Source organism: Fringilla coelebs (assembly GCF_963513975.1).
Source record: "Fringilla coelebs genome assembly, chromosome: Z".
In the NCBI taxonomy this organism is placed as follows: domain Eukaryota; kingdom Metazoa; phylum Chordata; class Aves; order Passeriformes; family Fringillidae; genus Fringilla; species Fringilla coelebs.
Genome location: NC_140031.1, coordinates 80,869,994 through 80,942,082, shown reverse-complemented (window position 1 = coordinate 80,942,082; position 72,089 = coordinate 80,869,994).

The window sequence follows — 72,089 nt, the reverse complement described above, 5'->3', positions numbered from 1 at the left end:
GGTTTTGGTTCCTCAGACCACTCCTTTCTAAAAAGCTAACAACTAGACTTTGTTATTTTTACCTGGCATAATCTCATTTTTGTGTCTGGAAAATATAAACAGGAAAACACTGTCTAAATTTTGCTCAATAAAATTTCCTTCAGCAGCAAATATATGCCCATTGTTCAGAGATCTGGCTTTGTCTAGAGAAAAACCATTCAGAAGGTGAGGGGAACGTTGCTATGAAAACAATTTGGAAAACCCAAAGTAACTCCTTCCATTTGCAGTTTTAATTTCAATGTTTGCTTTTCTTACTTACCTTCTTCTGCTGCGGGGTTTGAGTCAATAGAAACTCTTTTGGCTTCAGAGAAACTGCTTTTTACAACCAAAAAAGGAGAAAAAATAAAGATCTTGTGAGGCTAGATCAGGCTGCAGTGGCATGAAAGCAAGATACTGTTTTTATTAGAATCCAGGTAAAATCAGAAAAGTAAAATTATTTCCATTTGCCTCAAGGGAGCGTTGACAATAAGGACATTTTGCAGTTCTGCAAGAACATTGGGTTTGCAAACTGTGGCAGTGTAAATCACCTTGCGAGTCAGATTTTGGCCGTAAAACACATTTTATTATTTTCTGAGTAACATGATTGCATCAGGACCTTTGTTGCTACTGGAGAAATGTGACCAAAATGTTCTCTTAATGTCTGCAGTTGTGAAAATATCCTGTTATTTGCACTGTACAACATTCTGAAAGGAACATCTTGCCTTGCAGCTGAGTATCCCATTCTCAGAGCTCAGTTATGTTTATAGTCTTTGTGTTTTGCAGAAATTTGTAGTAGAATTCTACAATACCAAAGGTAGTATTTGTGCTGCCTTCTGTGGGGTTTTTTCCACTTCCCTCCCTTGCCTGTTTATGGAAAAACCTCAACACTTTTCTCCTTGAAATGACTTTGTACAGGAAATAAATAGAGCCTAAATTCTGTCCTCAGATGAGCATGAAGTTTTTGCTGATAGAAATAATAAATTTGCCTCACATCCTCTTTATACCTCAGCAGAGAGTGCTTAGGAAAAGCAGATGCTATCTGCTTCTCAGAAGTGGTACTGCCAGGCACAGTCACATGTACTTGTCAAGATGAAAATAATGAAAAATTAATCCTGTTGCCATTAGTGGAAAAAGGATAAAACCTCTTAAACAGATGCATCCTATTGAAAAAAAAGATCTTTAAAAAAATTGGACTTGTGTTTTGGCAGAGAGAACCTGGAAATATTCAGCAGTGTCTGCCCAGGTTAGGACATGGTGCATTTTCCTCCCTGTTTGTTTTCTCCCTTACTGTCTGTGTTCTGTGAAAAGAGATTTCCATCTGGCCTTTTCAGATGCTAAAAAACAGATAAACATGAACAAGGGTTAGGTGGGAATGAGGAGCACCTGCAGACATTAATGATAAAGAGACTAAAGATGGTTTGAATGTGAAAAAAAAAAAACCTCACGTAGTTAGAAAGGAATTTTTCGAAAAATCTTCAATTTTTCATGATGCAAAACCTGAAAACAAAGTAAAAAAAAATGTGTCTGTTTAAAAAAAATTAAAAATAGATGCTTTATAATCAAATTTGGAAGGTAAATGAATTACAATTAACAAAATGCTCTAAAATTTCCATCAAATTTTGACAAGGTCTCCTTCAGTAAAATGGAAAATAGTGTTCAGTCAAAAGAGAAAACTCAGCTTGGCTTGTGATGATGACTGAAACAAAACTTTCTGCTAATGATGAGCAGTTTTGGAAACATAGAAGTTAAATGTAGTGTTGTACAATTCAGTTCCTAAACAGAAAAAAATGACAAAACCCACCTGTAAGCACACCTGAATTTCTGTCTAGATTTCCTTCCTGCAAGAGTTCTAGACCTGTCTGTAAGGATGGCAAAGCTCATCTGTTTCACTCAGTCCTGCTATTGTGTCAAGTGTCAGAGAGTATAAATATGACCTCTTAAACTGCCATATAGAAGAGAAGTGGAAAATACCTTTATCCCGTTTTGATTTTGGCGGGTTTTTCTGTTTAAAACTTGAACTTTGCCTTAAGAGGCCCTTAGAGAACAAAGACTTTTTTGCAGGCATAAATAAATATTAGAAAGTTAATTTTTATTTTCATTATGACAAGAAAGGTCTTTACCAGAAAACAAACAAAGACAAACTAATGCCATCAAAGAGTATTTGATCTCCTTCTTGCATTTTTTTTTTTGAGTAGTTTTCTTGAAAGTTAACAGCTGGAGCCACTTAAAGTGACCTGACACTTTTGCAATTATACATATTTTTGTGAGAAATTCTGAAGCAGGCTATTCTGGTGTCAATTACAAATTTAATATAAATATAAACGTTGCAGCAGGACAACCCTAGCTAAGAGGGAGAAAAGGAATATGGCAATCTTTCTTACAGACCTTTACACCTTCCAAAGAGTCCTACCATGGCTATTAGTGACAGGAGAAAATTATCACTGTGGTTACTATTAAAGCTATCTTAAATTTCACATTAGCCTCAGTAAGATCTAGGATTTAATTGCTGCTTTTTGTTAGAGGAATACCTGAGGTGGGAGCAGAGGAGAGGTGCAGTGCAATGAGGAAAGTGCTCAGTACTGCAACATAAGAGCAAATTCTACCTAAACATAGCTTTTCAGGAATGTTTTGTGACTATATGGAAAACACACCAACCCTTATCTGATGTTTATTTTAATAAAGTGTCACACAGATAAGGCACACAGGGAAAAATACCAATATTTATTTAAGAACATTCCCACCCACCTGTATCCCTCACAAAGCACCCCATGGCAGTGCTGGCACGTAAATTTCAGAATAAATGTCTACACACAATAGCCTGCAAATGGTGATAACAAAATATTCAATCTGCTCTGAAGGCAGGGGGTTAACACAATGGCATCTGCTCTCATATCTGTTCTCACTGTCAGCATGCAAAATGCAAAGAAACCAGGAGACTGGGGGAAAAAAATAAAAATCTGGTGTGTTTAGTACAAACGACAAATACTATGAGGAAACAATGCCTCCTAATTTATTATCATGCTGGGATCTGTTCCCTTTGTGTTTATAAATGAATTTAGCTTATAAGTGAAAACAGATTGCCTGGCTGTTTTGAGATAGGAATAAACAGATGCTGAACTGTTGTGAGTAATAGGGAGAAATTCCTAAGAAATGCCTTGTCTTAGATCAATGACTCATCCTAACATATTCATTTATAATGCCTACATCAGTGAACAAGGGAAGGGCTGCAGATATCATTTATCTGGATTTCTGTCCCCCACAACATCCTTTTCTCTAAACTGGAGATGGGGTTTGATGGGTGGGCATTTGTATGGATAAGAAAGTGTTTGGATGGTCCCACCCATGGGTAGGAGCACTGATGGATAAGCTCCACAATCCTAATGTATACTCTTTATAAAAAAAGAAATAGATAAATAAAGATTTTTTTTCTTCAGTAATTACAGGAGGGCACTACAAGAAGGAGCATTTCACCTAAAAACCAAGGGACATTGCGCTCTGCTAGAAAGCTCATGTGCTGTTCAAATAAAATTTACCTGAATAGTCAGTTTTAGACCATGCTTTGAGGAAATATTTTTTGTTAACTTTTTATTGTGAAGTGTCATAGCATAACAACCAGGCATGAGGAAAAGCAAAACAAGACCAAAAAAAAAGAAAAAAAAAGAAAGAGAAGTAAAAAAATGAACGTTGCCTGCTAAATATAGAAAAACAAAGATTAAATATGGTTTTTTAATTATCTTTTCCAAGGTAACTAATTTTTAACCAGTACATAATTTCCATACATGATCATGCAGTTGTTATGAACTACAAGATTGGTTTTCTTTTAATAAAAAACCCCACGTCTTCAAAAAGGAGACAGGAACCTGACGAGGAATGCTGAAATTAGAGCAGTTTCACATGAGCCCTTATTAAGAGTTATAAAAGTTTCGTCATGAAGAGATGCTTCTATGCAGAGGATAAATACCACAAGCTGTTATGCTCATTTAAGAGAGCTTGCAGCTAACTTACACAGGGGAAAAAAAAAAAAAAAAAAGAAAAACAAACCAGCACTTAAAACCCAAGAGTATTTGATAGATATATTTTGTGCAGGGAGTTTTTTTTCCTCTGTATTTCTTCTCTCTAGGTATTTTTACCAGTAAGTTAAACTATAAAAATAAATCTCAGCCTGAGCAGAATGAACCTCACATTTCTCCCCAGTCAATCTTACACCTCCAGAGCAAATGCTAAATATTTTAAGCAGAAATTAATGAATTTTGCCACATTTCCAAGCCCTTCTTTCACTTGGAGTCAGCAGAGCAGTTCAGTGTACTGCACTTTCTGCTTCACTGACCCTCTGTGCCCTGTGTTTCAGGCCCTGCTTGAGGCATGGATTAAATTTTTGATGAGGAGGACTTGGTGTCTGGATCTCAACAGCTCTGACTTTGGGGTTGAGGCAGTAAGTAATAAAGAAATGAAAATATCTGCATTACGCTCAGAAATTAGTCATCCTTGCATCACTGAATCATGTCTGAGTGATTCAGAAACGTTAAGGGTTCCAGGAACCTGAGTGGAAAGAAAATTATTTGTATTTTTATGGAGCCCTTGATGGTATTAGGGACTTGACTGAAGTGCAAATTTTAGAAGGTATTTTTAAAACCCGGGTATTATTTTAGCTTAGCCACAGAAATTTAGATGTGAGAATGATTAATGGAGAGTGAAAAGGCAATGCTGTTGCACATCAGATGAGAAAATTGTCATCTGGCAACCTGAATAGAAATGGTTCATTACAGTGAAGCACAATGGGGGAGAGATTTCTTTAAGAAAAAAGGAAGGAGAAAGGAGATGGCTGAACAGAAGGAAAGGAGGTAGCAGAACGTTGTCAAAAAAAGAGCAATTCAGGAAAACAAGGTGGATTTATGGACAGTTTTGGGGAATTGGCTGTGCTCTTCCTGCCATATGGGTTGGGATTGTTCCATCTGCCAAGGGCAGGATCCCAAGGAGGTTTTTTGTGCTTCTTCATGGAGTAATGGTGGAAGTGGAAAAAAGCAAAAAAAAAAGTAAAAGCAAAACCAACCAACCACAAAAAACCCCAAAAACAACAAAAAAGAAAAACCAATCAACCAAAAAACAAACTAAAATGAAACAACAAAAAAAAAAAAAAACACCCACACAACAACAACAAAAAGCTAAAGGAAGTGAAAAATTGCTCAGAGATTTTGTCCTGATGGCATCACCATGGAGGACCCAAAGGTGGTTTAGGATCCTTTGCATATTCATTTGCCATGCCTTCCAGCCATGTGCAAAGGCCATCTTTCTCATACTGGCTTCTTGCACCTATTTGAAGAAGCCTCCAAAACCACTGGGGGAAAAAAAAATACAACACAGCAAAGACACTTGAATAATTTTAAAACATGACACAAGTAAATTTTTTCTTAAATTCTCCGTGCAACTGTAGTGAAGAGAACTTAATCAAGCTAAGTCTTGCCTCTAATAAAAATGGAGTTCAGATCAAGACATTGCTGTAAGTACAATTAACACTGTTACAGCACAGCAAATTATGGAGGAATAAATACATTTTGATGAACTCACCCTCATGTTATTCAAAAAACATATGTTTCCTCACTGGTTAATTATTAAGCTTCCCTATAATAAAGATCACTAAGTAATATGTTAGAATACACAGTAAAATACCCTATATTTTTCTTTGTAATTAGAGTTGAATGGTGTTCCTAAATTTTTGGTCAGGCTGTTTGTATTAAGATTGAACCTATGCCAGAAAAAAAGTGTAAGTGGTGAACACAGACAGGATTAAAAAAAAAGGTTCATATGGAACCCTTCTCAATCTTTCCTGTGTTAAAGGCTGCATTACATTTTCAAATGCTTTCATCTCAGTAAAATGTGGAAGTGTTTCTTCTTTATTACATTTTTCTCACCCAAGACACTCTGTAAAACAGAGTTAATTCTCACAGGAAGGGCTCTGTCTTCACAGAAACTTCATGACTGTCAACTTTTTTTACCCCATCATTTCTGGATGCAACAGAAAATAAAATAGGGCTTTCCCTTGTTCTGTCCCCTTCTCTTAGAAGAAAAGGAAGAATTTTGTCCCACACCCAAGTCTGAGACCTCCCCAAGCTCTGAGCTCAGCTCACTTCCCTTTGAGCAGGCAGAAAGGGAATCCCCCCCTCCTGAATAGGATTTGGCACAGCTCTATAGGGCTACCCTTTTTAACAGATGCTCTTGGATATCAAGATATCTTATATAAATTTAAATTTATATAATATTTACATTTGACTGCTCTGAATTGTTTAAATCCACTTGACTTGGAACTGAAAGCCACTGAAGAACTTCACCAAAACAGCAAAAACTCCACAGGGAAGGTTTCATGGAGACATTTAAACACAACACACACATGGAGGCATCACCCTTACTTTCATTCTGACATGATTTATCATCAAGCAGGATTTCCTTCTCCCCTCCAGCCTCCACAGAGCTGATACAAATTTTTTTCCTCCGCTGCCTTGTGGTATGACAAGCAGGAGGATTAATGACAGAGAACAAAAGTCCTCATGCTATTTAACTGATAACTCCATCAGAGCAAAGTGTGTGTAAATCAATAACTGTGCCAGGGAACAGCTTGGCTGTGGGGCTCTGACGGGGTTGAAATCCTGGTGTGGCACCAAAGGTGTTGTTGTATTTCCTCCCAGCTGGCATGAACACATTTATTCAGTGTGGGTCAGTGTGGACACATATAATGATTACTGTGAGCAAACAGCCTCTCCTCAGCCACAGTCAACACCTGCCTTTTACTTGCATCAGTTTCATTTTAGCATCCTATTGAAGTTAGATCAAAGGCAAACAATTATTTTCTGGCTTTTTTAACTTTATTCTTTTTTTTTTTTCAATTGTTTTCTCAGCCAGCTACAGATCATACATTTCAAAATTCTTTCAGATTAAAATGGTGGGGTAATACCTGCACATCTTGTATTCGTAGAGTTATCAGTTTAAATTAGCAATTTGATAAGAGCTGGAGGGTAAAAACTGTGATAAAACCTAAGTTTGCACACTTGCTGTGTACTGCTTCTGTGCATACTTGTAATTATTTGAGGAGTCAGTAAAATGAAGCATTAGGATTTTGTCAATCAATGGACTGAAATGAAATATCCGTAGAATTTTTTTCTGTCAAAATTAATACACTTATTTCATTATTCCAAAATGTCCCTCCTTAGTTCTAAGAATACTATTTATATTGCTTTTAAATTGTCTAATTATATCGCTGTAAAATGAAGTTAAGACATCTGAATGTCTTTGTCTCCCTTTTTTGCCCCCTGCAATTTCTACTATATGGCAAAACATTACAATAATGAAACCCCTACTTTATTCTAAATGCCTATGTTCTAAATGCCTTGCTGGATGGGAACTGCAGGTAGGAATAATTTCTTTAGAGACAGAAACACTAACATGTTGTCACTGGCCCTGGGGCTCTCTTTAACAAGTGTAGTACCACTGAACACCTCCTAAGCCTGTCCCCTTCAGAGATAAATCTGAGCAGAAATTTAAAATGTGTAGATGGGCACAGAAAGCTGCTTGGAGCTTGGAGATGATGAGAAATAATCTTGTCAATCACTCTCATAATTCCCCACTTAACTGACACACATCTGCATTAATACATGGGTTTTGGTTGTATTGGGTTTTTGTATTTTTTTTTTTCCTAGATCCCAGTAATTTATCCAGGGAGAATTAAAGACTGAAAGTGAAAAAAAAAAGCTAAAAGGTGATTTACTGATATGAACACCAACCCTTCTCTCAGGGCAGTGTCTGGGATTACAAGTGCTGCTGATATTTGTCAAAATGTGTTTTCTCACCTGCAGCCTCACTCTGTGTCTCTCCAAAATAATGATCCAAGAGTTTTGCTGCCATTGGAACAGTGCTGGGCAGGCTCAAGGCTGCTGGGGAAAGTGCTGCTCACACAGCAGGGCTTTGGTGAAGTCTGCTCCCAGATGGGCTATTCCTGCAGCTAGGACCCCTTTTGTTACAAACAATTTTTGTGACAGAAAACAGAAAAGGGCTTTCACAGGGTCAACAAGGCAGCAATGCCCCTCCTGGGCACCCCTGCTGAAAGATGGGGTGCTTTAATCCCTGCTGATCTGGGCTTTCTCTATTACCTCTCTTTATCTCAACCCTAAACTTTTCTCACTTTTGCCTTTCCAGGTCTCTCTTCCGGGATTAAGCCCCAGCAAACGGAAAAGAAATGCTAAAAATTGGATACAGATCTTAAAAAGGGGGAATTTGAGATCAGGAAACTTACACTCTGGCAAAATGGTCTAATGTATTCATTTGCTGAAGTGACAGCAGCAAAGGCATCCTGCACATTTAGACATAAAATAAATAAATAAATAAATAAATAAATAAATAAATAAATAAATAAATAAATACACAAATACATAAATCAATACATGGGCACTCAGGGTGCTTCAATGTGTGATCATTTCCTCTTCTACATCTTCCTGTTTCACTGACACTTTCTTTTCACCCCTCTGTCAATATGAAGAAATTATCAAACACCAAAAAAAACCACCCAAAACACCAAAACATGTCATTTGGGAGGGTAAACTGCATTGAGCCTCCTCATTAAAAAGCTGCATAAGTGCCAGGTGAGATGAAGAGAATGCCAGAAAAACATCTCTGATCACAGATGCCATTTAAGAAATCTTCCTTTCATCTGTGTGAGTATTTACCTGAGACTTTGGTGACCTGAGTGTGGTTGAGCAGGATGGGCTAAGAGTAAAGAGAGACAGAATACAGGATTAGGATACAAAAGTTTGCACTCCTTTCTTGCACCTTTAAACACACTTCTGGGGTTTATTTCACCAAATTTTGCCTTCTGAGCAATAATTTTAAAAGATTTATAGTGTAGTGATACAAGTAAGCAGGAGACTAAATCACTGTTCCAGCAATATAAGTTCCTCAATGATTAAATGGTAAAACAACAGCAACAACAATAACAACAAAAAGTTTGGGGATTTAATAACTACAGATAAAGAATCAAGTCAGGATAATGGTAGATCTGGGTAAATCAAGAGCAAAAGTTTGGGGTTTTTTTTGTAAATCTGTTCCCAGTTAGGCTATTATTGCAGTTGGAATGATGGTCATGACTAGGACCTCTTTCTTTCCAAACAAGTTTTTATGAAAGGAAATAGAAAAGAACTTTTGCAGCATTAATAAGATGGCAATATCCCTCTTGATGACCCGTAGATATGACACTTAATACAGTTAAATTTGTACTTAAGACTGCAAAGAAATCATGTATTACACTTCCATTTTGAAAAGCAGGTATTTAAACAGTTGTATTTAAAAGAAAAAGGAATGTACTAACTCAGAATATTCTAAATTTAGCAGCTAAAATGTGGATGTGTTTCTCAAAACTGTTGTGGCTCATTCCACAACAAGTGCAGAAAAATTAACTGGCATTCTGGTTAAACAGGGGCTTTCCTTGGTTGTTCACCCAAAAGCAGTGAATTCTCTTAATTGCATTGCCAGTAAAATGGAAAACCTTGAAGAGTGAGAGGAGGGACCAGCTGTATTCTGAGCTCTGCAAAAAGATAAATTGTTTCACACCTTTGTCACAGCCCCTGAAAACAGAGGGTGGCGAGATGTCATTTTCAAGGAGGGAAAATTTGACAGGGCTATAAAAGTATAAAACTCACACAGGAACCCCATTTCCTTTGTTTGTCCACCTTGGTAATGAGCTGCTGACCCTCTGCCAAGGCAGCTTGTCATGGTCACAGCAAGAATCACCAGATAAAGATCCCAGGCTTATTGCAAATTTCGGTGCAGACACAAGCCCCCCCTGTAACAAGCCTAATTTTGTGAGAAGGGGAGCAACCTGAGTGGATTTACATAGCAGAAGGCAGGGAGTGGAGGGCGAAATTAGGCATTTTAGCAGGTCTAGGTGATCAGGGTGCTGGAAATAGCCTCAGTGATAAGGACTCTGCAAATAAAATCAGCAGGGATTTACAGCCTTCCAGCTAAAATTGCAATTTCTCACCAGGCATGCAGTGCATGGTTCCAGGAGCCAGAAGGCTTCCAGGTCAATCTCCTTCAGGCACCTGGTCTGTTCTGTTGTAAAAACACCTTTAAAAATAAAATGCAAACAAAAAAAAAAACCCTAGAAACAAACCTGAAGAATGAAAAATCACTGCCACCACCAACAACTTGAAAAAACCCCCCCAAAAAAAATCAAAAAACAAAAACCAAAACAGACAAGCAAAAAACACAAACAAACAAACAAAAACAACTAAAAAAAAACCCACCCACAAAACAACCCAGGTGTGTCCATATTGGCCAAAATTCAAGAAAAGAATCAGCTTGTAATACACAGAGAAAAGTCAGAAAATTGACAAAGAATGGATGAGCTTCAAAGCTGGGGCAAATAGAAATATCTGTCCAAGGATGGCCATTATCTACACAGTGAAATTTTAACACATACATATCTAGCCAATACATGTTTTATTTTATTTTATTTTATTTTATTTTATTTTATTTTATTTTATTTTATTTTATTTTATTTTATTTTATATATATGTGTGTGTATGTATATAAAAGAATACACACACATATATACACACATGTATATTTATGTATATGTATATGTATATATACAAAAAATTATTTATTACATATAATGTATTTATCACATATGTATAATATATCCATTCTATAGTAACAGATGTTATACATACTTTTATATGTATAATATAATATAATATAATATAATATAATATAATATAATATAATATAATATAATATAATATAATATAATATATATCTAATACCTATATCATACTATTATATCTACAATTTCAGCTATCTACATATATTAACTATCTACACTAAACCCCTCACTTTTATTTCAGTATTTTTAAACAAGCCAATTTTGTTACAATATTTAAGATCTCAGCGCTGTGAGCTCTGATTGTTTCCTTTGAAGCTCTTGGCACCTGCTGATTTCAGAATTGAGGGTACTATAGAGGGAATGGAAGTGTCAACCACGTTAAAATTACATTAAGCAAGAAGGAAAATATTTTTTTAAGGAAAAATTTGCTCTTATAAAATGAGACATGGATAATTTTGAAGGATGTGCATTCTGGAAGATAACTACTATTTCTGGATTAACTCTGTAACCAACTGATATTTCTGAAGTTTAGAAATTATTAGTTTAGGTATCACTTATGAGCCCAGATAAAAAGAAGACAAGATGAAATACAGATGTAAATAATTTATGTAAGCACCTCAGTTCAAGTTCCTGGAAATTCTTTATGCCATTAGGATGCTCAGAGCTTACAACAAACATGAGCAGAGTCAGTGCACACCGGAATTTGGACTGATCAGTGCTCAGGCAGAAGAAAGTAAAGAACTTATTTGAACTTGTGATAGTAAATGTACTGAGAATGTAAACAAAATAAGTTCAATTAATGATCCATTAGTGGGCACAATTCTTTACAGTTTCATGTTTAAGGAGTTTAATGTTGTAAAACAATTTATGAGTCACTATGTGAAATAAATGAAACAGCAATTATGCTGAAATGTCACCCATTACATAAGTACTATCAAATGCCAATAACTCATCTATAAATATCACTTTCTTAGCTGCAGGGGGAATTTGTTGAACTTACCATAAAGTTTCTTCAGTTTGTTTAGACAGTTCTTTTTTATCCTAATATGACTGTATAAGAAAACATTCATGAAGGTCTCTAATGAAAATGACAGCATTTCTTATTAATTATTAACAGGATTCTAACAGTAAAGATTAATTATAAATCAGGGCATAAATTTTCAGCCTTCCAAGATTTTCCCCACACTGATCTGCCAGAGCTGGGGCTGGTCAAAAAAACTTCAGGAGAACTTTGTCCCAGCAAAGCTCCCTCTTCCAAAAATGTGAAGTGTACTTTAGCCTGTCAGGTGATTTCAGGATAATTTTAGTTTAGACTACATTTAGGAAGTGAAATTGAGGCAATATGAAATCCTTTACACAGAAATATTTTAATATTGTCTCTCCCATTTGAGACTCCCCTTTTTGGAATAAGTTCCACTTTGATATTTTTCAATGCCGTGTAGATCAAAAAGGAAACTTTAGGAAAAAAGATGATTTGGACTGAACGTTTTTGAATGAAAAAAAAAAAATCCCTTTGGAAAATTAAGAAAAGTGTTGTATGACAAATGGGTTTAGACTAGAAGAAAGCATTTGGCATGCACAAATTCTTCCATAAATTTAATTCCGATGCCCCCCAGAGAAATCGCCCATCCATGAAGGGAAGGTTCCCCATCCCAGGGGAAAGTTTTGGGGACAACCATGGAGCAACCCACCTCCTATCACTTCAGAGATTATTGGGTTTCTCTGGAGGCTCTCTGCTCAATTTTAATAAATCCAGTATTAAGTATTAAGCAGCCAAAGCCACTTTAGTACTACACTAAATTAGCTCTGCATTACTGTGGAACTCTTATGGCTGTTCTTGTGGTGCTTTAAAATTAATTTAAAATTAGTTCATTGGTATTGGTGCAGCCACACTGGAGTGAATTGAGGGGACACTCAGAAAAATAAAAAAATTTCCACTGAATGTTGAGTACAGTTAGTGCGTTGTGCTTTCAAGCTGTTTTTCCATTTCTGTAGATTTTTGTAAACCTACATCACTCAGACACATGAACATTTCAAGCTGAACAAGAGCCTTTTCACAAATCCTTAACAATGGTTTGACCTGCCCTTTTTTCTTTTATTTGTCTTCCAAGAGTTATTTCAAATTATCTCTTCACTGGTCTGTGGCTCTCCTCCTACAACAAGCTATCCTGTTTGAATTTATGAAGTGCAGACACCACCTCAGAAAACAAAATCTGCTTTCCCTGGCGTGTCGTGCAGGCAAACACTTCCACATCAAGATGCCACTCTGCTGAAAAGAAAGAGAATGAGAATTTTATAAGGGCTATTCTCCCTCTGTTGTACATTATTCCACAAATGCTGCATTTCAGACCTGAATAAAACAACACAATTATCTTTCTTTTGTCTCCTCAGCGTGCATTTATATCAGATTTTATTTCAAAGAAGGGATATCCTTGAGGTTCAGGCATATAAGTACAGAGTTCCTATGAATTATATGAGAAACTTCTCCTTTGCAGTGTCAACATGGTTTTCAAACACAGCAGGAAGAGCTGAGCACACTTTAAATGAGAAATCTGTGCCACGTGTCTAAAACTGATATTGTCCTGTCCCAGGAGCAGCCTCACTCCATTCACAACTGAGAGTTAAATCTGAATTATTCAGATGATAAGGACCTAACACAATGATGCTTTTTCTTCCTTTTCTGTGTATTCTTCAAAGGCAAAACAAATGAAAAAGATCTTTCAATTCCTTTTTCTAAGTATCTCCAATGTTGGCAATTCAGAGGATGATGACTTTCCCAAAGCAAAAGTTTAGGGTAGTTTTAATCTATTTAAAAATGTTGGTGTGAATGCTGCATGTCTATAATATAAATAACCTTTATTTTTAGATGCTTACATGAAAAAAATAAATATTACCCCTTTTCTCTCAAATTTGAACAGGATTATTTTAACAACACTGAAAAGTTTTCCATTTTTAAATAGCAAATTATTTTTTAAATTAATTTTTAAAATTATTTTTTTAATTACCCTTTTTATGGACATTTCTTAGTTTAGTTAAAACACAAAGTGAAAAGATTTTTAAGAAACTCATAAGTAGCATATTCAAGTATTGTCATACTCAAATTAGGTAAGGAGGCTGCATAAATTGCAGAGATAAAGTGAATAAGTAGTTTTCTACCTCATTTTCTAGATACAGCACCTCCAAAGAGATGGTGTTTCTCACAGCTGTGATTAACAAGTCTAATTTGTGTTAAGTTACCCAATCATTTTTGTTCTTAACCTGTGGCTTCCTGCAGGTGTAATTGCCAGACTGGAGAACTTTGGATTTTGATGCCTCAAAATGGAAAATGCAGGATTTTACTTGAACTACTATTGTACATAATAAGAAATAAACTATTTTTTTTCCATATCTCATTATATAATCCAGCAGCAGACCCACCAATTTTTTCCCCATTTTCTTGTCACTTACTCTTTGACACCTTTTAAAACAAACCTGCAAACATATTTTTGCCAAACTCCTGCCCTTCAAATTCCTCAGCAAACAGAGCATAATTCTCAATATTCCAATCTGTTTCTTTTAGACTTATCTTTAATTTGGCCATAAACATTAAAAGTGAGAAACGCTTGAGCCAAAATATATTCCCTGTTCCAGCCTGCCATAATTTGATATTCAGAGATTTTTTTTTAAGTGTTGAACTTTTAAAATTATTATTTTATTAGCATTATCATTATAAAATGAATTATTATTGTTTATTATTATTATTATTATTACTACCACTACTACAACTATTATTATTATTACTGCTATTACTATTATTATTCCACTATTCAAAGACATGCCTCCCTTTAAAAAGAACCTAATTATTCTAGATCTACATTTTGATGGGTTTGTTCACTCTAGACTCACACAGCCTTTTCATCCCTCTCTGGGGCCCTATTCTCAATCACAAAAGGCGAAATACTACCTTGTTTATTTTTAATGGATGGAGAAAACTCTCAGATTTTCCAGGCCGTATGACTGGTACACGTATTTAAGATGTCTCCTGGTGGCTACAGTCATGATTCAACACTAATAGTGGAAAAAAAAGCACTTCAGACAGTTCCACTTGCAAGACTTGAAAGTTGTTGGATGTCTCACAACACATATTTACTTTCAAAATACCTCCTCTGAAGCTTTAACCTGTATCCTCCTGTGCTGAAGAGATTAAACATTGGCTTCAAAGGGAAACAGGAGTCTTCAGTTTAATAAAACAAAGTGTAAGTGGAAAGCACTTTGCAAGGCCAAAAAAATATGAATAAAAAAATATTTTTAAACAAATATTTTTGATGTTATTTTTTTATCTTCCTCAGATAAGAAAGTTTTATTTGTGTCTGTTATAAACCTGTTTCTTTGGCTCGGTGTAGCACCTTACATTTTGGGATTAGAATATGGCTTTTTTTTCTTTATTTAAGAAGTGGGTGGGACAGCAATAAAATAAAACTAATAATTTCTTTAATTTTTACTGTAGGATAGTACCAGTGCAACCTTACACTTCTGTAAATTCTCCCTTAAACACTCTTTCACAGAATCTCTTTATAAAAATTAAGGTACTTTAATCAGCCATTGCTACATATTTGCCACTCTTTCTTCAGGACAGAGATGTAGAATTCTTTGCACTAGAATTTCAAAAATTCTTGGGGACCAAAAGCAGAAATATATCACTTTTATGCTGCCTACTGTTATTTTTATGCTGTTTGTCAGTATCCACTTGGCTTCTTCATTTTGCTTTAAGTCCCTCCTACGTACATCAGTTATTCAGCAGAAGAAACTATTAACTGTGATTATTCTATTTTCCCATCCTTTACAACAATAGGCCACACACAGTAGTTAGCATGCAGCCATTAAAAAAAAAAACAAAATAGGGTTTCCAAAGGAAGTTTTCAGTGGTTGGAACCTCTGAGTGATTTACAGAACATGCTCTAAAACTCTAGATATAATTCTACTTCACAAGATCACTGTCAAAAACAAAATGAAAGGACTGATGGATAAAGCAAGAGGTCAAATATCTCTCACTGACTCCGTTTTGTTGGTTTTTTGTTTTGCTTTGTTTTGGTTTTTTTTGCAAACCTCATCAATTAAGAAGTGGGCAAAAACAGAGGACCAAGTAATACCACAGAAGACACAGAATTTTATTTGGACACATTATGTGGTGCCTTTGCTACTTCTAATCTCCTTGAGCTATCAATATCAACAAGCATTTTATTCACTTTAAAAATTCTTTTCCTATGTCCCTAAAAAAAACCAAAGCCTTCAATCAACCAAAGAAACCCAGCTAAAAACAAAACAAAACCAGAAAATATCCTAATCAATAAACCAAAGCAATTAAGCAAACTAAAAAACCTGCAATAAACAAAAGTTTAGCTATTAAACTGATATTCTGGATTTACTGAACAAAAACTATATAATATTATCTATAAGATATACATTCCCAATATTTTCCAATTACAAGAATCACATAAAAATAAAATAAACCTTTTCTTGTTTAACTCTAGTTGTTAAATTTCATGTTAGTCTGCGTTTTTTTAAGTTTTGCTTTACCATTAAATATACCAAACTTAAGTAGTTAAATTTTACAGTTAAATTTTGAGCCTTATTTGACTTAGAATCTCACTTCTCAAAAAAAAATATTTCTAGTTATTTGTTACCTTTAATGAAGTATATGAATAGAAATGCATTTTGTAGGGAAAATACCCACTTCCTTTCTGTAAGAAATGTTCACCTTATCACATCTCAGATTTTTTTTTTTTGCAATCACACCTTAGACTTTTACTCTTTAACTATAAAAATGTTTTTCATACCAGGTCACAGGTGGAGCCACAACATCTGATGGCAGCACTCAGCCAACCATACAGCTAATGCTTTCAGAGCAAATACAGAATAAATAATTCTCTGTGTCCTTTAAGCATCTTCCTCACGTGTTGAGCCATTGTTGAACTGATGGAAGTGAACGGGATAAATGCATTTCAAACAAGAATAAACACATTCATGAAAAGCACTTTCATCCTTTTTGAAAATGGTCCAGATGAAATATTCCTCTCAGGAAGCCCTTAAACAATGTATGATGGACAAAGAAGAGAATCTTTTTATACCATTTCATTCTTTTCTTTCTCTGAGATGGAAATAGCCTCTGATGAACATATGTCCTGAAGGCAAATCTTAAATTCCATCAGCCAGACATTTCCTCTTAATTATTTTTTTGGATCCTTTATTCTCATATTTTATCCACAAGACTAGGAGAGGGAGACAAGAAGGGAAATAAAGGCTGAGCTCTACAACCCATGTCTCTAAATTAAGAAAAAACATAAATATAGAGAAAATTTTTTATTACATGTGTGATTTGATTACAAATCTAAAAGCTCTCTGTGTGTATATATATATATAATATATATAATATATATATATATAAAGACATTAATAAGAACAAGCAGAAGTCTATTTCAGTCCTCTAGGTAAATTTTTGTGTCTTCTTTTTATTTTTTGAAAAAAAAAATCCCCGCTAGATCTAAGATTTTTTTTATTTAGGATGTAACTTTAATGGATTGCTATGTCCTATATCCCCCTTCCCAATCCCCCCTTAAAGCAAGAACAAAAGCCATATTTTCAGAAAGTCTTGGCAGTAGCATTCATAAACAATTGTATGAATAAGGAGAAAAAAGAATTTATTTTTTTTACTCCTCAGTAAAATTATTTTCAGTATTTAATACATAACATCTTCATTTCTGCCAAATCTGGAATTGTGCTACATTAAAGAAAATAAATGGAAATCACAGGCATTGCCAAAGAAGAATGCAAACCTCATTACTACATCTTGAAAATATTGAAGCATTGAAAAAAAAAAATTTAATAGTAATTGAATTAATATGCCAGTCAGCATTCTTTTGGATATATTCTATTTATTTTAGTTGACTTGGAAGAATCTCATAATCCAAAATATATTAAAAAAAAAAGAATTTGCCTAAGTCACTTGAGAAATTTTTTCACAAATTAGAATACTTTTTATTAGTTGCCTTTGGACTTAGGGGTGGAATTTTTCCAATACAGGGTGAACTGGGAAAAGTAATTGTAAATGTAAAATTTAATGACTCTAATCTTGTTATTTTATGCTGTTCCATACCATTATAACCTAGCAGTCTTAAAATTACTTCCAAAAGCTGTGTATGGATTTCCTACTCAAGAGTTTTTACTTCTTGATCAGGTTTTCTCAAATTCAAACTGGTCTACATCAAACAAAGCATTGGCACACATTATGTAACTTTATTATTTTTAACTTCCATATTTAGTCCTTTTAACACACAGCAATATGGAAGATTTTCAGTCATCATTATTTTCTTTATTTAGATTTAATTTAAAGAAGCACAGGACTGACATTTGCCATCCTGTGGCATTTTCATGTGTTCTGCAACATATGAGCCATTCCTTGACAGGCTAATTAAGTAGGTCAATTTTTTTAAGTCTTCTCACTTCTCAGAATATTTTTATTGCATTCTCTTCAAGTTCCTCAAAAACAATACATATTTATAGAGTTTGAATATTTACAATTATTTTACTTGACTAAACATGCTGGTATTTATAATTTTACACTAAATTATGATTATTTCTTTATCTGATTTTGTGGTTTCTATTTAATTAATGAGAGATCTGTGCCCTGCTTTCAACACAAGGCTGTAACAAACATTCTCATTATTTACAGACCTTTGCCTGACACAGGCTGCACAACTGAACAACCCATTTTGCAATTATTGAATATTTTATACAGGTCAAGTTGTATTTATTTTGTATTTTCTTGGTAATGGATTTAGAATCCTGAAACATGAGTGGCTTGCATGCTATATTGACTATTATTATTATCATCATCATCATTTATAAGCCAAATAAATTAATAATATCTTGGGTCATCTTATGGGTATATTTCAGCATGTGAAACTGGTTTTTACTTATGTTCTTGCATTGGTTTGTACCTTCACAGTTGCCTTTTTTTTTTTTAAATTAACTATATATGTTGAATAATGCCCTTCTATTACTTTTAAAGAAAATTTGAAAAATATTTCAAGACTTTTCTTCATTAGGACCTGCATGTGTTAGGAGGTAATTCCATCTTTTGAGAGACAATCTCACTGGTAATAATTTAAAATTCTATTGTATCTTCATACATAATGACAATATTTTTGTATATCTCTTCTTTCACATATAATGTCAAAACCATATGCCAAATCTCATATCTCCTGCCTGCCAGAAACGTAACAATGTGCTTGAAAAAGATAAAATACCAGAACTAGTGTCCAAGTTTATTCTAATCAAGTTAATGGCTCTTTGTAAAAGACAACAATGACAGATTCATGTACTAGAAGGAAACTCTAAATAACCTCAGAAAGTTATTTTACAAATTAAAACATTCATCTCTCAAAACAAAGAGGATGAAACAACATCATTCACGGGAGATGTCCTTTTAAGAGTCAAGGACTAGACCTCAGTAAATCTTTGAGGTTTGCAATCATTCAAAACTGTGAGAATTATTTTTTTAGACTTCCCAGTATATCCAGTATATACCATAAAGACTCTGTGTAAACTTTCATGTAAACACCTTCAAGTTTTGTGGATGAAAGTACTTAGATCTTTAACTGCAACTCCAAATTTCTTCTAATTACCTGATATTTGGCATACAAAAATAAAAGTTGGGCAGTAAAAATATACTTAAGATGTGCCTCAAATTCACACAAGAATTTCACAAAACATTAGAGAAGATCTGACCATCACCTCTTTATTTACTTATTTATTTATTTATTTATTTATTTATTTATTTATTTATTGCAATTCCTAATAATATGACAATAAATACAGTTTCTATGAACAGCAAATAAATGCCATGTCATAAATTGAAAGTTTCAAGGTTCTCAGTATGTTGAGTGATGCTAGGAATTATTCTATTTTTATTTCTCACCATCTCAAGGCAGTGGTGGCTTGGGGTGACTCTGGTTATTCTCCCAAGTGAAGGGAATATTAGGGATTGTGGATGTGGAGCCAGTGTTGACCAGTTTGTCACACATATTTCATCTCTTGTCCAGCTCACAAACTCATGTGATCAAATCCATGAGAATTTGAAAACAGAAACAGAGGCACCATTTGTCCATGCTTTTGGTGTGCCACATGTAGACAATCAGCCTTTTGTATTTTACCTTGCTTCAGGAAGAACTCTGTCCATTTCCTGGTTAGAGTTTTGGGAGTTCAATAGTAAGAGACCCTGTGGGTTAAACTTGTATACAGACAAAGTTAAAATGTGGAATTTTTTTTTTTTTTTTTTTGGTTGACATTTATCCAGGCTGGGTGGTTTTATCTACTTATTTCAGTCATCTCGTTTGGAATATCTTTGTCAAAGAGAATAAAAGTGAATCCCCAGAAGCTAACTTTTGCTTTGTTACATCCTTGTCCATAGAGTGTTCATAGTTTACTCACCAGATTTATGCCTAAAATCAGCAAAACATGAAAGCTGGATGTGTTATTCTAGTATTTTTTATGCTCTAGGGAAATGGGTTCAGCATTGCTTTGTAAGGTTTGGTTCTGATCCTTATTCTGCCCTGAGAATTCCCACATCATGAATGTTTATTTCATTCCTTGGCTGTACCAATGTTGTCCTGCAGGAGAGGACAAACACTCCTGCATATTATTGCTTATTCCCCTCTGTGAATATGGGACATTTAAATTTACAATATTTTACAGGATTTGAATAGTGAGACACATCCATCTAGGCCTTGCCAAGAGCTATTTTTAGCTTTCCTTCTGCTCTCAATTTCCTGCTAGGTGTGTGTGACTGGAATTTAGCCAAAGCATGATTTATGTTGCAAATAGCAGGTGTGATTTAGGAATGATGACCCCATTATTCTGTTATCAGTGATGGGCTCTACAGTCATATAAATCTCCCCACAAGAGCAAGAGAAGACATAATGGGAATATGGCTGTCCTAACTATTATGCCATTAAAATATAGAAGGAGAGGATGCCTAGTGAAGAGGTGTTTTCTTTTGTGGAGATATCATGAATCAAATCCATCTTTTGCAGGTTAAAAAAAAAAACAAACTCACACCAGCCAAATAATTTCCCTAGTTCAATAGGACTAGCATTTTAATAATGAAATTATCTTCAAGCTCTCTCCTGGGAGTTGTACCATGGAAATAAGTTACACAGATGTTAATGAAATCTGCCTGGGTGGGACTTTTGGTGAGGAAGTCCAAGAGAATTGGTACTATCAAAGGATGCAGCAAACTTCTCATTTTTAGAAATGAGAATGACTTTATTATCTAGCACCAAAACTGACCAAAAAGATATTTGGAACTTCTTTCATGTATCAAGAGCTGCAACAGTAATTTTTTTGTTGTTGTTGTATTACTAGAATGTAAAAATTGTTTAGTAGTGTGTGCCTGCAAATTTTCTCAAAGTTTACCTGCCCCTTCTTCTGCCATAGGATAAAAAACACTGTGTAGGTCTCTTTCATCCTTTTCCCTTTTGTCTTTTCTTAACAGCAGGAAAAAATTAATTCAGTAACAGAATTTACCTGCCTCTCCTTTCAGGGCTGCTCTAATACATCAACAGCAGAGATTTCACATGCACAGCCTGGTAATTTTCAGCTTTCTGGCACTGTGAAAGTAAGACAGCTCTATACCCTGCTGCTGATTTATACAGCAAACACTACACATTCCCTCAAAACAGATTAAAGGGTCTGCAACCCTCTTTGATGGGCAAGTTCAAAAGAAAAATAGGCTTACTATATCTCCTTCACCTGATAGACTAGTATACTTACTCAGGCTAAATGGTTTAAATATGCTGATTTGTCAGAAGCTTTAAAGTTGAAAAGAAGCCATGTTCAGCCATATTATGAGACTATAAACAGGGTTTATATATAGGATATTCCAACATGTTAGGCAGCTGTGAACTCATGAATCATCTCTGGTGCTATACAACTAATTAGCAGCCAGCAGGAGTGAGGTTTTTTGCAAATCAGGAAGGTCCCTGTGCCATTTCTCAAGCAAACACACAAGTAGAACTTATAAATCTTTTAGGTATATTTAGATAACATTGAACTGTGCATAAACCAGAGGCTTGCCTGTTTTTTAGCTCCTCCTGCTTCCAGCACTCTTTCAGGTGAATGCCCTAAGCAAACACTTTAAAAGCTTATTTGATTTATTCTGTTACTTTTAAATGTGATTCTACACAATTTATTCAATCAGCAGTTAAATGAGTATGGAAGGTATCTGCAAGTTTTCACAAGACACTTAAAAGTCTGTCACCACCTCCCCCAGTTTATAAATTAATGCCATTTTCAGCACTCCCAGACTATGGTCATTTTGACATTTCTTATCCAGATGATCATAAATTCTGTTTCCACAGTGCAGTCCTTATGACTCCATTAAAATGCAGATGTGTCATATGCATAGTTACTGATAATGAAGAACAGAGAACCACAGAATTATTTAGGTTGGAAGGAACCTTAAAGATCACCAGAAGGTACCCTATTGGCAGAGACAACACCTTTCCCAGGTGAAAAGGCCACATATTGTGGCACATGATCAAGTAATAGAGGATGCCATATGTTACATTTTTATTATTTGAATTAATCTTGTGCCACTGTTCTGATTTATTTCAAAGAAACATAAAAGAATGAATAGTGGGACGGGTGAGATCAAGAAGAAACCATTGAGATTTTAAAAGCACACAATCTGTTATTAAATAATTTTGGACTAGATATTTTCAAAATATTGCTTTTTCATGGCTCTCTAGTTTTAATTTTAAGCCTTTTTGAGAAAATAAATACAATAGAATAGCACAGGTGAAATCTTGCAATTTTGATGTATTTTACCCAAAAACAAAGATCTTTAGCACTTTCAATAAATTACTAAGACACTTTCCTAGTGTCCCAATTAATATATTTGGTCAAGTGGTGGACAGAGAGGAGAATGAGCTGATTATTTCAGTGGAACTCCTTCTGATGAACAATAAAACCTGGAGAAATATTAATTTCCTGCAGTTTGGCTTTAGGAATGGAGTTTCCCAGTCTCATGTGCATGGGAACTTTCTGTCATCCATAGTTCTTTCACCCCACCTAAACTCTGGAACTAAAACACCTGAGAGACACAAAAGGAGGCTTGTCCTGCCAACAGGGTGGTGGAGAAACATCTAAAATTCTTTGAGTTGCTCAGGGTCTTCTTGTTTCCCTTAAAAGATTCAGCTCCTGGGTCATTCAGGTGAGAGCAGTTGACATTCGTGCTTGGAAACATGGTTAGAAAAATGATATTTATATATATATAAATTATATGTATTTAATTTTATTATTGTCAGAACAAATCGACCCAAAGGCCGCAGGCTTACCCAGGAAGTCAGAAAAAAATTTGTGTAAGACTTTAATGTAAGGATAAATTTTGTTTCCAGAAGGAAATTGTTGGGAAAACAACCCACATCACTGGTGTGCCCATTTGTGTAAGACATGGTCCTAATTAATGAGGACTTTGCTGTGGGACTTCGGCTCAGCTGGAATGAGATGCTTTTCTCATGGAAATCAAATGCAAGAATAATGATTCAACCCTAAGAAATGAAGTATGGGGTTTGCCAGCAGAACAACAGGATATGTAATGGCATAGTGCTCTGAAAAAATAAACCTACTGTAACCCTCCTCTTAGTAAGGATCAATAAATTCATGTTTGCTTTATATTCGCTGTAGAAATTAACCTGTTGCAAAAAGCACTGGACTTCTTGACTCCTTTCTATTAGTAGCCACTTATTCATTATGAGGCAATTCATTGTGTTGTGGAAATAAGTCAACAACAGATCCTAGGCAGAGAAATTAATTTCTTTCATAGTTTTCTTTTCCATAGCTTTGGAAATGGAAAGAGTTTGCACCTGTTTTATGTTTGATATTGATCTTGTGACACTTCTCTACATAATGCCTGCAGATAGATATCAATATTCAGTGACATCATGGAAGAAACATGCAATAAAATAATTTTTTTTTTAATCCTCTTAAAAATAACAGTTTAACTGGGGAATAAGGACTATGTGCACATGCAAAGGGTAACAAAGATCAGGATATGGAACTCTATTAAAAACTTTCAAGACACTCTTTTGAGAGATAACAGCTGTGAAAAACAAGATATAAATCCATATGATCCACATATCAGCACATTACAGCAACATTATTGTAAAAAGGGAATAAACAAGACTCAGGAGCCTGTTTAAAATTACAAAGCATCAACTTGAACATAAGGGTGGTCTAAATATTCTTCCCTTTCCTCCACCACACAGTGGAGAGAACGAAGTAATGAAATGAGATATACGGTACTGAACATAAAAACTGAGACATGACTTCCTTCCAAATGTAATTTATCACACAACCACAGTAAGAACAAATCTATGTATCATGAGAGATAAGTAAAAGAACAGCAACAATAAAATGAGCCTTAGATCCCAATTTATTTCTGGCTTGCAGTTAAAGTTTATGAAATAGAGTTCCAGGTTTTCTTGGGTAAATTGTGGAGAAATGTTATTAAGCCACTGAAATTGTTCAAGGGCTGGGGAATAGACTGAAATCCACACATGGGATCACAATTCCATTCAGAGTTTGAACATTCAGACATCAGGTATCTCATCTTCCCAGAAACATTACCCTGTTTTCCTCCTTTGAAATGGTCTCAAAGGTTTTTGCTACAACCACTGCAGGTCCCAAACCCATTTGGTGATTTACTTGGTCCTGCACAATTTCTGACAATGTGAGAGGGAAGGGCAGGACACCAAGACCTTTCCTAAGTGAAAGTCCTCCAAGGGATTTGGTCGCAGAACAGAGAAAAAGTTTTAAAAAGCACTTCACCACGGAGGATACAAACAGAATTTGTATGCAAAAAGTCCCTTTTGTATGGGAAAACCTCCCTGTCTTTCAGAAGCACTAACAGATGCTGGGTGAACACCTAAATCTGCTCCTATTCAGAGGAAACTTCGGTCAGGAAATTTTTTCCAGAAGGGCATCCCAGAAATGCCTGACTGCAACTTCAGGTGGCCTCCTGGTCCTGTCTGAGCCCCTGGAAACCACTGAGCACTGGGAAATTGTGGACACTGCTCCTCCTTCCAGGCCATGCACTGATGCCAATGACCAGAGCATCTCCATTAGCCCAATCCCTCAGGCAAGCAGGAAATTACTTTCTTTTCTTTTTTCCTTCTTTTTCTTCATATATTCCTTTTCCTATCTCCTATACATGAGTTTTTGCCACTCCTGTATGATCTAATTATTTTTAACACATCATTTTCATGGCCAAATCGAAAAGCAAATATGCATTATATTGCTGTGCCTTAACTCGAATGCTATCTGAAATATTAAGATTTTTGTTGATAATAAAACCTTGTGGAAATCTTATAATAAAACCTTAAGGAAATTGTACAGGGAAACTGTTTGTTCTAGTGATTCTCAGACCTCCGTAATTCTGCTACATTAAGATAAATATCCATCTAAATGTCACTTCTGAATGGTTTAAAATTATTCCCATCCATCATTTCTTGTATACTTACAGCAATTTCAAGAGAGTGTTTTCATAGCAAACACTTTCTTGTATCATAAAAAATGCCCACCTTTCTATGTATTATATGATATAGTAAAATAAAACTTGCTGCTCTGTTATGGACTGCTTAAAAAATTCTTTTTGCCATCTGCAAGGAAACACTTCCCTTAAAACACCATTTTTTAAATAATATTTGTCTCTTTGCGTTTTAATTTTTTCCACTGATTTTACCAGGCCATAACTATAAATTATAATGAACCAAAAATTGGGAAGTCACAGATTCACGTGCTTCATGCATTTTTTTTTCATGCAAAAGACAATATTAAGGTTAAGTTTGATTGTTAAACAACGCTGGGTTTTTATTGCACCAAAAGCACAAGGGAAGAGAGAAAACTCAGGGCCTTCTGAGAAAGCTGGTTTTTTTGGTTCAGGCACAGATTTATCTGTGACTGGTGAAGAACAGATTATTAGGGGTTTTTTTCTCTCTTTAGCACAAGAATGAGGCATTTATTCACCACTGTTATCATCCCCAAGTCCCTGAAACCATATTTACTTTACAGAGCAAAATCCAGCAGAGTGGAAATGACCCTGCATGAAGGTGTGCACAGAGTTTCTTAAAAAACTCATATTTCAGGAAAAAATTGAAAGGAATTGCAGATTGTAAAATAATCTGTAGATCATAAGATAAAACCTCCAGCATTTTTTATAAAATTTCTCAAAACTAGCATATTAAACACCGATTTTTTTAATCTCTTTTCCCCAAACTTTTACCAAGGTGCCTACACCCACCCTTAGAGAACAAACACTGCACATTCACTTTGAAACATCCTGAGAAACATTTCAAATACATATTTTAACAATATTTAATTTTCCACGTGTACTTAACAGCAGATCATTCTCACCACAGTCCAGACATCTTGGTGAAGTCACCTCTGCCTCATCTAGAGTCAAGATAAAACAATAATTTTGCTCACCTGAGGTCAGACCCAGAATATTTTCACCTGTTCTGCCTGGTCACAGAGGATAATGAGACAACTGTGCAGTTAACTGCACAGGTAAGGAGAGAGTGAAAAATAAGGGAGTTACGACAATGATCGATTCCACCACTTAACTCTCTAATGGCTCTACAGTAAAAAGAATTTACTTTTTTATTAAGAGACATGCCTGTTATATATTCTGAAAAGTAAATGAGGAGGGAAAAGCTGAAGGGTCCCTCAGAAAATTCTGATGTGAAAATACATTTGGATTATATGAAGCAATTTGTTAAAATTTCAAGTTTAACAAATAATATATTATTTGTTAAAATAATATGCTTTAATACATGTTATAATAATGTATATTATATTTTATAATATATTATTTGTTAAAATTGAAGTTTTTATTTTGCAAATTGAAATTTTAAAATTTTAAATTGAAATTTTTATTTTATTATTAATATAATATGCTACCCTTAAAATAAAGAGGTAAAAAGAGACCTTTCCACGGCAGGTGACCATACCCAAACATGGCAAGAAATATATAGAAACCTCCATACCTCTTTACCGGTTTTCCAAACCACAAAAATGGATAAGCTAAGCATGATCTCACATCTGTCTTCCATCTGTTTTCCCACTTTTGGCAAAAAATCCCAAGTTTATGTATCCAGAATAATAGAAGAACTTTTTTAATGTGATCAGGATGCATTGAAGGGTAACCAGAAATGGTTGAAGGATAAAAAGCCTTTGCAGATGGGCTGGGATGAACTTAGATGGAGCTGCTTAGAGAATTATAGGACCACAGAACGGTTTGGAAGGGACCTTAAATCCCATCCAGTGTCAGCTCAGCCATGGCAGGGACACCTTCCACTGTCCCAGGCTGCTCCAGCCCCAATGTCCATCCTGGCCCTGGGCACTGCCAGGGATGCAGGGCCTGCCCACCCTGCCAGGAACAATTCCTCACTGCCAGGATCCCGGCCAGCCCTGCCCTCCGGCCCCGGGAGCCATTCCCCGGGCGCTGTCCCCGCAGCCCTCGGCAATTGTCTCCGTCCATCTTTGCCGCGGGGCCGCCCCGAGCTCGGCTCGAAGCTTCTCCCGCCCGGGGGAGCGACGGCAGCCGTGCCGGCCCGTGCTGCCGGCAGAGCCGCTCCGTCCCTCCGCCCGTCCCGGAGCCTCCTCCGGCCCGGCTGCGGCAGCTCCGGCTCCTTCCTGGGCCGGCCCGGGGCTGGGGCGGCTCTGCGGGTGGGCTCTGCCTGAGGGGCAGAGGGGCAGAACCGCCTGCCCTGCTGCCCACGCTGGGCTGGGCCGCCACGGGGCTCTGGGCTCGGGGCTCTGGGCTCTGGGCCCGGCCCAGGGTTTGGGGTCCGATCTCTGCCCCACCAAATTCTCTCAGGCTCTCGCTGCACTTTTGGATCCTCTCCTGATCAACTGCAGAATTTGGATGGGAAGTTCTGGCAAATAGACAAACAGATCTGCTTTCAGGGCAATGTGGTGTTGACTCAAATCTGGAGTACAGGGTGGCTCTGTGTCGTCCCTACACGCTGTTTGCTGTCATGAACTGTGAGGATTTTACATGAATACAAGGTACTATTATTGGTGGTTCCATTAATTAGCATATATATGTTCTGTTGTGGGAATGCTAATTATTAGAAGCTGGAATAGTACTGTGTTTAGCCTTCTGATCTGAGTTCTTGCACCTGCGAAAATACTGTGTCCTTGGACATCTCTAAATGTGATAACAAGGAGTCAGAGAGACGTGGGAAAGTGGAATGCAAGACTGAAAAAATGAAGAAGAGTTGATGTTTAGCTTAATGAATAGAATGCTTAGGTTACAGAATATGTATGAGCTTATTAACACTATTATAAAAGTATGTAACCTGATCAATAAATTGGAGACTAATGATCATCACCCCTAAGATGTGCACGTCTCCCCTTCGCCTCCTCAAATGGTGACTCCATTCCTTAAATGGAGTATTTCCTTAAATGGTGTATTTCTCCTTAAATGGTGACTTTTCTTTTAACATTCTGTTACTTCAGTGGGTAAAAATGTAGAAATGTCTTTCTACACTGCAAGCAATTATATAGTAATAAGCAATTAATCTATAATAGTGCATGTTAATTTGTACTAATTGATGCACTTGCCTCATGTATCCACAAAGATTTATTATTGAATCTAAGAATAACTTATATATTATTTATTACCGCTACATTAATTTGAAAAGATGGTGTTTGGGAAAAAAAAATATTTGAAACAGAAGCTTTGCAAAGGTTTTCAAATACTTATATAGGAATAAAACTATTTGATTAGGAAAATAGTTTCTTTAACGTTGGGAATATTCAAGTTTGTAAGTCAAGCTTTAAGATTTCAGGAATACTACTCCTCCTGTTCTTACAACGACTGAAATAAATAACCCTAACCTTCTTTAACCTGTTAATTATGATGATTTAGTGGTTTATCTTTCACTAAATCCTTATTACTTATCTCCCATATAATCATTTTATTTCCCAGAACTGACCTTCTTGGTTAATAAAACTGAGGTTATTATCTTTATGATTCTCACATTATTTTAAGCAGTACCTCTAATGTCATTAACTCTTTCACTCACCTGCAGTAAATATTTAAAAAAAAAAAAACTTTTGTAGAAATTTCATAGTATTTTCATGGTTTATTGAAAATGTCTCAGAGCTTTTCTTACTTAATTTTTAATCTTTAGGTATTAAAAATATGTCAAGCCTCACCTGTTTTACACTGAAAAGGTGTGAAGCAGTGATTTGTGTTTTCCACTCTTTAAATCTCCCAGCTTTTATTTTAAGGGTGTTAAACAGCTTCCAGTCCTATCTAAGCTCTTTGATGGGATTACCTAAATGAATATTATTGCTCAAAAGTCTTCCCAGGCTTTTCTCAATACCTGTATTTTTGTTGAGGTGCAGGTTACAGGAGGGAAAACTGCTTTATATTTTTCTTTACAAGTATCCATTGTCCCCCTTTTTTTGATTCCCACGAACCTTTCTACTTTAATTTGGCCGAAGTTTAGTGTTCAGAAGAAAGCAATGAAGAATTTTATTGTCCTTTCACTGAACATTACAGTCCAGGTTATAAATGCAGCAGGCTATCACAGCAACAATGGTGACTTAAGAAATACAGGCAAAGGCTAAATAAACTCGTAGGTTATTAACAGATTGATTGAACAGACAAAGAAACCAAGAAAAATGAACCATTTTAAGTATTTTTTAAACTTTTGATTTTTTTTGTCCTTTAAGAAAATTTAGGATTCAATTAAAACAACTTAGTGATGATGGCTTCCAATCCATTCTGTTTCAATAAGTAAAATCACCTTTTCTCACAGGGGAAAAATTAAGAAATTTTTCGAGTGACTTTTTTTTTAAAGAACCGTTTTCTTGTCACCACTTCAAGACTAAGAAAGAAAACTTCATATTCTCTCTAATTAAAGCAGCTTCAAAATTGTCTGGTGCAGGGCAGTCATGGCTACACCAGATAGGCAAGCAGGTTCTTGGCTAGTGCAAAATAGATCAGCAAGCACTGAAAACAGCTTTTCTTTTCAAGTTACAGCTGGTTTAATGTTTCAAAATTTCTCCACATAAAGCAAAAGAAGGCTTGCATTGATTCTGGATGCTCAAAGCTGGGGTTAAAAGTAAGCCACTAGAAAATCTGGATCTGGGAGTCTCAGCAGCCTCCATTCCCATGAATAATGTCCCAAGTGATAGCAAATAACAATATTTTAAGCAGAAAGGTGCAATATTTGACATTGCCTATCTACACAGACATATTCATCTGAAATAATTCTGCAGGCAATCTGGGAAATGCCACCACAGTAAAGGTTAATTAAGCAGTAAGACATGACAAATCATGACACAGTGCAAATCTGTACATACCTCAGGAAGACAATGAGGCAGAAGGTAAAGCAAAATGCCTCTGCTGCACCAGAGCTATTTATTTATGAGAATTAATGCCTATATATATATTTTTTTTTAAAAAAAGGCTTTCAATTATCCATGTGAAGTATATAAATACATAGTTAAAAGTTGGAGGAAAATTTGAGCAAACATCTCAAGAGGGTGAGAGTACAATTCTGAAATTATGCCACCATGGGCCATAGAAGCAACAGGATTTTGGGCAAAAGGACAACATACTAGAAATGCTTCAGCTGGTGGAAAATCTGCTTGAAATTAATGACAAATTTCACTGTTTTTCCTTTCTCTTAAAGCACAGGAAGATACCTGGTGTTCTTACAGCTAAAATCAACTGCAGAAGCAATTCACTGGAGTAACACTGGCCCAAGTCCTCGACCATGGCTCAGAAATATTGTCAGATATTTCTACAGGAGGAAGGAAAAAATCAAACCAGTTTCCTGGTTTCAGACTGCAAATGAGGTTTTCCAGCACCCAGTCACTTGTGACATGATGATTTGACTTTTTTCTTAACACAGATTTTGATTGCAGCGCCATTCTCCACCTCTAAACAACCTCATGTGATGTTTTAATTTTAGTTAAAAGGTGCTCAGTTACAATCATCATCCACCACCCAAGGTTTCATGGCAAGGAAAAAGAATTTGTCAGTCAGAAAGAGCAGGCTCAACCAGAAATCCTGTGGTGAAGTTGGTACAGCAAAACTTAGCCAGATGCAGTTATTTTAAATGATTCTAAATTATTTCAATTTGTTTATAACGAATTTAAAACTCATTCTCAGTGGTAATTGTGTTTTATGTGATTATACCACAGCAAATTAGTATGTATTAAATCTCTCTCATTTCCAAAACAGCTGAGCTGTTGTTTGATCACTACTGTAAGGATGTGTAGGAAGGAATTTGTTATTTTAAGCAGTGAAAAAAGAGAGAACCAAAGTGTCTTTGGAAGGATGGGCAAGCGATGAAAACAGAAGGTAGGGGACCCCTGCCAACAGTTTTTTTTGTGGACTCTGAACAAATCTTATAAGCACTTATTCTCCCACCTGTGCATCATTAAAAAAATCTTCATTCCACGCCCTTTAATTTTTTATGTATTTGGAAAGTACAGTGTGTCAACTTCTTTCCACTCTCAATCTGACAAAACATAATGAAACATTTCATTCTTGCCAGAATAAAGTTATTTTTACGTATATTGAATATTTGTGTTTCTGTAAAAGGAACAGATTTTGGTTTCATTCAATACCTTTGTATTTTTAATATCAATGTATGTTTTGAGGATGAAAAATTATTTAAAACCCACCCTAGATCTTGATACTAAAAATGTCACCTAGGACAATATATCAAAATATAAACTAAAAATATAAAATATATAAACTAAAAAATATAAAATACATTAAATAAAATATAAACTATATCATCAAAACTATTCTATTAAAGGCATGGAGATTATATCCAAACAGATTGTAATCATAAGAGATACGTTCTGAATTATATATATCTATAGGAAGTTTAAATACAATGTAATATGTTTTAAGTTCATCTTCCAATAAAATTCCTTCTCCTTCTCTCACCTGAAATAACAATGAGTTTTTGAGAAGGTAAACTTAATTGTCTTCAGAGACTGAGTCATGTTTTATGCCGCTCTCTTGTCTGAAGAATATTTGAACAGCTTTTGTTGGACAGGAGCCTTGTTTGCATCCTGTGTCGTGTTGGGAGAGAAAAATGAGTTGACTATGGATAAAAATTGGACTTTGCAAGAAAAGGATGATGAAAGTGGGTTGATGTTGTCAAGAGATATTTTCAAAATACACTGGCACAGGGTGCCCAGAGCAGCTGGGGCTGCCCCTGCATCCCTGGCAGTGCCCAAGGCCAGGCTGGACACTGGGAACAGTGGGAGGTGTCCCTGCCATGGCAGGGGTGACACTGGATGGGATTTGGGGTCCCTTCCCACCCCAAACCAATCTGTGATTCTATAGTTGTATAATAAGTGAGTTATGGGGTCTTGTGTGAATATACCACATGTAGATTCCTAAAATCTTAAAGTGTGTGTTAAACCTGTGTCTCCTTAGACATTCACCATTTTGAAAGGCCTGGCAATTTTCTGCAAAGCCTGATATCAGTTCCTTAAAAGTGTGAACTTTCAGAGGTCTTCTCTAAACAAATGCCTGCTTGTAGGGCTGTCTCTTCCTGCCTTTTGCTAGTTTGTCTCACAATTCTTTGTGGTGCTTTCCTAGTGGTATTATGAATTTAGGAATTCTCCCAAGCTACCCTGCCCTTTTCCATCCAGGATATTTCTGATTTCAGCATAACCTCAGCAGCTGCCGAAGGCAGTCACAGACTCACTGGAATACCTTTTCCACCCTCTGTCATTTGTAATTTCCAGGGTTTAGTGGGAAAAAATGTCTTCTACCGAGTTCTGCACTTTGAAACCATTTTTAGTTGTGTAGATCACCCTCGATGCCCTCTAAGCTTTCAAAAAATCTGCATCCATTCTGACAGATAACTGCACTTTTTAACCACTGCTGCCATTCTTCAGCAAAAGCCTTGGAGAACTTGATGAAGCACAGAGCAAGAATCATCTTCCTCCCCAGTCCATCTTTAACACCATATTTATACCCAAAAAAGCAGTGATGTGTTCAGTAGCAAAGGGCATCCCACCAGGAGGATTTAGAACAAGAGAAAGATTATTCCTTTTCTACTTTTTATCAGAACAAATAACTACATGCAGCAAACACTTCCACTAATCCAAATTATTTTAAAAAGTAAGCATTCATGATTAAACATGCTGCCTGACATTGATTTTTACACCATCAAAAATCAGAATGGCTTCAGTTGCACTTTAGAAAATCTGTGATTTACAAAAAAAAGAGATTAAAGCACTTTAAAAAAAAAAACAAACAAAAAACCCAAACAACAACAAAAACAAAAACAAAAAAAAAAAAACCAAGAACAAAAAAGCAAAAAAAACCCAAAACCAAAAAAAACCAAAAAAAGGTGTTAGAAATTGTTTGCTAAAGGTTTAATATATTTTTGAGGAATGTCAGGCAGAAGATGCCTGAAAATACAGTAATCATTGTTTTCAAAATAAACAGGTAAGAAAAAATAGTATCATTGAATCTGATGCTGCACAGATAGATACATGTAATAACTCAGCTGTCTCTATTTCTTTAAAAATATATTAAATACATGTGTTTATTCCATGTACTGCATACTCTGGTACCAAACTTTAGGAACACTGCTTTATGTTTTTATTAGAAAAATTATACCTTAATGAAATAAATTTATTGACTGGTAAGTCTGATCACAGGACCAGCCCCTGTAGCAGGTTGGTGCCATCGCCATTCTTGCCCAACAGAGCAGGAATTGGCTCAAACACGAGTGAGAAATCAAAGGTCAGCATAGAAAAACCTGTTCTGTGTGTCAGTTTTGAGAAAAACACACCAATTTTTCTAATATTTCTTGCTTTGCCTGACTGAGGAAAAAAAAAATTACAATCCTGTGGGTCTCCTCCCTTGTATCTTTAGTGCTCTGATGATTCCAGCTGTTTCTAATTATTCTGCTCTGAGTTTTATTTCTTGGCTGTGCCATAAGAAGTTTCTAATCTGTTGGTTTGCAACACAAATTTGAAGTCAATTTTCGCCGTTGGCATGGTGCCAATAAAGCTAATATGATACATTTCTATAACCAGAAAATCATTCAAAAATAACAAGGAAAGAATGAAAAAAAAGTTAAGCAGCAGAAGACAGATTCCAAGTGAAAATTTAAGTGTTAGGAACGTTAAGGCAATTAAATAAATAAAATAACTCTCCTGAAAATTGAAACTTCTACACAAAAGGGATTTGGAGAAGAAATTTTTAGTTGCCACCATCAGCAAAATAAAAGTTGGCTACACAGTAATTACAGCAGGATTTTCAGATTCTGATTGAATTGAATCTGACTACATTTTGTGATAATTGTGTGACAATTTAAAATTATTTACATATGGAAAAGCCAAACTTTTAGGTAGTTACAGGATCTTAGTGACCCACTGCTCCTAATGAAATATAAAATAGAGTTTAAGTAGGTAATCCTATGAAAATGTCACCTGAATGTAGATAAATATATAGCTATAATATATATAGATCTAAAGATCGGCAGATATAGTTATAGATATAGATTATATAGATAGATATAGATAGAGATATAGAGATTTATATAGAGATAGAGATAGAGATAGAGAGATAGAGAGATAGAGAGATAGATAGATAGATAGATAGATAGATAGATAGATAGATAGATAGATAGATAGATATAAAAGTGATTATGAATTTAAGGAGAGGCAAATTACATGAGGTAATTTATCTGCATCTTGGGCCTCAACATGAACTTCACAACTTGAAATGAATAAATACCCCCTAAACTTGGTTTATTTCCAAACACAGCTTTGCATAATTATCTGTTTTCATGGCTGTATCCTCCTCCTCCCAAGTTATTTATGGAAAATGAAAACTAACCTACTAGAAAGGTTCTCCCTTCCTTTCACCATTATGAAGTACATACTTACTTTTCAGTGGGGAAAAAAACCCAACCCTCTTTTGCAGTTAAAAAGAGTAAATCCTCTTTTCATGTCTGTATTTTGTCCCCAGACCAGGTTTTTCAGCTCCGATATTTTGCTTGTTTGTGACATAAATATAAAAACCAGGCCCTTTGGACCAAATCTGGCCTTTTAATTACTTCTATGAAGATAATTTTGTACTCTAACCAGCATTAAACTAGGAGAGCAAACATTTAAGCATTTCAAGTTGTTAAGAGTTGCTTAGTTAATAGTTGTTAATAGTGGTTAATGTAATAATATACATTAGCTACCTATCACTGGTGAATTAATAGGTAAAAACCTCATTAAGGACAAGACATTTTTATTTACATAGCAAACAGAGAAAGAACAAAAAAGAACAAATATTGCCTACTTGAGATCATAAAGAACTTGCCCAGATTTTCCTCCATAGCAAGCTGTTCTGAACTTTTCATTAAAATAAATTGAAAAATGAAGGGGGGGAAAAAAATCTGTCCAGGTTTCAGATTTAATGCTACAGAAATACATAGGCCAGGAAATTATTAAAATGGATAATTTACAAAGAGAAATACAGAGCATGTCATTCATGTATTGTTGATCATTGCAAAATGAACAGCATTTTGATCTGTTGCCAAAATGAATTTACAGGCAGGGCATCTTGCTGCTTTCATATAATCCGTGACCTTCTTATGGAAAATTGTCTTCTGCTCTGGAACTGAAGGCTGAAATAAAAAATATTTTAAAAAAATAAAGAAAATTAAATAAATAAATAAAATAAAAAATAACTGCTGCTGCACTTCCTTCACTGTGCACTGGCTACTGGAGAATGTACAAGTGTTGTTTAAATCTCATTTTTCAAAATGTTCTGATCAGAGCAAGATATCCATTTGCTTGGGGAGTCTAATGTTCCTTAAGTTCTAGAGTGGCTGGGTCTGCAGAGCTGTCAGAACATAAACACAGCAGGGAAAGGCATTGCTTTTTTCTTGGCAGTTTTGGGATTTTAGGCAATTTCACATTCTGGAGTCAAGGAGTTAAAGCTGTTTCCAATATTCCAACTAAATGCAAGCATTTGAGTTTGATACTGACTTTTCCTCTCCTAAGCAAAAGTAAATGTTACATTTGCTGCTGCTTCATCTGCCAAGAATTGCAAATACTTGTTCAAGACTGCACTTTCAGCTTTGCTGCCTGAATACCCCATGGTTTTCCCCTCATGATCCAGGTCAAATTCAGCCAAAGATTCCTCAAGGTGTTTTCACAAGATCTCTCACAGAGCACAGTGAAGAATTAGAGACCTAATTTTTTAATTTTTTTTTTTTCTGTAAGTGCAGGGTTATATTGAAAAAAAAATTGTTTTATCTTTCACCTTGAAATAAAGTCATGCTGTAAGTCCAGAAAAAAATAAAATCTGTGCATAGTTAAAATTAATTTGCTTTGCAAGATTTAGCTCTTTTGTGCCTACATTAAAAGAGCAATTATTGATTTCCATCCAATGCATTTATACAAGGAATCCAATTTTTAAAAAAGCCTCCACATTCAGACCCTATTTCTGATAAGAATTGTATGTCTCTAACTAACATTTACTTTCTGCAAAATGTGTCCAGCTTTTGACAGACAACTGACAGGAATATTAATGTAGCATTTACACCTATTATTCCGTCCCCAAAATTCCTGTGACAGTGTGTTTGTGGAATCACTGCAGGGAAAAACTGCCTTAATTACATTAATGTGATGCAATTACAAAAACAATGGCTTAATTAGTGATAAATCCATTAAGACTTCAACAAGTAGACACAATGGCATTGGGCAACCAGCAGCAGTGAAAGGTGTCCAAGAGAAATAAACTTATTTTTGTGTTTAGAAACTTAGGAACCTCCTGCAACCTCCTGGAGGTATTGGAGCATCTTCCTGCACCTGGTCCCCACTGTGATGCTTTTAAAAACGTCACTAAAACTTTCTCTAATTGCTTTAATCTGCCTTTTACTCCTCATTCAGGAGGCACAAGCCCAGCCATGGTTCAAGCAATAATATCTACACCATGAAAAGGAAGATTTCAGTGCCCATCTGAGCCTTTTTTGTGAATCCTCCTGGTCCTGCAGGGCTACATTTTCTTCAGGGTGTTTGGTTCCTTATGTTTCATAACTCTCTCTAGAACTCAATTTTTCTGACACCAGGTTTCATTTCTGGGAAATGAAACGTACCTTAGCTTTGGGTTAGTCACTTAATTTAAGAAAAAAAGGTTGGAGATCATTCTAAAAATTAACTTATTTCTTTTAAAAAACCCAACCAATATGTAGCACGTAAAAAAGAAACAACAAAAAAAAAAATAGGTAAAACTAAGAGCTATGTCTAATGAAAACTGAGAGCTAAAAGAAATTTTTAAAAATTGCAAATCTAATGCATTACTGTTTTCTAGCCTAATTTTCAACCCTGCTTTCTGCACAAAACCTATTTTTTTTTGTGTTGTCAAAATTACTTCCCAGGTGCTGTGGAATTATTATTGCAGTCCTTACACATGGTATGACTTTTGGAAAATACTTGGGTTATTTATTGATCCCACTGTCCTTTTATATCCTAGCAGCTGACAGAAATGTCAGTTCTATTATAAATCAGATCAATAATTCCAGAGGAGAGGATTACCTAGAACCCACAGTTAATTCCAGCCTTTCTCCTGCCTTACTGTTACCTGAGAATGTTCTGTGGGAATCTCATCAGCCTTGCTTGTGGTAAAAAAAAACCAAAAACAAAAAAAGGGCTGAATTAAGAATATGTGCTTTTAATATCATTATTTATTTTGCAATCATTACTGAAAAGCAAAAAAAAATTCATTACAAGACAGTTATTAGCATGGAACATAAATGCAGGGAAGATGGAGAAGGAGCATTCTGTTCAATAAAAGAGAAATACAGCCCTGCACTTTAGCATTCCAAGTCCAGCAGTTTTACTGCCTCTAAAAGGTCAGATCAGTGGAATGATTTACTAAGATTACATTTTAGTTTACTCCAAATTTCCGTTCTTCTTGTTCCTGGTCCTCTGAAGGCTCCGTGGGTCAAGGCCAGGAGAACAGATAAAAAGAAAAAAATAACCCAAAAAAATTAAGCATGGTATAAAACTCTATTTTAACCTCATGAATATCATATTGCCCAATGTCAGATATCAATAATGAAGGCATTGTATTAAGAAAGTCACTACATATGAAATCACCATGGTCTGTGTCTCAGAATCACTCACCCAGCTGCCATGCAGATTTGCAATTTGCTTAATTACCTCTTGCTGGTGAGCAAAACAAAAATTCTGACATAATATCAAACATCATTCAAAACCCTAGATTTCATTTAGTTCCAGTCTGTTTTCCTTTCTTTCTTTTGATTACAAGCCCCCTTCCCAGAGCCCAAATATTCCCATTAATCCCACAATATTGTCATGTGGTACATTCAATTCCCCATTTTCTCAACTCTGGAAGAGAAATTCACGGCTTTGAGAGGAGGACAAAAAATTAAAAAGAGCTTCACCTCGTAAACTAGATTTTTTAAGGTGGGTTTGGATACTTAGGATCAGAATCACCATTTTCTGAGGTTGCTTAGATTACCTCTAGCTGTCTTTACTACTGATGTGTAATTCCACATGTAAAGTGCCCTTAGAAACACCCCCCTTCAAAGTGTGCCCAACTCCTATCCAGAAAGCAGACAGCACCTCGTTGGCAGAAGTTTTAACCCACAAAGCTTAATATGCAGCACAGAATTTATCTCAAAATGCAATTATCTCTGACCTGGCCTTGTCAAAAAATTACTGTGGTGATGCCTGCTTGATAGTTTCAAGAGCAGAACTCCTCCTTGTATGATAAACCTTGATTCCAGCCCTGAAAAGGCCTGACAGTACCATTTCCTACCACTCAGAAAAGATTTTGAGCACTCCAAATTTTAGAAATAACATTTAACAGCAGATGCTGCAGCACTGTGTGGACTGCACGGGGCTGAGCCAGCTCAGTGCTGCTTGGAGGAACACAGACATGTCCTGAGGACTCAGCAGGATTTCTTTATTAGGTATTTAAGTCCTAAAGTCAGACACTTACCAATGAGGGGGCTTTAGCACCTCCCAATCTGCTTTAGCAGTAGCAGAACGTGGCCAATATGGAATAATAATTTATACCATACCCACAGACGTTTCATTACTCTTCCTTTTCTGTCATTATTTCCTGCTCAGGGCCAAGCCACATCAATGGAGCAAACCACTTTGGAGGGTGGATTTTCCTGAGCTGAGCTTTCAGAATTCCTGGGTTGGAGCAGGACAGACTGAGATTAGAAGGTAAAGGCTCTGTGTTCCAATAACAGGAGAGCTCAAAGCCTTTTGCTGGCAGGAAGGTTTGGATTCTTCCACACCCTCTACACTACACTGCCTCCCAACAAGTTTCATATGATTCATAATTTTATCAAGCTAACATTCTTCCCTCTGCATTTTTTATACCATTTTATTAAATATCTATTTAATTTTATTATTTATTTATATTTTTACTGGCATTGTTACACATGGGTACCTTCAACCACCAGCCAGGGAAGAATATCACCTCAAACATCCATGGAATATTATCCTAGTTTTAGGAAAGAAAGATGGAAAAGCAGAGAGATTAATAACTTCTGTCTAAATCAGACAGAAAATCTATGAATGGCAGAGAACTGAAGCTGTATTTCTGGGGTTATAAGAACATCTTTTATATTTATCTAGTGGGCCCACGCTGAGGCTTTATATGAGGCTATGAGAAGCTGACACACACTTCCCTGGATGCTGAGTCTAAATCTTCTCTGGAGACCACAAAAATCAAAACCTCAAGAGCTATGTCCTGCATTTAGAAATACAAAAAAAAAAAAATTACAAATTTAAAAATAATAATTAACAGATTTTGTAAAAGTCAGCTGACAGAAGCATACTGTACAGTAATTAAAATTGACTTTATTTCTGCCTTGCCAGGTTTCAAAATTAATTGCCTGTCCAAAGGTGTCTGCAAGACAGCTACTGTGTTATGGAGATCGATTTAAGCATAGCCACTATCTGAAATGGCAGACAGCTTAACATACAGCACTTCAATACATGCCAAAACTAAATTTAGAGAGATTTATGGGTTTTTTTAAAGCATTACAAAGTTCTCACCGTTGGGTCTCCTAGGAATGATTTCCTGCACTGAAGAGACCCCATCCCATAACCTGGTTATCTGCACCATGGGATTTATGAGAACACACTGTGGTTCCCACTCTTCCATTAAGGAACACTTTGAAAATCCCATTGTCATCTGATTGGTTGCAAGAGGTGCTTCTCTTTTTTTTTTTCAGTAACAATTTGCATTAATGTAAATGATGTGTGCAGTATTTTCACAATAATCCTAAGAACAGAGGCATACACAACAGCTCTAGAGGAGATCTCAGATGATCCTCTCTGCTGGACCATTCTCTGCTTTCAACTTCTCCAGAGTCCTGAAATACAACAAATTCAGGGAGAAAAAAAAAAAAAGAAGTCAAAGTAGGAAGAGCCTAATATATTGTGAAAGCAGCAAATTAAATAGAAATTCAAGGATGTAAGTGCTGGTCTTGATCTAAGATCTCTGTGATTGGGAAGGTGAACAAAACACAGAAAACTGGTGTGGATTTAAAGACTGGTGTGAATTTATAAAGGGAAACCTTGCTTATCAGGCTTGACAAAAATCACTGAAGAATAATGAGAGCTGACAGCAGTCACACTGAGGAGTTTACTTAAATTTCAGGAAGGCTCCCCTAAAAGAATGTCACACAAGGGCCAGGTGGCTCATGACATGCAGAAGGGGTAGAGAGGAAAAACAAAGAAACAAAACCAAAAATGAAAAAGGAAAAAAAGGAGAAATGAAAAGATATTAAAATCAGGTTAATTCTGTTATTCAGTGACAGAAGGGATCACCTCTGAGGCAGGCTAAATGAGGGGACACTGAGGGACTCCAGTTTGCATCTTTTTTCCAAAGGTGTGACTTTGCAAGAGCATGTAACAGGTTTCTTCTAAAGCACAAGTCCCCAGAGAGCCCAAAAATATTCCAGAGAATTAGTAAGGCTAAAAATACTTCCACAAAAATCAGTTGTTCTCTTTAGCATAATTATCCAGTTGATCCAATGTTTCTTTTTTCGCAGAGGTGGTGTTTAATATTTACCATTTTACATTTCTCAGGTGCAGCACTGTCATTTTCTTTATGTCAGCATACATGGCAGCACCTTATTTTCTCTAAAATAAAGTAATTCTGAAATATAAAATTCTAAATCTGAATATTAATTCTAAAATTGTTCTGTAATATAAATGTCAGCACTTTATTTTCTATAAATCTGCTTCCCACTCAGCACTGTTTCTGAAGAGTTCAGGTTTTAGCCTAATTCTCCTGGTCAAATCACTTCTCCCTGAATTATTTTGAAGTGATCACAATATTCTGTCCAAAATACGGTATAATGTTGCAATGTGGTATCATGATAAAATATTTTGGGGACAAAGACTCCCCATTTCGGTTGCACTGGTCTCTGAATTCAGTTCATAAAATTCTGAAGGCCTTTTCTCAATGTAGAAGTTATATATATGTAAATCACTAATCATTTTTGCAAGCATATGAGCATCTCACAATGCTCATAAAACATGTTTCAGAATTATTTGGGTGTTATTTTCAACTTTGTTCAGCAAAAGACTTTCCTAGTGTAACTCCAGGGTCAGAGCCTATCAAGCAAACATGATGCAAGTACCTGATAAATTTCACCATATCATTTGCAAGGCGTTTTTCATCCATATTCAAGTCAGAAATTGTTTTCATTTTCCAAGTGTTTATTCATCTCATAACATCACACATAGATTCATTGTCTTCTTTCCATTTCCTGGAAGAAACTCATATTTTAAAGGCATTAATTCTAGAAAACTTCATTTGTAAAAACCGTACACTCATGGTAAGACAAATGGCCTAGAGCTTGAATCTCCATTTCAAATGCAAATACAAATGGGTTTTAGTTGTTTTTTTTTTTTGAAGAGCAGGGCTTTCCACCAGATTCTTTATGTTTCTTTACCTACAAAGCTCCTAAAAAAAATAAAAAGAAAAGAAAAAAAAAAAGAAATAAATTTCCAAACCAGAGCTTTGGTGCTGAAGGAAGTCATCAGCCTCATTAAAAAATGCAGACACATGTCCTGAGCTCTGCTTTGCTATTTTCCTGCATAACCTTGCATCTGAGACAGTAAGACAAATTTAAATTGCTCATGTGTCAAAGTAAGCATTAAGTACAAAACTTGCATACTGGAATGGGTTGCCTCATAAATGCAGCACTGAATTAAAATATGGCATGCATATGTGATTGCCAATTTTCAGGGTTTCAGCTGGGCCCATCCTTGGGTTTAATGAATTGCTCCTTAGGAATCCACAACAAAAAGGATTTTAGATGGAATGTAGGAAATTGGAACTGCAAGCAGCCTAGGATGTTGGTGGGAAAGAGTTATAGAGTCACTGACTGGTCAGGGCTGGAGGGGACCTTAAATATCATCTCCTGCCCCCACCACCCCCCTGCCAAGGATTGATTCTGTTCCTGAGAAATATTCACATATGTCAGAGAAAAGAGAGGAAGTTGTTACTAACACAAACACTGCAGGGCAAGTAACATTATTTACAGCTGTTTACTGAATCTTTCTGAATAATGCCAAAAAAAAAATATCTGCAGCCCTGAAGACTAAACAGGATATGAAATATAATATTTAACAGCAAATTCAATGAACTATTGGCAATTTGATTAAGGAAATAACATTGCTGTAAGTCAAAAAGGAAATCCATTACTGTAAGAAAGCATCTGACTCATATACAACAGTGAAGTTTGATACACTGACTTTTTTTTTAAGATCCTGCAGGTCTGTAATCAAATTACACAATAAAATCTCCAATATAACTATATTGAGTTTGTGTGGCCAGGTTTTGTTATTGAGGGGCCCCCATGTCCAGCAGGGCCAACCCACCACAGCAACAGATCAGAAATTGTGGCTGATTGATCAGAATGATTTATCAGAATTTATGTATTCGTGATGTGAATCTTCCCCTGATAGATAAGCAAGGGCAGGCAGCACTCTTCCCTGATATGGGAATTTTCCAGGAGCCACATGCATGGTAATTAATCACCAGAGTGCCCCAGTTGCTGTTTGTGTTATCCCATTGACTGAGCAGACAAGGATAAATTGGATATCAAGAAACCAGAAGGACACTGTTGGTATCAGAACCACAGTACCCATTTTGTGATTATTAGCACTCAGTTTAAAAAAAATACAAAAACAAAACCAAAAAACTTGTCTGATAAGATGTACAGGATCTGAAACTCTGCTTGGCACTGGATGAACTGCCTTGCCTGCAGCACGAATTTTTTCACTCATTTTCCATGTTTACAACCTCCTATGGAAGGCTTCATTTGCCATTCCACCAAGCTTTTCTCATGTGAAAACATAATTTTCCAAATGGCACAGCAGACTCCAGTATCAGCCCACAGAAAATAAACCAGATTCATTATTTTTACCAGAAAAGCACAAAAATTAATTGAAACAATAAGCTGCACTGTTGTCCAGTACCTGTCAGCTCAGACCTGTGGGCATTTTGCCACTTACACACAACTAATGAAAAAGTGAGTACTGACTCTCTGTACATTAATTCTCTAATTAAATATGGGCTGCTAACAGCTTTGGCTCACTTATTTCAGACAGGGTTTTACCCCCACATTTTGCTAATCCTCTTTTAGTCTTTAAGAAGTGCTGCAGGAAGGTTGTAAGTGAAGGAAATTGGACCCTGTATAGAGTAATTTTGGAATAATTGAAATGTTGAGCTCATTTAGTAAAAGCTCAATACTTTTTCCTCTGTCCCCTCTACAGTCATAGCTATTTTAGTAATTAGCAAGCATTCTATAATTAGTGCAGTATTCAGTATTCATTTCAGTTACATATGTTATTCCCCAAGTCCACATTTAAATATTCTTTATGGTTTTTTAAAGCAGTATTGGATGGATATTTGATTCTTACCATTACACTGGTGTTGCAGTAGCTGGATCAAACCAATATGCTCACTTTCAGTTGCTTAGTAATATTGATTTACAATCATTATTTATTATAATTATTACAATCATTGTTGATAATAATAATATTATAATATTATGATCATCATCCATCCATTTAAGGAATATATTACAATACAAAGTAGCATCAAAAAAATTAAATGGGTTTGGGGTTTTTTTCAAAGTGTGGTGGATATCACTTTATCAAGCATAAGCTGCATATTTTGGCCAGTGTCACCAAAAGAGGGGATGGATTTTCTGATGAGGTAAATTGTCATAGCAACAATGAAGTCATGGTCTGTGACCACTGAAATATCTGACCCCAGATGTCAAAGATGAGTTACTTAAATCTGGGTTTGTGCCACAGGAATCAAAGGATTTGGTCCATAACCTTGTATAATAAATCAATAGGAAATTTGTGGCCATAAAGACCTTTAGGAAAGTGCAATCATAGGCATAGCTGGTTGCTAGACATTTTCACACTCATAGAAAATCCCCATAACTGAAATAAAATGTATAAAGTCTGATTTGCACACAATTTTCTCTGTCCTTTGGGTCAATGAGCTCTCCTACTGAATTCATCTCTCTGTTGCTATAGTCAATAATCACCCAAAAATAGTAATAACATATTTCGGAAATGAAGATAGAAAGTAAACATTTGACAGAAAGTAACACTGGAAAAGAAGAAAAACAATTTTCATTCTCTGATCTCCGCTGTTAGAAACATTTTATCTTAGAGCCCACTGCAAGGTAAGATTACATTTTTTTCATATTTTTCCCCCCCCCTCAGGAATTCCAGAGGCAAAGCATCCAGGCTCCCTGCAGCAGAGTCAATACAAATGTTTTGTTGGAAGCAATGAATAACGCCACTGTACACTCTGATTCTGCAATCAGAAAGCATTGTTCCATAAATAATTAATGACATGCTCTGCAGAAGAAAACCCATGCTGCTGTTATTTCTGCTTTATCCCATCAGGGCAAGGAAAGACCCTTGGAGAGTTTCAGGTTCCCACAGGGCATTCAGCTCAGATGCATGTTCAAAGCTTTTTTTGGTCACATTTCTTCTTCTAGGAAGGGGAGTTAAAAATTTCTCTTCAAAGTACAATTCCATTGAATTGTAAGTATTTTTCTCCAGGTAGATTAAGCTTGGCAAGAATTTATTATATAAATTTATATATTTTTTATATAAATTTTTAATATATAAATTTTAATATAAATTTAGTATATAAATTGTCATGGTTCTTTGTGTAAATTCATTATTAATTCTGCTCCAGAGCACAGGCCTGTCCTTACATTAGGAGAGTTTCAGTATTGAGAAATTAAGATTTCCTAGTCCTGGTGTTGCATGTGGTGAGATATTTCTAAAAAAAAAATTAAGCTTAGTACCTTGTCATTCCATTCTAATATGCTTATAATAAAGGTTCCTAGTACAAATAAAATCAACACCCCCCCAAAAAAATCCCTAAAACTGTGAGACATTTAAGAAGGAGAAGGTAATCAGGCTGTTAAGGAATCCTAAATTTTGACTGCTTATACATCAGCCACAACCGGCTAATTATCAAATGCTTTGCAGGCACAGAAACTTGAAAATACAGAAACTTTGTGAACAGAAACTTGAAAATATCTTTGGGTGGTTGCAAAAGTGTCAAACTCCAGAGAGAAGGGAAAAGTGTCGCTTTGAGAGTTTGATAAATGGACCATGATGATTTGGATATTTAAGGAAAGAGGTGGAATCTCAGCAGCATGAAGTGGTACAGGTGGGTCTCACTGGTGCTGCTCACAATTCTCTATGATAATTTTAATAAATGGGGCACAGTGTTCATTGTATTATGCAGTGTGATTTTTTTGATCAGCTGATTTTACAGATGGTTACAGCCCAAACCTGAAATGTCATTTTACCTTACACTAGATGAGCAAAATACACTTGAATCACAAATTAGGGGGGAAAAAAGGCATTCCCAAAGGAGCAATTCCACTCTGGAAGCACTTGTGGTATATAAATTGTAAGTGTCTCTTTGATTTTGACCTTTACTGTAACCCTTCCTGTTTGTTTACCTATTTAAGCCTTTATACCAAGTTTCTGTCTGCATTAATAGACAGAGAATCACACTTTTCACCTGGTCAGCACAGCTCCTCATATTTGCAGCATGATGGATGTCCACATTTCCCAGTAAAAATGCACACTCTGCCTTGTATAAATTTAAGTTATTCAGATGGTTTATGGAAATAACTCTGTGATTATGCAAACAGCAGGAGGCAGAGCAGCCAAGGCACAGCTGGGGGAATAAGAGCACAGCAGTGAGGCAGGACAAACCCCAAGCCAAAGCCACTCCAAGTGACCATGAGCAAATTACTTTAATAATAAAAAATAAAATAAATCTATTTTTCCACCTTTTTTTTTTCCCAAGCCCTCCTGTCCCTCAGAATTTGTATCCCGGGGTCTTCCTGAGACCGAGGGAATGTCATGTATTTAATATTTTTATATTCCTTGGTAGAATTTTTATCTGTTAATTCTCCTGGTATAACCCTGAATACAACTAGGCCACTGCTGTTCTGCAACAAGTATTGCTGATTAAACTACATAAAAGGTTTGAGTTTGAAGCTGCCTGCTGATGACTCTCATGCCCTTTAGGTCTTCTATCAGAGGAAACAGGGAAAAAGTGATGCCTCCTCCACGCTTCTCCTTCCTTCATATATGTCTACCAGGCCTCTTATTAATTTATTTTTTAAACTAAAGAGTCCTAATCTGCTTAATCATTCTAAATTAAGAGGCCCCCTTATAATTTTTATCATGCATGTCTCTGTTGTTGTGAAATCAGTGAATTCCTTCAAAGGCTTGAGAAAATATTTTGCTTTGTGAGCTCTGAGCAGTCACACTGTTTCAATGAGAACCCTCACTAGGGCTCTGAGGATAAAGACACAATGATGAGGAGGAGGAATATTCAGAACTGGAGCAAATCAATAATTGTTTTTCTGCAGGATGAATGGGAAGGCCACATTCATTATGAAGAAATTAATTCTCTCACCCTTAACTGCAGCAGTTATCATGTAAAATAGCATTGTGACAGTGCTGGTGGCTGCTGGATTGTTGTACAGATAAACAGCCCCATGAGAGCTTTTTATTTTATTTTTTTTTACTTATACTTCTCTTGAGTATTTATTTGGATTTTGGGTTTTCTGGAAGAGGAGTTTCATCAACATTGTCTGATACTCTGCCTTCTTTTCCAGCCTGGGGATAATCTGATCCCCTAAATAGAGGAAATGAAGAGTTGTGGGTCAAATTACTGACCAACAATAATCATCATCATCATCATCATCATCATCATCATCATCATCATCAAAAACCTGATTTGCTCTTACTTAACTTGCTTTGGTCCCTGACTTACCTCACTTCACTGTTTTCTTTGAGAATTCATTTGCTCATTCTCCATGAACATCTCACATTTCTTATTTCTCTGCATTTTTCCCTGGGCATTTATGGCTTTTAATGTTGTGCTCTGAATTCATTTTAATTTCTTTTTATTATTCCCTTTTTTCTGTACAAAAGCCATAAGTATGTTCATAATCTGATAGAGTATCTGCATAGTGCCAAATGCTCTTTCTAAAAAGTCAGAAATATGTCTTTTGGAGTAGGATCATAAATCTTGGACCCTCTAAAGACAAAATCACAAAATCAAGTCCTCATTGATGGAAGTTTTAAAGATGAGTTTGGAAAGAAGGCTAGAAAATCCCACCTGGGCTGCCTTTCCTGTGAAATGTTGGATCAGGTCATCTTTCAAGACTCTTTCCAAATTTGGCTGTTCTGTGGTTTTATTTTCTCTGTCTGGGTTCTTTTAGCCCAGGACAGCTGCAGTCAGGTTTCACCTGCACTTCTGATATTTCAGTGAGGTTTTTTTTTCTTATCTCACAGCATAGGACTGAGACAAAATCAGAAATGGGAAAAAAACCCTTGAAGCCTATGTTGTCTCAATAGTGTCCATTTGTGTTCCTAACGTTTTCAGATTCACCTTTTAGACTTCTCCTAAAATCATCATGAATTTTGGAGGCAAGAGGCAAATTAATGTGGTTTTATTTAGAAACCCTTCAGGCAGTTTAACAAGGTCACCACAATTCTGTAAAGTATTTCGAGATATAGAAAATACCAGGGAAAAAAACTTTAATGGAGACAGGGAGGCAGAGAGAAAACACCCCAGAAAATAACCCTGATTTTCTCTGGATCCCAGGAAAGCTCTGTCTCAGTGGGAATGCCCCTCTCACGGTGGGAAAAGGATTCAGAGGTGTTTTGTTTGCTGGAAAAAAAGTTCACCCAGGAAAGTTCACATTGCATTACAACAGCATTAAGGAGCTAATTGAAACTCCCAGCAGTTTGTGTAAAAGAGACAGCACCACAGAAAAGAAAACTAATTCTTTTCATTTGATTCTGAGTCCAAACAGATTACAACCAAAGCCAAGAACAAGAGGTTTTTTTATGATTAATTAATGATGGGCTAATTTGCTTTAGGCCAGCAGTGCTTTCCAGCCACTCATTAATCTCAGAAAATGCCACAGGCTACAGTTGCAACTCTTTAATTAAAAAGTGTGTCACAGTTGCAAAGCTTTAGAAAGCTGTAAATATTTCTTTTTGCCAAGCATTTACATATCCAGGATCATCTGCAGTCAAAGGCAGAAGTGCAAGGGGAAGGCAGAGCCCAGCACCAGATGCTTTAGGCTGAGGTAACCTATTTTCTGTCTCTGTGATTAGACAGCTCTGAATTTATACATTTTTGCAGCCTCTTTCAGCAACAGTTTTTCATCTCTGTGGCTGTTTCTTTATGATTCTGTGAGCCTCAAGTCAAGCCAAGAGAAAGATTTCTGTTACCTTTCATGAGGGATTGGTTCTGCCCAGACAGCCATGAAGTTAAGGCACAATTTACCCTCCAAACTTCAGGAGAAGAAGGTGTCAGAATGTAAATGAAGTGTTTTAAAAATATTTCTGCAGCATTTAGGACTCTCAAAAGCTTCTTTCTGAATACAAGATAATGTAGTCCTGGGACTATGAAGTAGCATATCTATGATCTTTATAAGAAAAAGAGAGACAGAATCATGCTCTTAAAATATAGAGATTGTTTACCTTATAAATCTGCAATAAAATCAATTTTTTTCTTTTTTTTTCTTTTTCCTTTTTTCCTTTTTCTTTTCCCTTTTTTGTCTTTTTTTTTCTTTTTTTTGTATTTTTTCCTTTTCCTTTTTCCTTTTCTTTTGAGGGGCATGACTGCAAAGACACAAAACTGCAGGAATCTGAAAGCTGTAGTGACTAACTTTTTCTTATCACGCTGGAAGGTTTCTTACATTAAACTGTTACCAAGTGAAGAAATGTGTCAGTTCTACCTCCCAGTTGCTAAAAATTTACTTTGAAATAAGACTTAAACCTAAAGAAAAACCTATGCTTTCATTTACATCTATATCTTTGATGAATGACAATTCTGAGGCAATTGAAATGTATCTCATATTTCATTTTAATTAGAACGGAGATCTAATAATATTAAGATAAAAGGTGTTGAAAAAGCAAATTTTTTTTTGGTATGAAACTGAAAAAAAAAAGATGCAAAACGTGTATAAAAATGTACAAACTCTGTATTTTAAAACAGCAGGCACACACAGCCTGGCACTCCACCAGGAAAGCCACCCTGCCCCAAGGACCAGCTGTCCTGAGCCTTCTTTGTGCCAGCAGAAGTGAAGGTCTTGCAGCATCCTTGTCAGAGATCACATCCTTCTCAGGACATTTATCTGGGGGATGAAAATTTGGGGTGGGCTTGACCCCACTGGCCCCAGGCTGCTGCAGTGGGAGCTCCTGTCTGGGATCAGAGGGACACAGGGATTTGCCAGAGTGGTGTGGATGGAGGCAATAGCAGATTTCTGTTAAAGCAGAGAATTTTTTCCCCTTGAAAAGAGACCAAGACCCTCAGTCTGCACTTGGATGGACCATGACTCTGCAAGGGCTTTCCTGCTGCAAGTCCTAAAGATGCTACCCAAAAAAAGACAGGATGGAGAGGCAACTGTAGGAAAATCAGGAAGCAAAACTTCACAGTAATGCTCCTTTTAATGAGGTTTATACAGAATTAACCAGATTAGAGAGTCTAACAATCTCTTTTATCCTCTGTCTCTTGGCTTTGGTGTCATCCTCATTGAGGGGCAGAGCAAATAGGAGTCACAGGCACCTAAAGCTCCTTGTGGATAAATTACAATGAGGTGCTTCTTGGCTCACACAGGGGCATCTTGAGATGTGACTCTTGAAGTTTTTGCTGAAGCCCAGGCAGACAGTTTGGACAGACTATTTTGTCTTTTTGTTTACTGCAATTTCTTTTTGGCTGTTTTGTTGGTTGTTTTTTTTTTCCCTTAAAACCTCCTCTCACACTGATTACTTGTTTGTGTAGTGATCTCCAGCGCTCCATTTCTTATGTTTTTTCTGTGCTGGCTTTTCCTTATCTCTGGTTTTTTTTTGTCATTTTTTACTTTGGTCAGGTTGCTGCATCCTTATCTTCACCAAACCATTTTTTCTTTTAATCTCTTTTGATCTTTCTCTTCTGTATATTGGGCTGTCATTTTCTCTCCTCTTCCCCTTCTGTCTGTGTGTATGTCTGTGTGTTTGTGACTAGCTTATGATATTTTCTGATCCCTATGAAGATATTTCCTTTGTGTTCTTCCCTTTATTTTTAATGTTTCTGTGGTTACTTTTGTTCTAATGTGTTCCTCAGTCTGTGCCATTTTATTCACTTCTACCCAAATCCTAGCACTTTCTTTTCCCCCTCTGGGTAATCTCGTGGTGTTTTCTATTTTATTTTTCTTTATGTGTTTTTTTGTGCTGACTTCTTCCTTGGAGTATTCTTAGAGACCAACTTCACTTCTGATTCTGTTCCTGAAGTAACTATATATATATATATAGAAACACACATATTTAATTTCACTGGGCTGCATGAATAGCAGGAAAGAATTTAAACACCTTTTCGTGCCCAATTCTTCACTTTTCCTTTTAGCTTTGACTTTATTTTGGAAGAAAACAGGCATGCCACAGAGAACAGCAGCACATTTTTATTTTTCTGGCCACTCCCCTGACACTAAAGCCCCTTTCAGCAAACAAGGGGGCCATGGAAAAATGAAAACCATGTTTGGCCTGTCTCAGCCTTGACCTAAACATCTCAGCAACACTTAGTGATGAAGTGGATATCACTGATGGATTTTCACTTTTCTGATTAAATTGCTGACAAGGAGAACACTGGGCTTGGAGGGAATAAGGAATGTCAGTGCTGGAAATGGACTTCAGGTCACTGCACACTTACTGTGCAACTCTTGGATGTTTTGGAATAATACTGATGGTGGCATGTTGATATGGCTGGTGCCTCAGTCACGTGCAGAAACTGATGTTGTTTTCAACATTAGGGACTTTGAAGCATTTTTTAAAACCTCTGCAGGGAAACTTTTCAGGCTTACATCCCAGAATTCTTTTTAAGAGGGAACAGGGGGATGGCTGCATACCTAAAAAACCAAGTGCATTCATCTCCTCTTCTCAAGGGCTATCTCTGCATTCCATCTCTGATGCTAAACCTTAAGTATGTAATCACTCCTTGAAATTAAAACTTGAAATGCCCTTTCCCAAGGGAAAATGTTAAAATTCATCTCAGAAGCTCCTAATCACTCTGGTCCCTTTTTGGCCTTTGCTATTGAATTAGAAATTTTACCTGGCTTTGAAGGTTTGGGGGTTTTTTTGGTTGGGTTTTTTAATTTGTTTTTGTTGTTGTTGTTTTGGGTTTTTTTGTTTTTTGGGTTTTGGTTTTTTTGTTTTGTTTTGTTTTGTTTTTTTGTTTTTTTGTTTTTTTTTTTTTTGTTTTTTTTTGTTTTTTTTTTTTTTTGTTTTGTTTTTGGGTTTTTTATTATTATTCCATCCCCAGCTTCAGACTGCTACAGCAGACAGTCACAGCCTGGTGCTCTGCAGGATCCTGGGGACAAGAGTTATGGTTTCAATAACCTAATGACAGGCAGATAATTGTGTCTGATCCCACTGCTCCTTGAGTCAGGGCTTGACACCTCAGCCAAGGTGGCAGCAGCAGAATTTTCCTGCTGCACCTGGGAGGGGAGCTGAAAAATTGTGATCTCCCCTCTTCCTTTGCCTTTCCTCCCAAAATGGTTCCAAATCATGTCCCAGTGGACCTGATGGAGGTGGAAGGAATAATTCTCCCTCTTCCCCATAGCTCACCATTTTTTCCTATAAATACTGCAGACAGATCCCATTAAGGCCTTTCAAGAGAGACAGAAAAAGGGGCCCCCACACCACAGATTCTGATAGTGAGTGGAATTACAGGAGGCACTGAACCAGCCAAAGGTGAAAAGGCTAACTCTGGGTAAGCACAGAGATGCCACAGCGCTGAAAAGCAGATGCATTTGAGGGAGTGGGGTAGGAAGCTGCCTTTTAAAATCCATTTTCTCTCCTTTTCCATAGCTTATTCTGTTCCTCACTCTTCCTGCTACTAGCCTTTACTACTTTGATTTTGCCTGTCTCTTACTAGTCCTTCATATTTTGTTTTTTCTGATCTCTTGTAAACAACCCAGCTGTGTTGTCAATTGCAAAATTAGTTTAGACTTTCTATGGAAATTATACTCATTGGAGAGAACTGAAGTTGATGCACTGAAGTCAAATTTTGCTACAAAAAAATCTGTATAAAGAAAGTCTATTCACAAGTCAACAGTCTAAAGCAGAGTGATTTTTTTTCCCCCTCTCCACTGTCCAGTAATTATTTAAAAATCAGATTGCCTATGATTTAGCCAGGCTTTTTCAGATATTTTGGAGATATCAGGGTAGTACTGCTGCTGGTATAAACCTCATGATATTGCTACTACAAAGCCCCACTCCTGTTTGGGAGAGTTTGAGAAATGCAGATTAACTATTTACTACTACTACTACTACTACTACTACTACTATTATTATTATTAATAATAATAATAATAATAATAATAATAATAGTATTGCAGTAAGAATAATTTTTCTACTTATCAGGATGCTTTGAAACAACAATCAGTTTGCACACTGCCCCTTTTCAGTTCTGGCAGTTATTTCCATGATGGCAAGCACAAAACCTACTTTTAATTGCTTGCTGCAAATCTGGCAGTGAAGTCTCCAGATCTGACCAAAATCAAACCCTGGATTAGGAACTGTTTTGCCTGGCATGGAGTTAACTTTCTTCCCAGTGGCTGTTTTGTGGTTCTGTTTTGGATTTGTGATGAACACAGAGTTGGAAATTTAGAAATGTTTTTTTGCTGTGCTGGGCAGGGATTGTACAGAGCCAAAGCCTTTTTTACTCCTCTCTCTGGTGGCACCAAATCCTCCAGGATCATCAACAAATCCCTTTAGCACTGCCTTTTTAGTGTCAGGTCAGGGCCTGTGTGTGTGGCTGACAAAATTCTGCCCTCCACAGACACAGACAAAAAACTTTGTCACTTACTTATACATCTTTTCTCAAACAAATAAATTAATGTTTGGTGGTTGCAAATGACATAATCCTCTCTCATTAATCAGTATTCTCTCCTCTATCAGTTATTTATTTCTCACTCCTAATGGTAATGACATTTTTTGCCTTTTTAGCATGTTTTTCCTCTGGCTGGGGTTTTCCAATGCATATACTGAGTCTTTTTTGGTCTCTTCTTTATCTTCCAGTTTCTGCAAAATGCCTTTGTGGCCCACAAGTTCTGCATTCCAGGTGTCCAACCTCAACAATGCATTTCCCTCTCTCTCCCAGGCTTTGCTCATTGAAGCATATCAGAGTTAGTTTATCAGAACTTAAAGTTCCAGTAATTTTCCCAAGCTGTGCTCCTGCAAAAGCAGCTCATGACAACTTTGATAAATGCTGGCTAAGAATAACACACGAGTCATAATTAGTACATATATATATATATATTGTTTATGAATCATTAATACAATTAATTTAGGAGTTAATTAAAACCATTAACTGAAATTAATAAAAAGTTCTATCATTTCCAACCCTGCCACGCTGGTGGGGAGGCTGGGGGTGCCTGGGAGGTTTGGAGGGGACACAGCCAGGACAGGTGACCCAGACTGACCCAGGGGATGTTCCTGGCCATGGGACATCATGCTCAGTATGGAAACTGGGGGCAGAAGGAGGAAGGGGAAGTTTGGAATGATGGTGTTTGTTTTCCAGGTCATTGCTCTGCAGGATGTGACTCGGCCCTGCTGCAGGTGCTGAGGACCTGTTTGTCCATGGGAAACAGGGAATTGATTCCTTGGGGTTTCACTGCTGGTGCTGTCTTGGTTTGAACAGCCAGGTGGCTGCTGAGGAAGGCAGGAGCTTCCCTTGAAATGGAAAATGTAAACCCCCTCCCTCTGAATTATTTTAAGTTTGAAATTAAGGAGCTCTTAGGAAAAGAGATGGGAGTAGAAATAACAGTTCTTTACTAAGAAAATTAAAAATACAAAGGCAATAATGCAAAAAAAGAAAACAAACCACTGCCAGAGTGAGAGCATGCCCTGACCCCCTGGGTGTCAGGGTGGTGGCACAGTCCCATCCCATGGGGTGGCACAGTCCCATCCCATGGTGGCACAGTCCCATCCCAGGGGTGGCACAGTCCCATCCCAGGGTGGTGGCACAGTCCCATCCCAGGGGTGGCACAGCCCCATCCCATGGTGGTGGCACAGCCCCATCCCAGGGGTGGCACAGTCCCATCCCAGGGGTGGCACAGTCCCATCCCAGGGGGTGGCACAGTCCCATCCCAGGGGGTGGCACAGTCCCATCCCAGGGGGTGGCACAGTCCCATCCCAGGGGGTGGCACAGTCCCATCCCAGGGGGTGGCACAGTCCCATCCCAGGGGTGGCACAGTCCCATCCCATGGTGGTGGCACAGTCCCATCCCATGGGGCTCAGCCCTCCTGCAGTGCCAGCTGTGGCTCTGCTGCAGCAGGATCCTGCACAAGGGGGGAGTTTTCCTCTGCAGCTCCAGGGCTGCTGGAGATGGGCCTGCTCTCCCTCTGGGAATGCAGGGCAGGAGAAAGCTGCTCCTCTGGGAATGCAGGGGGCAAAGGCTGCCGTGCTGTCCCAACCCCCAGATTGTATCCAGGTAGGAATGCTTGGCTCCTGCCCTGGGCACAGCATCTCCCCATGGGATGATGGAATTTGATCAGCCCTGCAGGGACACTCAGTGGGCATGGACAGAAGGTAATTAATAATGAATGGCCATGGACAGCAGAGATCTCCTGGAGGGAGGGTTGGCTGTGGGAGAGATAATGAAAATGCCCCATGAACAGAGGAGAGCTGCCCAGCTCTGAGAGATGAAAACAGAATACTTATCTCACAACCCAGGAGAGGTGCAGAGGGTTTTTCTTTCCCTATTACACTGTCCTGGTCTCAATCCACGAATTCTCCAGCTTCTACCCTCGCAATTCTCTCCCCAACCCCTCTGGTGGGGCAGTGAGTGAGCAGCTGCCTGGGGATGGGGGCTGGCTGGGGTTTGACCCAAGTCAGATACCGAATTTGGGGACTTTTCACTGAATTCAGTGTGTGGAATGCTGAGTGGTACAGGTTAGAAAATCCATGAAAACAGAAACCTAACTATGTCAGAATAAAGACAGATGTTATTTGCACAAATGCATTTTGTAACCAGGAGTGATCATAGAGGTGCTGGGGAAAAATTTTAAGGGCCGGACTACCAGCTGATATAAAACTGCAATTCCCTAAACCAGCTGTCCAATCTTCAAAAGCATTCCTGGGTTTTTCAGTGATTAAACCACCATCAGACTGGAAGATTAGACAACAACAATATTTCTGAGCAAATATCAGCAAAGCATTATCAGTTTCAGATTCGAAGGGAAAGAAAGACAGAAGGAGCAACATTGTGAATGGATATTTCTGTTCAAGTTAATACACCAGGAGATGTCACTTTAAAATACACATTTTGAATACATGAATTCCTAGGAACATCATTACTGAACCCAGCTACATCAGCATTTAAATTAAAGTTCTAGGTCCTAAGAAAAGAATGATAGCAATAAAAGGAGGATCCAATGCAATTTCACATTTATTTTGAGGTTGTTTGTTGTAGTAAATGTACAGGAAAAACTTTCACATTCCCAGTGGATCTCAAAAGTTTGAAATTAATGTTGCTTTCATTCCATCACCACATGTTCAGGGAAGAGTCTGGGTAATAGTCCTTTCCAGCCAGTTCCTTCTTAATTCTGTGTAAAGGATGAAAGTGGCAGAGATATGAGGGAGAAGTAAATGGCAGGAAAATCACAGAACTAGAGACACACAGGATAAAACGGCAAAAAAAAATAAAAATTGCCTTTTGAAAGACTTATACAACAGCATCAGAGAGAGGAAAAGGTGAGGAGGAAAAACAAACCTACAACCAGAGCAAACCAGAGCTTTTGAAGTATTTTAGGGGCCTCTCTGAGATGTGATGTGAAAGTGCTGGAGAGTTGAACCCAGCCTGTGCTGAACAAAGCTCCTGATAAATATTGTAACAAGGGCTATTTATGCAGTCAGAGGACAGGAGGGGGAGGATGCTGCTGCATTAGGAGAACTCCATAAAGTTCAGGAAGGTCTGCAGCTGCCATCAAACTCTGCAGGCGGGAGGAATATTTATTTACATAAAAGTCAGACGATACATTAGACTGTGCCTGCCTAGACTCAGATAGATGAAAGGAGTCACAGCTCCAAATGAATATTAATCCACTGCTATGGCTAATTTTAACAGCTTGAAAGTCAACAAACACATTTGTCTTGGGTCCAAGAGGAATAGATGTGCTTTTGAAGTGCAGTGATGAAATTATTGCAGGAAATAAAAAGCTAACTATTGTAGCAAGTGTTAGGAAGATGAAACAGTGTCTTGTCAGGTATCTAAAGAGAAATGAATGCAGATAAATTATAATTAAATGTGAGCATTACAACAATTTTTTATGCTTCAAAGCTATGCATTACACCTCATTTATCTTCACTTGTTCACTGTTATTAATGGGCAAAATTGGCTTTTACTAGCTGTGACTCTCTATGTTATGAAGATGTTCTTTTTTTCCTCAGTGTGTCAAAGCTCATCCCACAAAAATGTTGTCACTGACCTAATGTTATTAGTGCCTGAATGGCTGATGGAACTCAACAGGAAGCAGTAAACAGAGACTGAGTTTCCTCTTCCATTCCTACTGAACTCAATGGAAGCTGAAATTGGCTCCTAAACCAGTTTTATGATTGGACTTACTAGTTTCTTCCTGCTTTTTGGCCAGTAAAGGAGAGATTGGTGAAACTTTTTAAATTTCTTATAATTAATTTTAATATTTTCTTGTCCCAAGCAGCTTTTCAAACAGAATTTAAATGCGCATGACAGCAACCTGATAAATAACGGAGAAAAACTTTCCCTACTTGAAAAAGAAAGTACAGTAAAATACACAAAATTAGGAAAGAAAAACTTCAGGGGAACAGTCAGGAGAGAAGTTGTCAGAGCAGAGCCAAGGTCTGATGTCAGGTTCAGATCATCACTTACAGGGGCCACAACACCAAGGACATCAGATTGGAGCACTGTGTTCTTATGGCCTGAGATGGTGTAAAAAGTACCCTTAACACCTTGAATTTCCTGCAGAACAGTAATACACTCTAGAATTCATTATAACATACCAAATATCGATGGATTTCTTAGATAGCATATATTTCCACAAAGAAAACATGGTTTCTATGAGCCAAAAAAGCACTCTGGGAGATCCTGTGTATGAACTCCTTATGAGCAGTGTGATAACATCTTCCATGAGCCATCTGAAATGTGATAATTATCAAAGAAAAGAATATATTTCAAATTTATATTAAAAAAAAAACAAAAACCAGAGACTACGATATTTTTCAAATAATGGGCAAGTAGACTCTTCAACCTAGTCACCTACAGATATTTAACACCCACATTTGCACATTTTTAATGTTATTCTCATTCTGTTGCAAGAGTGTGTGCCTCTGTTTGGTTAAAAATAAATGTGTGCATTCTACATAACTAACCATGATATCTTCAGATCAACTTTTACAAAGGTCAGAAGGTCATCTACATTGATGAGATGGATTCTTTTTTTCTTTTTCTTTTTTTCTTTCTTTTTTTCCTTTTGTTTTTGTTTTGCTTTTGGTTTTGTTTTTAAAGACCTGAAGCTAAGGCTTGCAACACTCCAGTATCTTGGTTCACATCCTTTAAGGTAACTGAACACAATTTACCAACAAGGATTCTGGCATTATTGGGTTCCAAAGGCGTGGCCTTTTTAATGAGCTCTCGTGTCCTTTTCTGATTGAGAGGAGTCCATTCTGCACAGCCTTATCTGACCCTTTAGCCCTTTACCCAGGCAGACCACGTGCTTTAGGACATCACTTCTGTCTTGAAAATGGGAACAAGTTATAAACCATCTTTTTTTCCAGTCCTTGGTCTTAGTTCCTGCTTCCTCCACTTCCAGAACTGAGTTTTCCAAGGACATTGTTCACCACCTTTACTCCTTTACCTTTGGGCTCCCCACAGAGTGGCAATATTTCCATAAGACACTTTGGACTCTCTCTTCTTCACATTTATGTTAAACCTGCACTGTGCTCACACCCTGACTCCCAACCCCTGGAAAGAACTGCCAGACCAGACACTGAAGAAAATGTGTTTTCATTACCCCTCTGTAACCCCCATCTTCCCAGCATTACAACATCAAAGTGGCATATAAATTTTTCAAAACTGGATATCACCTTTCAGGATGTAGCCATCAAAGTGAGCTAACACTATTTCTCAACTTTGCTTGAACTTTAATTTCCCCTGCATGTTACAGGGAGTTACATCAGCTCTGTTCACTTTTAAGAGTGGCTCAGGGTCAGCAGCAGCTCAGAAGCAGATCTCACCTGAAAAAAAAATACATGTACATTCTTTAAATGACATTTCTCTTCTCAGAACAACTTTTTAATGTTGTGAATAAAAATCCTGGTTAAAAAAACACAGACTTTGATTAAAAAAAAAAGAATAAGCACGATTAATCAGGCAAACAAAGTGCTAAAATGGCATGGAATCGTTTAAGGAATGATGGAATCAGGGAATCTTGGACTCATAGATTCAGGATCTGTAAGAGTCACAGAAACATGAAATCATAAAATCAAGCCATCAGAGAATCATGGTAACAAAGGATTGTGGAATCATTTAGTCAAGCAAACATAAAATCATGGAGTCACTGAGCCACATACTCATGAATCAAAGAATCATGGAATATCTGCATCGTTACATCAGGGAATCAAATAATCACTGCACCACAGTAATGGAGCAATGGAATTAAAGAACAGTGGGATCATTAAAATTGCATTAAAATCACAAGAGTCACGGAATCACACAACCACAAAATCAGAAAATAATCCTACACAGAATCAGGGAATTGTAGAGTCATAAAAACATGGAATCGTTGCATCATAGACATGGAAAATCAAGGAATCATGGATGCAAGGAATCAAGGGAATTACAGGGTCATAGAGTCATGGATTCATTGCAACTACAGAGATGGATTCACAGACTCATAGGGCCAATGCATCATAGAGTTATGGAATCAAAGAATCATGGAATCATGCATCATAAAGGCAATCATAGGAACATGAAATCACACAGTCACAGGACTGTGAAGTCACAGAACCATTGCATCACAGAGAAATGGAAGCCACAAATGAGGAAACCATAGAAAAAATGCATCATAGAAGCATGGAAACCTGCACTCAGATAAACAGAATAATTCAATGATAAATGCGAATCAGGAAGTCAGAGAGTCATGGAATCAATGCATCACGGACCAAAAAAAACCCATACAATAACAGAATCATAGAATAACTGAATAATTAAATAATAGAATCAGGGAATCATAGCATTGCAGTAACTCTGAATCATGGAGTCACGGACTCAGAAGCATTGACTCACAGTATCATAGAATAATAGAATAACAATATCAGAGAATGGTAGAATAATTGAATATCAGATTCAGGAAGTCATAGTGCCATAGACTAGTAGAAGCATATAATAAGAGAATTGTGGAATGATGGAATCATTAAATGGTAGAGTAATGGGATCATAGAATCATACAATCAAAGAAGTATGGAATCCTTGCATCCTGCTCTGTATTCCCAGTATTCCCATGCACAAGGCTGACCACTGGTGCCACATTCACTTAAAGCTTCAATATCTAAGGAGGAAAATGAGTCACCTGTATTTTTTTAAAACCTGCACAGAACTCTCCTTTACTGTAAAGACAAAAAAAAATTACCCATTTTTTTCTTTAAGATTATAGAAGTGATTTTGTGAACCCCAAAACACTCAATTTTTAAGCTACGCAACCTCTTTTCCCACAAAGGCATTTGCTTTTTTCCAGGAGTTCACGTGTTTAGATCTATGAACCAAAAATGAAAAAAAAAAATCCAAAAACCCTATAGAATTATCTCTGAGGCTTTTCTGGGAAATGTAGATTTTTTTTCTAGTTATCATGGTTACTTAGAAGAACCAGAATATCATTACTTCACATTGAACTTTCAAACAAACCTTTTCATTCTCCGTAAGGGTAAAACATGTTTGGGGTTTTTTCCCATTTTTTATTTATTAACAGTTTCTAATGCCACAAGTGAAACGGCTGAAATCTAGTTTGCTTTTTTCCCTAATTTTTTTTTCAGTAATTTTTAAATTCCCTGTAACAATAGGAATAAAGGGAAGGACTTGAGAATGAGAATGGAAGAAGAAAAGATAATGAGAATGTCACCACACTGCCAGCATTCAAGTGCAAGGTGGTGACAGAGCAGCATGAGGAAGATATAAGAGCAAAAAACATGACAAGGGAGGAAAATATAAGACATATTTTTATAGAGTCATAAAAACATGGAATCATTGTGTCATAGACATCTCAGACATTTTCTCACTGTCATGTAACATTGTCTCTCTTCACTAATTCCTCTTGACTAATTTCTACTGACTTCAAGGGGGCTCGTGCTTTTTTTTAGGGGTTTTTGGGTTGGGTCTTTTTTTGTTCCTCATCAAGGTATCAGCAACTTTGCTTGCAGAAATTTTTAAATTAAATGACAGCACATCAAGTAATTATCTCATATGCACATCTATTGTAGACTTAACAAAAAAACACTTCCAGTATAACTCATACTCTTCCCTGCTCCTTTTGGTCAGGGAAATTTGAACTGGGATACAATTAATCAGATTCAGCTTTGATTTAGCCCCACATTTAAGTCTGAACTTAAAGCTCTTTTTCAGGCCTTGCATTTACAGTCAATGCTGTGTTGACCCCTCTTTTTGAGCCCCATCTCATTTTCAACAGCCTCAACAGGCAATGACCTCTGCCCACCAGAATGTGAGGGGCTCCCCAGCTCCTCAGGAACCCCTGGCTATTTATTGTGCCCATGGTTCAAATGATTGTACCTCTTAACAGTCCACTTCTGGATGGCCAAGGAGCTTCCAATTCCTTGGGTTCCAATCCAAGAAAACAATGCTTTACTTTTTTGCCCCTTACACCATCATTTGGAGTTCCAAGGGCTATTAAATTTCTTTGCTTCCTACAAATTTCAGCCTGGGTACTATTTCTTGCTTTCAATCTGTGCAAATCCTAAATGATTACAAGAAGTTTTATTTTCACATGTTCAGGTTAAGGGGCATGGGACTGAAAAAGTTATGTATCTGCATTGTTTAATGAAAAAAATGCACAGATGACAGATGAGGATTACTGTATTTTAAATCACAGCACTTCTTGGGGAGTTTTGGATTTGCCAGAATGTTTTCATTAGCAGAAGGCAGCATTCCTGGATTCAGGACAGTAGCAGCTCTGATGAGGACAAGCCTCAGGTGAGAATCAGCACTGACAGGGAGGTGGCAGTCCAGCTGCCCATATCCAGTCCTAGATTTCAGAGGGAAAAAGTGTCACTTATCACCTGTGCCCAATGTGGACTAAAACCACAAAATATATACACAGTAAGGCACTGCTTAGCTGAAAATGACAGGGAGGGAACAGAAGAAATAAAGCTGACAAATAAATTAGAGGCTGAATCAAAGAATATTTTTTAAAAAATCTTAAGAGATTGCAAGTAATTTTAGTAAGAAACAATTCCTGATTTTGCAATGTACTTCAGTAATTCTGCTGCTTGTAGATCTCCAAATGTCTACACAAATAACAGCAACAAACGAGGTCATGAACATGTCACCTTCTGCATAGAGTATGAAAACATATAACCAAAGCAAAAAGAAAAATTCCATTAAAAATACACAACAGAACAACACTTTTGGGAGATAAGAGTTTGAATTATATGTTAGTCTTCAGAACTAAAGTATTAGCTGCATGTCTGTAAATCACCTTTAATTATTACAGTTATTCAATTTTAGAAGCATTCTGTACTAGTAAAAGTACATGGTCATGTACTTGATATCAGTTTTCCTCTGATAACTTGATTTTCATATAAGTGTTTGAAAGTTTTGGGGGGTTCTGGGGGGTTTTTTTGTTGTTTTTGTTGTTTTGGGTTTTTGGTTTTTTTGTTGTTTTGTTTTTTGGGTTTTGGGGGGGTTTTTTTGGGTTTTTTAATTGGCTTGGGTTTGTTTTTTTGTTTTAAGAGGGGGATGGTGGTGGCAGGGGACAGGAATGAAAAAAAAACAGATTCAAGACACCCTCTGGTTACCTAGAACAGTAGTACAGGAAAAAAAGAAAAGGAAAATGCTACACTTCCACATATTGATGTTTTTCCATTTTCTTTCTCCTTCCTATTTGGAAAATGAGATAGGGATGAGCAAAGAGGTTCCTCTTTTCCTGCTGGAAAGCTGTAAATAGTCAATCTCTCTGACTTGAGAGATATCCAGCTTCACACATTAGCAGACAGCCAAGGGGTAGAAGAACATCAGGCACAATCTGAATCAAGAAAACACACAGCCCTTCAGATTCCTGCAACATTTTCCTGAATAGAATGGTAAATCTGAAGTGCATTAATATTGTCTACTAACTGTTGCTACTACATTCACTATAATTTTTTTGCAAAATCCCTTCTGAAAAGATTTCTTCACCAAGTCAAGTATCCTTACACCATCACATGAACATTACACAATTCTGATTTCTTTCCCTAAAGCAGAGAGCAAAAAGATTTTTATTTCTGTAGGCGAAGGAAACAAAATACATAAGACTGGTTCAAATAAAAGGGAAAAACAAAACTTGAAGACACCAGAAAAGTGCTCATGTCCAAAAACTTATTCATATTTGAATAACAATGCAAAATGTTTCAAAATAAACATTGCCTAACATACAAAGTTGTACCTACAGATTCTAGTTTACAGGTTTTTTCCTTTCCCTCCATTTTATGTCGAGACCTTTAACGTGACATTTCAAGACTGTGCTTTACTAGAGAAAACTAATCAAAATAATTCAGTCCCTTCTGAAATAAAGGCTGGCAAATAATATGCTGCTTTGCCGAGTACATTGTAATAGCTGACCTCTAACATTTCCCTGGAAGATCTAATTTATCTTGGATTATAGCACAAAGAGCTTTCCCTTGATTTTCAGTGTTCCTCTTTAGCAAAAGTGATTACCTTATGTGTGTGAAAATCACAGGGGTTTAACAAGATAGAATTAAAGTGAAAGCAGTTTCATCACACAAACAGCCAGGATCTTGATGAAAGACTGGAAACAGAGCTGGTAAAAAGAGAAAGCTCAAAAGGGTAAAGTAAGCAAATGGCCATTTTAAAGAGACCTGAAAATCCTTCCCCAAACTGTTGCTCAGGGTGTTGTTCAGATGTTAGCTGCCAGGCTAACTGAGGGGGCTGAGAACTGGCACACACATGGGAAATTTTCCTAGATTTACCTCAGTCTTCTGTTAAAACTGATCTTGCCCTCCTCCCAATTTCAGTGCTCATTATTTAGCCCCAAATGGAAATATAAGCTTATGGCAGACATGACCAAAAAGACACAAAGTCTTTTCTCACCCTTTTAATTCTAACAGAGGTCAGAATTTTAAAAAATATGCAGGAATGGGATAGGAACTCGAAAAACATTGTCTCATTTTTCTTTTCATTTTTGTTTGCTTGTTTATGAAGGTAAAAATCGTCAGCAGGTGCAGTTGGTGCTACTGATGACATTGAAAATCTGACAAAAAGTATGTTTCAGGGAAGACAGTGCCCTCTGGATATAGGGATGAAATTTTATTTCATATTATGTACCATGTCTTCTTGAACTTCACCTTCTGCTTCTCAGTGACATGGTTTGCCTGAGGTTTTCCCTCTGCTCCTTCCTGTGCAGGATATTCCAGAGCAATTAAAAAAACTTAGGTATTTGGATTTCTCCACTGAATTCCTTCTTAAAAATATTTTTTTCCTAAATTAAATTAAATTAAAAATCACTTTTCACACAGCTGCAGAGAAAAGAAAAAAATCTGTTCTGCAAGTGGTGAAGAGTCAAATAAGCTTTTCCTCTGAAATGAAGCTGGAAGCTTTTGTGGAACATGCAGTTTGTAGGCAAAGGCACTGGGGATAAGAAGTGAAGAGCTGCTCTCTGCATGCCTGAGAAAGCTGGATGATTTGAATGCAAAGATAACAAACATTTATCTTGGTAAGTGGCATGGGACGGAATTAAGCGCTGTTGGATAACTACCTTTGAGAATAAAGAGCATGTAGAGATGCTCCTTTATTTTTTTCCTTTTAATTATATGCTGTAGGTCATTAAATCTTCTTATCATACTCCTACACATTCAGTTCTTAATGTAACTTGAATGTAATTGCGTGTTTTACCAAACCAGATTGGAAGTTAGTCTTTCTTTAGCAAATTTTTATTGCAGGAGCAGAGGAAACAGACAATATGGTTTGGGGGTATAATTTGCATGCATTATATCAGATGCCACATTCTGCTTCCTGAGGGGGAAAAGAAAAGAATAAAAAAGGCAGAAATTGGACCCAGACACTGCAACTGCTCTGTGCCACTATCATATTTCTTCACTGCATTCTGCCACGAGCATACATAAGGCAAAATTCATCATATGCTGTACACATAAACTTATAATGCTGTTCTTGTAAACCACTTCAACTATTGACATATTTCTGGGTCCTAGGGCCAGAACTGATTTAATTTCCTGCATCAGATGAATGTTGGCATCAGCTTTTGACCAAAAAAAAAAACCCAAAGGACTTCTGAATTTTCATCTTTGAAAGCAATGATCATTAAGTGATAAGGCATGTCGCTTCCTAGTCTGGAAAATTTGAAAAATTCAGTCCACATAGCTCAGAATCTTCTGCATATGTCTTATTCCAAGTTATCCTAAAAATGTAAAAGGGCACTAACTCCAGATTTTAGTCTGCTGTTTGAAATTCCCCTTCCCACTCCTAGCCTGGCTAATGTGCAGTTAGATCAAAATGAAGGGAAAGGCATCTCTCAGCTGCTATCTCATTAGAAAGAAAATTGCAACAAAGATGGTTCAGATAAAAGAAGAACAATAAAAAATAGTTGCACCAGATGGTTCTCTGTGTTTATATATATATACACATATATGTTTATTTTTATATTTATTTATTTTATATATATATATATATGTATATATATGAAAATATTGAGGCAGACTACACGGTTCATAGTCATTGGTCCACAACTGATACCATGTAAGGATGTAATTAGAAATTGATGTTATAAGAATTTTTAGAAGGAAATACAGTGTTTTGGAATTTCAGCTGTTTTTTGGGGAATGAAAGTGAAGGTTTATGATGCATGCAGGTAGAGAGGACTTACAGTTTTCCTGGGGAGGGAATAGTGGCTGATGTAGGTGAAACTCCAGCTCAGCCATACAGGCTTTAGTTACCCAGTTTGGAGAGTGGCTCAGGATACAAAACTGGAAAAGAAAAAAACAGAAAGGAAGGAGTAATATTCAGATGGGTCTTTCTAGTCTTAAATGCATCTAGAGAACAAAAGCAGATACATTTGAAGGAAAAGATCAAATGCCAAATATATAATGGTCCATGCTAGAAAAGTTGGATGGTTTTAAATCAGGAATACAGTCAAGAAGTGGGAAAATAAAATAAATAAATTTTGGGTTGCATCTTAGCTGCTTTTGTTTTCTCTCTACACTGAAGATAGATGATAAAGAGATATAGTACGGAAAAAATAAAAAGAGCTGTACAACGAAAATTGTTCATTTTTGTCCCTCCAAAATCTAAAAGGGATCTTAAAAAGACAAAGAATTAAAACTAAAATTACAGCACAGTCAAATTGGGTTTAATCTGAAAGACTATGATGAAGAGAAGGCACAGAAAATCAAGGACAAATACTAAGAAACAACAGAGGCAAGCAAGAAAGGGAAAGGAAAACACAGGTGAACTGCTTGGGAAAGGAGAAAAAAAAGAGGACACTGAAAAAAGCCAAATGTATTCAAGACCCTCTTAGCAACTTAGGGTTTTGCTTTTTTTTTTAATCAGAAAAACACAGGTCAAAGGATATGTGGTTAGATGAAACTCATTCAGGTCAGAGGATCTGGGTGATATTTATTTTGATCCAATTTCTGAATTATTGATGATCATATGTGAAAAGTAATGGTAAACGAAAGAGTCTGGAGAATTGAAAAAGAGCATAGACACTCTTTGTCTTCAAAAATTGTTAAAAAGAGAACAAACTGTCATAAGTTTAATACCCAGGGAGATATCTCAGCAAATGACTAAAAAATTGATGTGTAAAGACTTTGGGGATTAGAGTATGGAACTATCCATGCCATGTGAGATCAAACCAATTTCATCTCTTTCTTTGGTCATTTAATCTACCATAAAAGTAACACAACAACTGTAATGTAATTTGAATTTTGTTGGGCTCCCACATGAGATTAAAATAAAGTAGTTGTAAATAAACCCACTCTGAATGCATAGCTGAAGTAGTTGAAAAATCTTTTGGGGAAAAAAAATCAACAACACAAAAAACCCAACAAGCCCTCTTGTAAATATTAGCAGTTAGGCTTTGGAGAATTCTTCACAATTTAGGCAAATCCAAAGTGTTTGGGAGGTTATGAAAGAATGTCAATATATTTCTTGTCTTTCTATATACATATATAAACACATTATTCTATTCTTGAATGTTCTCTTTACTTAAAGTTTGAGTTGCATCTTAGCTGTTTTTGTTTTCTCTCTACACACTTACAGTGTGTAGATTTAAAGTAAGATCTGTTTGCCCTGGGGAAAGTGTTACTTTTCTGCATTGTCTCTTTCTGGCCTTCACTAAAGCAATCTCAATGATGGATGATTATGCAACCTAATTTTCAATTTTACAGGGAACTTTTGAAATTGTGCATATTGCAAATAACTTCCATCTCATCTGAAATACCACATATTCACTATTTTCTTGTGAGATTTCTCCTCCTAATTCCTGCGTTGCACTGAATGCCACTTATCCTATATCCTACTGTAATCACAAGTACCTTTCCTGAAAATAAATGAGTGCTCACATTTCATCCTCACTCCCAGAAAAATTCCCCTTACTCCTTCCCATTCCCCATCAGCTCTGATCTGACAGGTGGATGCCCCTCAGCCACATTCCCCCACCATCTGAAACATAGAGTTGTCTCCATCCAGATGCATTGCCTGAGATTTTTGAGGATTGTTTCGTTTTTCCAGTGGGGAGTTGATAATCTGACAGCTCTCAAGACTAATCACTTCTTAGTAATCTCAGTCTGGGACATTTCCAGTCCCTGCTGAGGTAGCTCAGTTATCTTTTGCTTCCTAGACAGCAAACCCAAGAAAGAAACATCACCTTTCCTCTCTTCTGTTCCATCATCTTCTTCTTTGAAAGGGACCTTGAGTCTCACATCTTCCAGGCTAAATACAGTTTGTGTCTAAACTAGCAAGTCATTCATGCAACAGGACCAGATACAAAGAGCACATCAGCTCATTTCCAGATTTAGACAGGGGGCACAAGATGGTCTTTAATCCCAACCCAAACCATTATGTGGTTCTATATTTCTTGTTATTTATTCTACTCTTTCATCATTCCTGTATTAACAAAGTTAATTCTTCTCAAAAATGTATTTCCTTTTTGATCAGTATACACTTAGCTTTGAGGTTAAACCCTCAGAAAATTAAATTTTCAGTGTCTAAGGAAAACTTTCTTCTTGAAAAAAAAAAGTAAAGGATATGAAGCAACAATTATAATTGTCTTTTGGAAATTTCTACTTGGAATTTATTTTATTTTACATACCAAAATAATGCTCTGCACCAAAATTCAATTTTTATTTTCTTTCTTTTTTAGCCTTGCATTGAAACTAAGAGCTGACAGATGGGGATTAAAAGCATGTATCATTTGGACCATCATTAGTGCTCATGTCTGCATGATGAGAACCTCAGATCCTTTCCTCAAAAAGCCAAATAATTTAAACATAAATTTTAACACTTGCACTCTAATATTTACTTTGAATGGTAGCATCACTAAGATCCCATCGATGTTATGAATAAAGAACTGTTCATGAATAATTTTTTTCCCCAATTATTCCACTCTGCTTGAGAAGCATCAAAGTAGATTTGAGCTGGAATTTTCATTTACAGGGGCTCAAAACATGTTAAAAATATTCATGCATCATGGTAAGTGGTCCTTCCTCTGACAAGTGGACTATTTCCAGTAACAAGAAGTCAGATTTTGTCACATAAATGTATAATAAAGCAAGGATGAAGCAAAGGTGTTGGCAATAGCAATATTTAATCAGCAAATAGTTCAACTCCAGCTGAAGATGTAAAATTCATAGCAGCCTCTCCAATATAAATTTCCTGCCTGTCCTATGCCTGTAAGACTATCTTCAAGGCCACCATCTCCACACTGGTTTTTCTATTAGTTTTGCCAAAATTTTATTTGCAACAGGATTTTTCTCCTTTGTTCTTGAGCCTTCTCCTCCTGCCACAGAAGTGATTCTCCCCCCACAAAAAAATAATATATATATAAGTCAAATTTTTATATATATAAGTCAAATTTTCTCCTGATTTCCTTTGCATAATCAAAAAAAAAAGTGAATTATCCTGGTTCCTGTACATATTGTACATTAAATTGTAAAATGCTTTTATTTTTACAGTGAATGTTGGATTTTGCTCTAGAGATTCCAACTATTCATATTCCAATTTCTGTTCACAAGGGAATAAATCCATAGATTTCATTTATGACAGTTTTTGAGGTTTTCTTTCCCTGGCTTCTAAGAGAGTTTTAAAGAACAATTAAAAGAAATGCATCTGGGGAAAGAGCAGCTGGCAAACATCCCTGGCTGAAGATAATCAAAAGCCTGTTACTCTGACAGAAGAATTTTCATTTATTCTTGAAAAGTTAAAACAATACCACAAATCTGGAGGGAAGACCTGTTTACGCCTTAGTGCTCCCTGGAGTTGTTAAAAATGTGTTGTTAGCTAAGAATTGTCTGTAAATTAATTGCTATAATTTCACTGAATATTCTGTGTACTGATTGTAGAAAATGGCTAGAAGAGAGGCAAACTTTCCTCTTCTTTCACTTCTAGAAAAAATATTCTTTTAGCACTGGTATTTATTACAGACACCACAGCAATAAATAGTTTTGAATTCCACTTTAAAAATCATAATCACTTATACCTACTCTGAACACTCACAGATTGAAAAGAAATAGTATCCCTTTCGAAATCAATGGATATTTCAGCCTAAAATGTATGATACAGCAAGGTATATTGTTACTGGACAATATTTTCATTAAGAAGCTCTCTATAGTCAACAAACATCATGCAGCAAATATTTCTAATACTTTTACTTGCACTGTTCCTATGGGCAAGGATTAGGAGACTCTTAAACAGCAGCAAAACAAATCTAAATACAGATCACCTTTCTCTTCACTTTCATCCTGTTATCACAATATCCGGCTCACAAACTTTTCCCATCCTTGTTATGTAAGGCGCTACAAACTACCCAGGGACTGCAGGGCACTGTAGGGTAAAAAACCGTATCACCAGAAATACAGAAACACTCCAAGAGCGTTCCATAGGCAGGATAATAGGGATTTGAAAGCCCTTTGTGCTCGCCTCCTGCATATCCTCCCTAAATAGCTCCTGTGCATGGAACCTCTCTGCAGAACCACAACAAAGCCTGATCTCACAGGGTTCAATTAACTCTTAAAAATAACAATGGTGGAGAATATGAGAGGAAAACATCTGGCTTGTGTAGGTGCACACAAGCCTGTGAGCAAGCTGGAGGACAATGGGGAATGACGGAGGGAGTATTCTGGAAAATAAAAATTGAGAAAGTAAACAAGTGTGAAGCTCTGCTCTCTGGAAGAAATACATTTCTTAGCTACGGGACAGATAACAACAAAACTTCCTTTGGATTGTTTTTCGGGTGGTTATGTCACATAATCAAGGGAACCAATTTTCCTGGGTTGATGACTGATATAACAGTAGATTGCTGGTGGCCACTTGATTAGCAATTTGTTTATACTAATGAAGGGGAAAATATCCAAAAAGACAGAGCGGTGGAAGAGGAGACAATTACAATAAAGGAAATTAGCCTCCTTGCACAAGGTTCATTTAAATGTTTTGAGGCACACATGGAAATGAAAACTGGCATTTAATTCCTCCCTTTTATATTGCCTTTATTCCAGTCCTACCAAGTTTCCAGCATTTCCTTTAAATTCACCTCCCTCGTGTCAGCAGGGGCTCTTCTTTCTGAGGAATAAATTCTTCTGGACAATTCATGGCATTACAATCCTAAACCACAGAGAAGAAGCTGAAGAAATAACCCAGTCTGGTTGCAGAGCAATGAGAGAGAAAGGGAGAAGGGAGCTCACAAAAATGAATTTTCTTCCCAAGAAAAATCCTAATTCTGTGGCCATTGTTTTGATCTTGTAGTGTTAACAGAAGGGGTTCAGAAATGCTCCAAAATTCCATGTTACAGAAATGTGACTTGCTGAACTAAGTCAGGTTTGCTGCTGCTTTGCTCAAAACTGGTTTTCCTTCTCTGTGTGGATGTCAAGCCTTATGGAAATTGGAATTTTCAAATCTCACCTCTCCTTCTTTTAATAAGTCTCAACTTTGCAATAAAACCCACTCCATTTTCTCCAACACTTTTTGCCAGTTAATTGAAGAATTTAAAGTGTGCTTTGTAAGTCCAACAAAAACTTCAACAGAAATCAGCAGAAAGTAAATATATCCTTAAACTGCATCTTCACTAAATACCACAGGGTCTTGCAAGCATAATAAACACTGATAAAAATATGCTCAATTCTCCTTAACCAAATCATTTACGTTTTTCTAATGGGAAATTTGAACCCTGGAGCAAAAGTGAAATTTTATTACAGCAAGTTTTAAATATGGGAGTTTTCCAGCTACCTCTAGGGGATACTACTTCACAGTATATTTTAATTCTTAAGGAAATAGTGGCAGTAATGTCATTTCTCTGTTAATAGTCCTATTAGCCCATGTTATTTACCCTTACTTTATTTCTTTCTGAATCCAAACTTAAGGATTTGAGTAAATTTCATTCTATTTACCACCAATGTTGGTTTAGAGGAGGTTAATTTTAGAGAATAAGCATTTTTAAAAGTCAATGCAGTGAGTGGCATTTTTTTGGAGGTTGTAAAGAATTCTGTCTAAATAAGAAAGCAGTTCCACATTTCTGGAGGTTTCTTATGATGCTCTTTGTAAGTAACAATTCAGACTGGGCAATCTGTTCAGGGGAAATAAACATTTTTGTTATGATTTTTTGAATGCCAGATAATGTCAGCCACAGATTAAGTTTATAAAGATTTGTACATCACATTTCCAAATAAATTTTCAGTCCTTGAGAGATAAAAGGAGAACAGATTATTTACTGCAACTACTTCAGAACTTTAGGTAAGATCCAACACAATGGAAATAAAATATAATGCTCTGTGTTTGGATATTAAGACAGTGATCACCTGAACATAATTCACTGTGCCTTCTCCCTGTACTCTCACATCATTTTGAACAAACAAGAGTCAGTAATTTGAAGGGATGTGGATGACAAACGTGGAATAAATTTCTTATTTCCAAGTGCCCCGGGAATCCTTGACACAACCATTTTTTTTTCTGGAACAGGCTGTTAAATTCCTTTCAGCTTGACAAAATGCAACCAACAAATCTTTAAGTTTATAAGGATCTTTATTTTTTGAACCAAACTGGGAAGCCAAGAAATAAAAACACCATTCTGAGAGTAAAGGTTTGCTGCTATTGTTAAAATACAAGTATCAGCACTGAGTTGACCATGCAACACCTAAAAGGAAACTTAGGAAAGTATTGACAGGGGCAATTTTTATGTTCAATCTCCTCCTTTTTTAAAGTTCCAGCTTTGGAGTACTACTATTAGAAATAAGCTTTGCCTGCCAGGGCTTATTTTATTAAATTATTTGCTTT